The 51,499-nt window shown below is 51.3% G+C and overlaps 1 protein-coding gene across 1 annotated transcript; it reads right to left on the minus strand.

The window, feature by feature from the left end:
• Positions 1 to 8,831: 8,831 nt before the first annotated feature.
• Positions 8,832 to 43,552, minus strand: LOC119101686 (sodium- and chloride-dependent taurine transporter). The gene is made up of 13 exons (XM_037225137.1): positions 43,449 to 43,552; positions 40,553 to 40,788; positions 33,095 to 33,226; positions 32,519 to 32,750; positions 29,796 to 29,944; positions 29,245 to 29,363; positions 25,042 to 25,195; positions 24,374 to 24,448; positions 22,854 to 23,025; positions 20,668 to 20,746; positions 19,937 to 20,140; positions 11,469 to 11,636; positions 8,832 to 10,936 (listed from the first exon to the last, which is right to left on the minus strand). Exons 2-13 carry the CDS (start codon positions 40,764 to 40,766, stop codon positions 10,844 to 10,846), a joined length of 1,791 nt encoding a protein of 596 aa, XP_037081032.1. The 5' UTR covers positions 40,767 to 40,788; positions 43,449 to 43,552; the 3' UTR covers positions 8,832 to 10,843.
• Between the last annotated feature and the right edge of the window lie 7,947 nt (positions 43,553 to 51,499).

Below are 51,499 nucleotides of genomic sequence, written 5' to 3' on the forward strand. Positions count from 1 at the left end.
CAGCGCTTCAACCGCACTGGAAATACGGAGACCATGATTTGTACGTTCCTGGTAGTTGGCACATCTTCAACCGGTTGTCGTCAGGCATCCCGGCAGCCAGTGTTTTGGGTCAACAAGGGAATCCTATGCATGGTGTTGAATTCAACCCGGAATCATGCAAACACAACTCATCCATGCACGCTCCATCGCTAGAAAAGAAAGTCGTCAAGAGCTTGCATTTTCAATTTGTGTGTCTTGGGCACGCCAAATATTGTTTAGGACATCTACATCCGTGTTACACGTTGTACTTCATGATTCCAGCTAAATCATTCCAGGATTTCATTTGTCTGATTTACAGCGATTTGGTATTATTTCGGGAACAGCTTATTGATACAAATGACGCAAGCGTACAAAAGCATCACCTTGTTTTCTTTACTGAGTGGATACCATGAGTGGTTAATGTATTTATCAAATAATAACCTGTGATTATTGTTCGACCAGATGTCTCGACACAGAGTCAATAAGCTGTCCTGTGTTGAACATTAAAGAATATTTGGGAAAAATCAGCTATGGCATGTTAAGCAGCATCTTGTACCTACCTCGCTAACATTTATTCGCCATTCCCAGTCTGTACGCCCCTGGCTCAAGGACAGTGATAATAATCCAGGACAATTTGTAACAGCCAACAGTCAGAGCATTTACAGCAGGCGTTAACATCACGAAAGACATGATGCTACTAGTCGTGTTTTAACATTCCATGTACCCTGGAGAAAGGACCAGGTGTGAGCCATTGCAGAAGTGTTGCTTCATGTGAACTGGTGGTTGTGCGAGTTCGTTTCAACATGCCATGCTGGGGTTTTCAGCGCCACAACATACGAATGGGTGCACGCTCAACGACTCTAAGCACGATGCGGTGCACTTGGCACATGCTAAAGGTTGCGCCCATCATAGAGAGCGGCAACGATTGGCGGCGCGGTGCTCAGCTTAGAGAGCAGCAATACCTGATGTACTTACAGTGCAGGCAGCCCTGATGTACTTACAGTGAAGGCAGCCCTGATGTACTTACAGTGAAGGCAGCCCTGATGTACTTACAGTGCAGGTAGCCCTAATGCACTTACAGTGCAGGCAGCCCTGATGTACTTACAGTGAAGGCAGCCCTGATGTACTTACAGTGCAGGCAGCCCTGATGTACTTACAGTGCAGGTAGCCCTAATGCACTTACAGTGCAGGCAGCCCTGATGTACTTACAGTGCAGGCAGCCCTGATGTACTTACAGTGCAGGCAGCCCTGATGTACTTACAGAGCAGATAGTGCTGATGTACTTATCAAGCAAGCAGCCCTGATGTACTTACAGAACAGGCAGCTCTTAAGTACTTACAGAGCAGGCAGCCCTAATGTACTTACAAAGCAGGCAGTGCTGATGTACTTACAGAGCAGGAAGTCCTGATGTACTTACAGAGCAGGTAGCCCTGAACGAGCAGTAATAGCCGACGCTCTCAATGCGGTATCCAATATACTATATATAATTGAATAATACGATAACAATAATATATAACAATAATAAATATAATATATAAATAATACAGTATCAATACAGACGTCCGGATCAAGCGCACCAAGTACAATTTGGGGCCATTAAAACAGACCGCTTTCGTTTTCTCGATTGCTTTTTTAATCACGCGGTGGGTCGGATGGTGGGTTGCGTGGATGGCACATTGCATGCATGGCGGATTACATGGTGGATCGCGGTGCGGAACATCCACCCTGGCAATTGGCTTCAACACTGCACTGGTGCCGAACCCGAAAACACCTCTGCATAAGCCTCTGCAAAAACTACCCAAATACGTTGAGAATCGCTATGACCCGTGACCGCTGGTGCCCAAATGAGCAGTCCCACATCATGTTGTCAGTTGGCCCACTGCTGGAGCGCGCTCCTGCATAGGCTGTAGCCGTGTATCCGGTCGGCAAGCCCCGAGGCGGCACCACTTGCCTTTGTCGAGCAGGACGTCTGGGCAAACGCGTGCTCAGGGACTCCAGAAGGAAATATTGTAGTTCCCTCTCACGCTTGCCTTTCACACGGGGGAGGGGGAGGAGGCGTACTCTGCCACCCTCCTTTCAAGCCCGCCCGATATTCAGCAGCTCCGTTTAAGCTACGTGACGGACTGTTGGGCATGCTTAGCCTCTGACCGGGTGTTTTGCGGTGTACTAAACGGGCACCGCCTGCCGTTGCTCCGACGGCAGCGATGCCAGCCTAGCGGACGATGCCGATGCTCCGACGGCAGCGATGCCAGCCCAGCTGACGATGCCGTTGCTCCGAAGGCACCGATGACGGCAACGGTACCAGAGTCGCCGGCGCTCTCAGCGGGGGCAGCGCTGGCGTCGACAGATACAGACCGTCTATCGTTAACAGCTGCAGACTGGCGCAGACAGCTGCAGACTGTCTGGCGCCGACAGCTGCAGACTGTCTGGTGCCGACAGCTGCAGACTGTATGGCGCCGGCAGCTGCAGACTGTTTGGCGCCGACAGCTGCAGAATATGTGGCGCCGACAGCTGCAGACTGTCTGGCACCGACAGCTGCAGACTGTTTGGCGCCGGCAGCTGCTGACTGTCTGGGTTCGGCAGCTGCAGACTGTCTGGCGCCGGCAGCTGCAGACTGTCTGGCGCCGGCAGCTGCAGACTGTCTGGCGCCGGCAGCTGCAGACTGTTTGGCGCCGACAGCTGCTGACTGTTTGGCGCCGACAGCTGCTGACTGTCTGGCGCCGACAGTCGCCTCCGTCGAGCGATCATGACCACCGCCGCAGCCCCTGCGGCGCCGCCGGCGATCGCGCGCGTGTTTCCCGCGACGTCACCGGAGCTGTCGGCGTCATCCGTCGACATCAGCTGCGGCGGCCTGGTGCTGCGCCAGCCTGCACGGTCTGGTGGACAGCTAGGTGTGAAGCAACTCCATTGTCTTGGGAAGTGCCGTCATCTCCCACTGATCCTCGTTGCCAGCACAGATCCGAGGTGTGACGTCCAGTATCCGCCGCGACTGAACGACTTCGCACATACTTCATAACTGAGATGCTTCTCCTCGGCGCGCGTGCGAGCGTCGGAGAGCACGCTCCCATTCGCAGAAAATGATTCTCGCAAGAACCGCACCTGAAAGTTATGCAGCCAGTGTGGGCTGGAATGTGCGGATCCAAGGTGTCTTTTTGACGGTACCGCTGGCCACAGATTGCGCACCTGAATGGCCGTTTGTCAGTCCGGCCACGGGCGTGAGTGCTGAGCTGATCCTTCGTAGTGAAAGATTGCCCGCAGAATTCACACTACAACGGCTTCTCACCAATGTGTGTGCGAACATGCAGCACAAAGGCTCTCTTCAGACTGAAGGACTTGCCACAGACGTCGCACCTGAACGGCTTGCCTCCCGAGTAAATCGCAGCGTGGCGTTTGTAGTTCCCCTTTCAGTGATCAGAAGGCCGCAGGTCCCGGGTATCCATTCCCGCAACCCAGGCCGGCCCGGGTTTTGCACATGGCCGGTCTTGAGCAAGCCGAATGACTCATCTAGGTGCCGAACCACTCAGGAGCCTCCACAAAGCGTTATTGATCGGTACATCGGAAGCCGCAGGACCCACAGAAAACACAGGGGCACCTGGAAACACGCACCCCTGTTGGACCAGTCGCCACTTATGACGTCATCCCTCGGCAACACACTATGACGTCATCCTTTGGTGGAGGACTGTGGCGTCATCCCTAGGCGAAGGACTTTGTGAGCCCTATCAGGTTTTCCAGGAGCGGTCCGTGAACTCTTTTGTACGGTTATGGCACCTCATGACTCTTCCATGAGTCTTCTTTACAAACACCGTCAGAGCCTTCCGTTTCTGGTAGTCCAAGTCAACTGTTGCTGCCGGTGGTCGGCAGTCAGCAAGCCCTCTGTCGTTGCAGTCTCCTCCTGTCGCTGCAGGACGCATCTCTGTGATGCGACCCGCTGGTCGCTCGCGGGCCCTGCGACCGCACGATGCCACTGCGCACCCAGTCGACGATTTTCATGAAAACGATCGTCTCGACGCGTGAGACCCCTCACACAAGACCCACGACGCATGAGACCCCTCACACAAGACCCATGACGCGTGAGACCCCTCACACAAGACGTTCACATGTCGTTCACATGACGTTCACATGTCTTGCCAGATCACGGATTGTCAAACCATCGCCAGAGTTTGTCGCAGCAGGGCCGCTATGGCCGATGTTTTTACGGGCTACGGCCTGCAGACAGCCGGGTAAAACACCTGCTCTGGTAACTTCAGGACGGCTAGGTACCCTGGGATCCCGTGTCTATCGCCTTAAGGCTCCTGATCGGCCACACAAGGAGACCGTCACCAGCATGACATTCTTGTGAACCAATGGAAATCAAACTAAACGAGCCAACTTCTAGTGCAGGTTACCTGACCAAGCACGCGAAATAAAACATCACCACCATAGTCCCGGGTACTCAGCCCGGGTACTCAGCCCAGACTCTCAGCCGTTAGTCGAGCACCTATGCGGTGTGCCGCCAGGACCACAAAAAGATGCATACAAGCGTATGCACCCAGCATAGAGCATGTCGAGCAATTAGTGGTGTCCAGCAGCTTTCTAAGTGGGGCTGAGAACGCCAACGGACCTGGGATGCCGTCAGAAGCGGTGTCTGTGAATATCCGTAGCAGTGGCAACTGCTGGTCGCAAAGTTTAAATTACTAGATCTCCGTGTATCGGCACCCATACGGAACGGAGGCAGCGGGAAGAGCTTCCGCGGTCAGGAAGACAGCGTGGAGCGCTTCCGTGGTCGGGAAGACAGCGTGGAGCGCTTCCGTGGTTGGGAAGACAGCATGGAGCGCTTCCGCGGTCGGGAAGACAGCGTGGAGCGCTTCCGCGGTCGGGAAGACAGCGTGTAGCGCTTCCGCGGTCGAGAAGGCGGCTTGGAGTGCTTCCGCGGTCGAGAAGACGACCACCACACGGAGCCGTGCCTCAGCTGAGCTGTCAGCGACATCTGTTGAAGCCCCGCCCGACCACAAGGTGGCGGTGGCGTCTGGCTAGCACGTTGGGAGGAAAATAGCGCTGTCTTACGGCGATCAACACATTCTCAGATGAAGACACGTGATGCTATGGCGCGTGTAGCGCAGCCATCCGATAACACGCGTCTGTCATCTTCGCAGGCCTCCAGGGCACATGACGACGGCACGGCGCGCTCGTGGTCGGGACGGTTCGTGGTCGCGCTCATGTTAAATTACGCCGATGTTCTCCATTGGCAGCAGTGTAGTTGGTAGCGGTCGAGCAGGACGCCGAGCCACCGGTGGTGAGGGAGTCCTCAGGTGAAGGTGGCAACGTCAGCGGATCGGGTTCAGCGTCCGCAGCGGGGGCTGCCAAGCAGCCGCAGAGACGAGTGATTAGATATAAATCAAATTTAGTCGAATCGAATCATTAGCTATCGAATTAACGTGGATAAAGAATGAATCATTAACTTTCACACGTCGTTTTAGCCAGATTACCTAGCAGGGCAGGCCTCATGGGTATTACGAGTTTTTGGACAGAAGAAGCAGCGTGTCAAACGTACCAAGACATCCCCAAGGTGACAAGGTCAACAACCCCTGGCAATCTTTAAAAGACACTCACTCACAAGTGACAGGGCCAACAATGTCGGTCTTTAGGAGGTCCTCGCCTGCAGAGGACAGTGGGAACAGGCCACCGGGGTTCTTCGGGAGATCCTTACTTGCACGTGACAAGGGCATCAGGTCCGCCTTCATGTCCACATTACCACCTGGAGAGCACATACTGCGAATTGATATCACGTGCTCTCGGCATATAGTGGAGGTTTGTGTCTTTCCCGAGTGGCTTGCTCAGCGCGCACAGGCGACAAACTTCAAGTTCTCACGATTATCAACATTAGGTGGCAGGAAACAAGAGTAGGTCAGGCACGGCATAATGGGCTGAAAGACGTGGCGTTGAGTTGCTGCCAACGGAGAACCGAAAAAGACAGCGCACGGTAAGCAGCAGACCTACTTTGTGAACAGCAACAGCGAACATCCCCACGCAGTGAGGGATGCGAAAACTATATTGCATGCCATTCCTAAAAACACACATCCTTATCGGAGGGAATACAGATTGATTGGTTGGTGGGCCATATTTGTCTTGGAGTGGGCAAAGACACAAACATCTTTATCTTTAACCTCTGAATGCATGCTACAGTTATCCATAGCTGGTAAGTGGAAGTGGGAACAAATATGGAGACATCACCTCAAACTGGTATGCGTTTGAGCATGTCAAGCACAGTTGTTTCAGTTTTATTTCATCTCTAAATTAATTTTGTCTTCAAATAATTCATTTTAATCACACGTTGCAATGTAGCAATATTGTGTTCGGCATGATGCATGTTTTTTAGCCATGCTGGGTGTTTCCCATTTGGGAACCACCCTGGTCAGAGACAAAGCTGACTAGATGTGAGTGGTTTTGAAACATTGACAAACATCTAGTCAGTTTTGGCTCTGACCAAGCTGTTTTCTAAGCGCCCTGTACAGCCACAAAAACATGCTTCATATGGCAAAAAGGTATAATGATGCGCTCAAATCCCTGTAAGCACTGTATGTGGTGAGTGATTTCTATTTTAGCAGCCTCATCCCGCATCTGACAGAACGGAAATAAAACACCACATTAAAAGCAGCAACACTGCCATCACTAGGTTTTCACCTCCACACCTTAGATATATTGCATTTTACAAAATTTCGGCCTTGCAATTTCACACCGGACCAAACAAGACTAGATGAGTCCCAGACTACAGTTAATGTTGCACTGAACACGTTCCTCATGGGAATAGAATGCTTGTCATGATTTCAACATGTGCTATGTTATAGACCAGATAGCTCAGAATTTGGCACACAATTGGCACCAATTTCAGGGCGTAGAGAGACAGTGTTTCAAGCGAATGCGTTGATTAAAAGGCAATTTTAGGCAAAAATGGTCAGACATATGTTTTCAGACCTAAATGAGAACATTCAAAGCAGATCAGCACACTGATGATGGGAGAGCGTTCACCCCTACTGATGGGGTGAGAGCAGCCCGGTCCAGCCGAGGATATGTTGCTTCTGCAAAAATCTGTAGACATCTCTACCCAGGTAGTGCCAAAGAAATGCCAGCTTATATTTTATCATATTGTCCTGACCATCTGGACTTTCGCGGTTCCATTGGCTCCTTGCTTCCTAGGGTTTTCAACATTGCTGAGCTTCCACGGAGTTTTTAAGAAAAATACATCTGGAATGCTTAACCTGAATGGCTTCGTGTCTATCGTGCTTGGTTGGTGAACGCGATTCGTTGTACGTTAACTGAACCCACCACCCAAGTTTGGCCGGTCCAGTCCATTGATTACTTTTGTCTACCACCCCTCCGTTACAGGGGCCTGCAGCAGGCATTTTGGCCCCATGAAGTTCCCCACCACGACCACGCGGGCCACGCCGAAATCTTTTGGCCAGTTCCCAGCTGTCCTTTGGACGTCATCCGAGCGAACAGTGCACCCATTCCACCCACACTAAGCCCTCTGCGTAACAAGCCCTGCATCCTTCGCATTTCTCTTGCCTCAAAGAGAATGCGAAAGCCGTGTAAGCGAGATTTCTCACACCGTGCCACTTCCCACCCCAAAATTAGACTTGCATGCACAGACTTCAAATGTTGGGAGCTTTCACAGCCACGTTGTATCTCATCGCTCTAGTGCCCATACATGCACCGAAGGCTACTTGACCTGATTCCGGCGGGGCCTTGCCCACCACAAGCCTGCAGCAACGGTCCTTACCTTTCAGATGAGAATCTGCGGCTACTGTTACCGCAGCAAACAGCTCTCTCCTGGGCTGCGCTAGGTGTCTTTACTGGTATAGAGTATCTGTATATGGTATAGAGTATCTTTACTGGTATAGAGTATCTGTATATGGTATAGAGTATCTTTACTGGCATACAGTATCTGTATATGGTATAGAATATCTTTACTGGTATAGAGTATCTGTATATGGTATAGAGTATCTTTACTGGTATAGAGTATCTGTATATGGTATAGAGTATCTTTACTGGTATAGAGTATCTGTATATGGTATAGAGTATCTTTACTGGTATAGAGAATCTGTCGTCTGAGGCGCGGACAATGGTCGTGAAACTTACACCAACACACCGCTGTTAGCCCGGCGCAGCGAACGCCGCGACATCTGGCGTTTGATGGCGTCGAGCGTGGGCTGACCGCCCTTCGTTACACCCAGCGGTCGGATGGCTCGTGCATGTGACTCGATACACCCAGCGGTCGGATGAGTTGTGCATGTGACTCTATACCCCGGCTGTCGGATGACTTGTGCATGTGGCTCGATACACCCGGCGGTCGGATGACTTGTGCATGTGACTCGATACCCCGGCGGTCGGATGACTTGTGCATGTGGCTCGACACACCCAGCGGTCGGATGACTTGTGCATGCGACCCGATACACCCAGCGGTCGGATGGCTTGTGCATGTGACTCGATACACCCAGCGGTCAGATGAATCGTGCATGTGACTCGATACACCCAGCGATCGGATGACTTGTGCATGTGGCTCGACACACCCAGCGGTCGGATGACTTGTGCATGTGACTCGATACCCCGGCGGTCGGATGACTTGTGCATGTGACTCGATACACCCAGCGGTCGGATGACTTGTGCATGCGACTCGATACACCCAGCGGTCGGATGGCTTATGCATGTGACTCGATACACCCAGCGATCAGATGAATCGTGCATGTGACTCGATACACCCAGCGATCGGATGATTTGTGCATGTGGCTCGATACACCCAGCGGTCGCATGACTTGTGCATGTGACTCGATACACCCAGCGGTCGGATGGCTCGTGCATGTGACTCGATACACTGACGACAGCGATCTCTGCTGTTTCGCGTGACGTCACGAACTCTATGTCCTCCACGGCTGAACGCAATCGACTTGACCGTTTGGGTTGGTCGATTCACAATCGACTTGAGCGGCTGCTTTGGTCGATTCACAAGTTACATCGCCGTCTTCGAAGCACACCAGCAAATGCGACATGTCCATGTGAGAATTGGCACACGAAGAAAACACAAAATCGTGGGTGACAGCTGTTGTTTCTCCGTCACAAGCCGTTACAGAAAATCCGCTGTTGGCAGCGACGGCACGAGTTGACTGTGCGAGTATGCTGTTTCCGGCCGAGGTCTGCTTAAACTCCAGTCCCGATCCATCTAAACTCACATCCAGATACGTCTAAACGGGAATACGGACAAAAGTACCCATAGAAAAATGCGTATGACATTTGTTCATCGAATACAGTACGCGGCCTAAGGTTTGGCGGAAAAAAGCGTAGAACGCAAGGTTTTCACGTCAAAAGTTGGCGAGTGGAAAAATGCGCCTGGATAAATTTCGTAGCGGCAAAAGTTGGCGATGGGAACAGCGCATTTGGATGCAGATCGTATTGCATTATATTCGCCAAGAAAAGTTGATAACAAAACTGTTCGTGCGCGCAAAAGTTCACATGTCGAAAGGTCGTAAGCGATGGTTAGAACCAAATTTTTCGGACCAGAGTTCTATTCAAGGTCAACGTTCGTTTGGCGGAAGTACGTCAGCAAAGGTTCGTATTTAAACCACTGATGTCAAGACCCAAAGTTTATGCAAAATTTGTCATGGAAGAAGGCACGGGAACAAAACTTCGTGCGTTGATGTGCACTACTCGCTGGGATGTAGATATTCATTCTCCGGTTACCTTTACACCTTTATCCGTCACCCTGACGACACGATGGAGGGGCTAGACGTGTAGGAAAGTTTCACTGCAGATCACCAGTCGAGTTTGGTTTGCTCCCCCTTTATTCCTAACCCTGACGCCGCCTCTGCCGACGACTCGGCCTGACGCTCCCTGAGCGCGCCACTGACGTCAGCTGACGGACGCGGCGAGTCAGCTGGCGTCAATGACAGATAGTGGGCAGACGCGACAGTGGCACCCGGTACGCGATTGCTTATGTTCAGCAAATGCGTCCAGGGAGAATGGTCCACCAGCTGGACCCGCTTTGGTGCATCACCTTTGATTAGGCGCCCGTTTGCACCCAAACCAACATTACCCGGCAGCATCATCTTGAGACCAAGAGCCGGGCGAAGCTAGAAATCACTCACTCGAATTCCTACGTCGGATATCCCCCGAAACTAGATTTCAGCAATATTTAAGAGCTGGCCTCAGCAGTAAATCGCGTCTGATAACGTAACGGTCGACCGATCACGGGACATTCCCAATCGTCCTGGAACACTCCCCCTGATCCTGGAATACTCCCCACAGTCCTGGAACAATCCCCATAGCAGTATCATCCACCATGCCGCAGTCAGTTCTCTTCATGCATCGTCATAGGGTTGATTTTCAGCCTTCTCGGCGAGAGGAGCGCACCCACGGCTGTCCGCTTCTACCAACTCGGCTTCCGCTTCTTTCGCTACTCACGAACCTTCGCGTAGGCATTTCTGCAAACCCAACTTTATCGGCTTTCAACATTTGCGTAGTTTGGTTTCTTGCAAGCAGTTGTGTACGCACTTCGTGTATGCGAATATCTTGGACATGAACTTTATATAATTCAAATCTGCGCTTACAAACCTTTGCGTACGTATTTCCGCCATAGGAACTCTACACTTTAGTTCATATGTTTACGAACAATTGCGTCGTGAATTCCTGCACTTTTGTTTCAAAACAGTCCAAACTTATTGCGCTTTCATTAATTACGCGGCGCAGTTACACCACGGCTGCCAGACCCACAGTCCAGAGAAGACGGAATGCAATCCGATCTCCCCTGTCGTCTTCCTGTCTTCCTGCCTCTCCTCCGCCGCCGATGGGCGGCGGGCTAGACGCCGAGCTGGTGCAGCACCACGTCCGGTTTATCTTGTGGTCGGCGCTGGTGCGGCTCCAGGAGTGGTGTCGTCACCAGCTGCCACCGCTGATGGTACGGCCAAGGTTGGGGTCAAGGCTACGGCGGGGCTTACGCAATAGCCAGGCTCAGCAAGCGCGTAGAGGTCTGCGTTAGAGATCACTCTCCTGCTTGTCTGAAATCTTCTATCACACTACCCGCGCCGGGACACCTCCCATCCTATTACCGTTCCCTCCACACTCCGTTCCCTCCACACTCCCCTCGCCTTCCGACCGCTCCTGCTCCCCTCACATCCCGTACCTCCATCCACACAGCGGCACTGCACACCCCTTCCCTTTCATCCACACTCGACGTCCTCCCCACTTCGCCTCCCTCCACACTCGACGTCCTCCCCACTTCGCCTCCCTCCACACTCGACGTCCTCCCCACTTTGCCTCCCTCCACACTCGACGTCCTCCCCACTTCGCCTCCCTCCACGCTCGACGTCCTCCCCACTTCGCCTCCCTCCACACTCGACGTCCTCCCCACTTCGCCTCCCTCCACACCCTGTGCGGTAACGTGTTGTCCACACCCGTGCGCCTCCTCCACTCGCCAGTCCCACCTGTCGCAGGGAGCCGGGGGCAGCCAGCAGGCGGGCGCAGAAGTACAGCGGTATGATGACGATGGACACCAGCGCCAGCAGCCAGCCCAGGCCGTCGGCCCAGACCGGATACACGTAACTGTTGTACCGCAGCGGCGAGTGCGTCGCCAGCGAGAACAGGAAGATGGCCTGGGGCAGAGAGTGCGTCACCAGCGTGAACAAGAAGATGCCCTGGGGCAGAGGGTGCGTCACCAGCGAGAACAAGAAGATGCCCTGGGGCAGGGAGTGCGTCACCAGCGAGAACAAGAAGATGCCCTGGGTCAGAGAGTGCGTCACCAGCGTGAACAGGAAGGTGCCCTGGGGCAGAGAGTGCGTCAGCAGCGAGAACAGGAAGGTACCCTGGGGCAGAGAGTGCTTTACCAGCGAGAACAGGAAGATGCCCTGGGGCAGAGAGTGCGTCACCAGCGAGAACAGGAAGATAGCCTGGGATAGGGAGTGCGTCACCAGCGAGAACAAGAAGATGCCCTGGGGCAGAGAGCGGAACCAGTGGGGACCTGGTGCCCGGAGACGGCGCGAAACTGGCACCAGCGAGAACAGGAGAACGCCCTGAAGGAAACATTTTTTACAAATGAGCTTCCCTTTAGAGGAGTCTTTGACGCCAATGTATATTTTTTTGGTTTACAGGGAAGTCAACAGACTCCTTTTTGACTTTATTAATGTCAAGAGAAGCCACTAACCCAAAATCACCGCAGTCGAACTTTTATGTTGAGAAACATGCTATCTGGCGTAGACCTTGAAGCTCATTGAAATTCAAATATGAAGATACCTTCAAAGCGTTTTGGTCATTTTGACCCTGTAAAGGTCAAATAAGGCCACTGACCAGCTTAGCACAACAGTAACATTTGTTTTGAAAGAAGCATCTAGGTTAAAGTGGACTCCGCTCGTCCTAGACCAGCTATCCGTTTTGAAATCCCACAGGAGGAACCATTTAAGTGATTTTATCTTATTTCACAGTCAACTCTTCAAATGAACCCCACCAAAACAAGGAGTCTTCCTGGTACTCCACACTTTCTGACGAAAATCCGTTATCTTCACCTTGACGGCGCGGGACATAAGTTAGACACTTTACCGTCCGTGAAGATGCGGGGTTTACCATTAAAAGTACCGTGTTCTGGAAGATGCACATATCCCATGTTTTTTGTCTATGCCGTTACCCAAGAATAGGCAACCAGGAGCACCCCTCCCTTCCAGCGACGAAATAAACCGTACATTAAGACCATAAAACATTACATCAAGTCGCAGCACACCAGGGTAGGAAAAAGGAACAAACAAAGCAACAGGCGAAGGGGTGGTGCGGACCCAGCAGGCATCGTGTTATGTAATTGGCAAGGACAAACCATGCATGAAAAGACTTAAAGAAGTTAGCCAAAGTCAGCTAGTGACAGCCCTCTATAACCACCGAATAAGCTACAACCACTCATTTACAGTGTTGGTACGGACTGTCATTCACACATGTCAGAGACCACCAAATAAGCTACTACCACTGATTTACAGTGTTCATACGGGTTGTCAGTCACACAGGTCAGAGACCACCGAATAAGCTACTGCCACTCATTTACAATGTCCATACGGGTTGTCAGGCACACAGGTCAGAGGGGCAATCATCTGGTCATTTTTGGGCAGGGTTTTGAGCTGGAACTCAAGGGAGCCCATCCAAGCGGAGCTGGTTGCTGGGGGAATACCCAGAGCCAGCGCCATGCATTTGGGTACAAGTGTATGGACATGGCTGAATCAAAACGTGATTATGGAGGATAAAGGAGGTTAAGTATGGAGGGAGTTACTTACCTACATGAAACAAATTTGCAATCTCTTCAACCATCTTAGTTACGTTAATATGTGTTCACGAAATCCTTGCGGATGATGTCCTTGACGATGGTTTTTGATCCAGAGATATCAGTTATTCTTGGGAAATACGAAATCATGACATCGCTCCACATCTTAGAGCCAAGGCAACATGTAGTAAGTAGCCTAGAATTACGAGTACATAATGGGTGATCTAAGTGTTTTACTCGCCTCATATGCATTTCCTTTGAATCGTAGACTTTGCATAGCGAATCGCATGATGCAGAAAGCTGTGAACTTCGAGATTTGTGCAATGACAAGTACCATTCGGGATTTAGCGATATCCGATAATTTGAAAATTTTGTACAGTTTAAAGATTTGCTCTGAGCTTTGTGGAGGATGCACATTTCCTTTCAAATGTTCAGACCTTTTGTTGCAAAACTACAAACCTGACTGGTTGAAAAGCATAATGAAAACCCAAAGTAGGCAGCAATTTTTCATAAAAGGAAGAGTTAAAGTGTTATATGGCTAAATATTGGAATTGAAGTGTTATATAGTGTTATATAGTTCTATACCTGACGTTCTTTTATCAGCAAGATGCCGAATCTTCCTAATTATTCCAATATTTCTACTTAGTATGCTTTAAACGAAATAAAAGTGAGGCGTAAATTTAAAAAAAATTGTCAATGAGCATACCGAGGTAATTGCTTTTTTTGCTGTTCAATAGGTGAGTTGCTAATGTGAATATTGAGTTGGAAATGCGAAGAAAGGGTAGTATAATGCCGTGCAAATGTTTTTGATACCTTAAGTGAAAGACAATTGACACTAAACCAGGAACCCAATGCAAGCAAAAATACATTGGCATTGTTTCGAAGTTCCGCAATACTTTCACGTTTGAAAGAAATCGCAGTGTCATCAGCGAAAGAGGTCAATCAAAATGTGCAATTGCAATTGTGCAATTGTGTGCAAAAAAATTGTGCAAAAAAAAGTGCAATTGCATCCTCTTCTGCTAGCATGAAAGTAATCACCACCTTCCGCTTAAAGTGAGTAAACCTCTCACCCAGTTCCATACTTTCCCCATCTCCTATACTGCCTCTTAGTCTGGGGTGGGGCTGCAGCGTGTTACCTAAACAAATTGCAACGAAACGAGAGCATCGCAACGAAAACATTTAAGACAGCGCTCCACTTTTATATAGGGTTTTGAACTGAGCGAGCCATCTTGTACATCATTCGGTGCATTGCAAAAGCTCTGTCATTCTTAAGACCCAAAACTATCCAGCTTTTAAGCTACACATCTGAGAAGCTGTGCAGACTAATTCGTGCAGACTATTTCAAGGTTATTCAAACATGCGTAACGCCATAGAAATGCCATTCAAATTCTGCCACCCCATCGGCAATGCGGCATTCTAAGCCCAGAAGTATGAAGTCGTCAAGTCGTTCATAAGTGGCATTTGGGCGCACGATTTAAAAACAAAAACAAAAACGGACGTCTATTGGCTCTCAAGCACTATTGCACAAACCGTGCAAGTTGCAATCCCGAATCGCGTTTTGCGCTACACAATACAAAAAATTGAAAATGGGTCCTAGCTATCACGAAAATAAGACACGTAACCGAATAACTTAAGAACAGCGCAATAGCCGAGCATGCAAAAACAAGTAAGACTCTTGAACTCACGGACAAACATGCAAGAACATCACAAGAAACAGCCAAAACACGAGCAGATAACGATATTTGGTTTGGTCTCAGCAAACAGCTCGAGCATTGCCACCGCCGCTTCTCGGGAGATTACAACCTGCAAGTGAGTGTTGGGGAGGCTATTTCGCACGGCCAAATTGGCAGCACCTCAACGACACATAAGTGCTCCATCAAACAATGACACCATGAGGGGCGCATTCACTAAATAGAAATATTGTGTTGGCTAAAGCAATATTTGTTCTCAAAAGTATACCAATAGTAAGTAAGCCTTATTACTATTATAAGCATTACATTATATTATAAGTACGCCTGTTTTACCATACTTGACGTCTGCATCATATCTTCAAACGTGGAGTATTATCTTTAAGTTTGTGACCATGTCATGCTGGTTATAACGTGTCAAAGTATTTTAAGCTCATCAAATGTAGTCATGTCGCATGTTAAACAACGCGTAACAGCGACCTTGGCTAGAATCTCTCCTGGGTTGTCCTGTGTCTCTACCACTGTTCACATCATGCACTAGCCAGATCACGTCCCTAGCCCATCCATAAACTGGCATTGGTTTTTTTTTGCGCGGCAGTATCTGCTGATTCGGTCAGCCGCCATCATTCTCCTTGTTTTTTGTGTATAAAAGCGTATAGTGAAGATACGCTTCCTTAAAAATATTATCCTTTAAGTTATGTTTCTCATCCAGTCATTCAGGTCAGCTCACCGACAAGATATTTGGTATATGAACACATACTCGTGCACTGAATTTACCTTTCTTTAAAACGGCCAGCTCGGATCAGCAACTTTTCGAGCAGGCCAGCCGTGCGAAAAAAACGGTTTTTGTTTAAACTCGCGAAATTTGGTTGCATCACTTTCCAGACATTTGGCAGCGCGAAGCCAACTCCCGCACTTCTCTCAGCGAGTGATAGTGCTGCTGAAAAGTGAACTGCACCGTTGTTTCTGCATGTTCCTTAATTATTTCCCAGTATGGGCAAACTGTCGCAAACTACATAAACCGTGGGCGACTGGTATCCTTGAGACGTCGGACTCTAAAAACGCGTCGGCATGCCTGTCTCAGCCTCATTGCCCTCAACATAAAGGGAGTGTTCCACATTTATATGGAGCTCTGAACTGTTGAAATACTACAAGGGGGTCAGCCTTTCCGCTACGGTAGCAAATTCGCACGATCCGTCGGGCAGCCCCTCTGGCGTCATACAAACGCTCCCCGAGGCAATCTGACGATGACGCATTGCGGAGCATATGTACTACAAAGGACAATTTTGCAGTCTAGAACAGCCCTTTGTACCTGAAAACATGACAATAGCTGCAAGTGTACTGGTTTCGCCAAACCTGATGCCGAGCTCAATATTGCTCAATGTGGAACTTTGCCTATAGCCCGCGCCCTGGCAACCGGTTTGATACGACACCGCACGGGTGGGATAGGGCTATTCCCCTCCCATATATATATATATATATATATATATATATATATATATATATATATATATCTCTCTCTCTCTCTCTCTCCCTCTCTCTCTCCCTCTCTCTCTCTCTCTCTCTATCCCACCCCTGATATCTCAGTAACTAGGAAATGTAGAAGTTCCAAATTGACAGGATAAACAGGATTGTATTTGAGGCCATCTTTGTAAGACCTTGAGATCCATAACTCATGACCTTGGGGCAAATAACGTCTCCGGGTCAAACTCCAGATCGTTGTTGGAAGTTTTCTCATTCCTCCTTATGCAATCACTTTTAACCTCCACGTCCTTACTAAGCCAAATGCCAAGGAGGCTCATTTTAGGTCAATGACCGTTTTTGACTCTCACAAGCTCACGTCAACATAAACCTAGGGGTTTGAATTTCAATGAGCTTCAAGGGATTATGCTAGGCGGCTCGCTCCTAAAAAAAGGTTTGATCGGGTGATTCTAGGTGGGTTACCCTTTTTGACCCTTGTGAAGTTGAAATAACACATTGGTCGACCCCACTGTGGTCAAGAAATTCCAAGTGAGCGTCAGAGACCACCCCACAAAGCAAGGTCCTTGGTCAAAAGCAAGTTGGATTTGACATCAACTTAGCCTTTATACCTGGCCCAAGGTGAGTGGAATTAGCAGCAATCCAAAATTAAACCCTTAAATTGTAAACGATACCGCCACAAGAACGCATGGCCTACTTCAACACTCCGTCGTCGCGTAAGATTGAACGTAAAATAAGATAAGAATACGATTGAACGATTCCCTATGAACTGTCTTCGCGACAGCCATGGTCTATCTTTGATCTGTCATAGGCCAGCGACCCAAGAACGTTTTTCTACCTTTTTAACGCCAAACGATCGGCTATTTAATTGGCTATAGCTGGTCGAAGTAACGCGTGGCTACGCCGCACCGTGCGGAAGCTTTTGTGGAAAAACGTTCGGAGATCATCTTCTTCGCAAGATGAGCGCGTGTTAAACAACGTCGCTTGCAAACGTCTTTTCCGGGCCCGAGCAGCATTCCCAGCCTTCATGCGGCGCCAGATACCGGGCTTATCGTGCAGAGCAAACATTTATACTGGGTGGCTCCACCAAACAGCGGCCTGGTGATTCGGTACGTGCAATGGTGCTCACTCTGTGGGGAAATCGACGCTCGTGCAGGCGAGACCGTGTGCGATGGTTCCACGGCCTGTGAAGTGCTACAGCAAAAGCTTCCGATAAGACTGTCACGATAGTGCTTCCGCTACCAATGCTCATACACAACATTTGTGTTGCATGACAGAGCGTATGCTCCACAAACTTGTACCCGTCGTTACTTCTAACGTAGAACTTACGCAGTTGTTACTTATGCATGATACTGATCCTTCTACAACGACGTACACGCGACGTAAGTGCTGTAGATGAATAACACACTAAAAGCCTACATCCAGAATTAGTTATGCAGCAAAAACTATTACAGTCATTACTGACACACAACATGTCCTACTGCAATGACCACTGCAGTCCTACCTAGTCCTGCTCCAATGACTTCCATGCAACGTCAGTGCCACACGATAAAATTCCTGCTTAAAAAACTGACGGCCGTCATTACTTATGCTGCAAAACCCTACGCAGTCTGTACGTATACGGAATATTGCTTCTACTTCCATAACCACATTTGGAGTCCGAAATGCGTGGACATCTAGCAGAAATATAGGAGTAATTTGCAGGTTTCAAGTGAACCTCCACTGAGCAACGCTGCTAGTAAAAGCTCGTGGTGTCCATTAAAAATTACTAATTGAATACGTTGCCTTTTTTGCGGATTTGTCGTGCATGGCGCATGAGTAAAGGTTGTCGTTTTAGTGGCAGAATCCCAATGTCAGGTATAAGCGTTTGGACATTAGTTTTCCAGTGTAGCACTTAAGCCTGAAATAAGTCACTGCAGAAGAAATATTGCTGCGCTTTTGTGAGCATCAAAGGGCGTGTGTTTAATGTCAAGTCGTGGAGGTGGAGCTTAACATTCAGTAATATACCATATCTTCCCTTCATCTGCGATTGTAAGCTGCCACGTTTGGGCAAGCCACACGCTCTATGTATGTTGAGGCGGGTTAGCTACTTTTCCCTGCCTGTTCCTCAAGCGTGTTTTACCACATTACGACGCAGAACTCCTGCCACCATGAATCAGTTGACTGCAACATTTGCAGCAGCGCTAATATACCAACAGCGTTAGGCTGATTTCACCTGTCCACGTGCTCCCATATGTTCACTCCTTCCATATTTTCGTTTCTTTGGCGAGGCTTGGTTTATGTGCACACGCCCTGACGGGCATATTTTGTGAAGCATGCCTGTGTCGTACAGTGCAAATGTTGTGCATAAGTAATGACACTATAAGTAATATCTTTTATAAGAATACACAAGAAGGGTTTTTGCAGTGGACATAAAGAGGGTATAGGATTTTTAAGTGAGAAGTTTTCTCGTGAAACACTTACGTCACGCGCAACTCCTAGCAATAGAAGCAGCGCGATGATGATGATGATGATGATGATATGGGCTTTAGGGCGCGCCGACTGGGTAGGTCACATGACACCCATTTTAGGTAATGCCACGTACATGTAAGTACTGTATAGGCTTTTACTGCAGAAGTAGTGACGGGCATAACCCTTTACAGTTAAAGTTTGGTCGTGAAGCAATCGTGCTGTGTCTGAGCTATTGCAGTGCAGGCAAGGTCGCGAAAAGTTGAGACTGTAGAAGTCTTCGCTACATAAGTAATGCCAGGTATATGTTTTCTACGGGATAAGTTTTGCCGTATAGTACTCGTGTTGTGTATGAGTTTTTGCAGCACATGTAATGTCACGTATAAGTAAAAACTGTATTAGTGTTGCTGTGGAAGCAATAACAGGTATACGTTTTTGTAGAGTAAATTTTAGCATGTAGCATTCACATCGTGAATTATTTTTTTGCGGTAGAAGCAAGGCTGCTGTCAGTGGAGACTGTGCTGATATTATCTGTGCAGAAACTTGGGATGGCTCGCTTAGCGTGGTATCGGACTGTAGCGCCCTCGACAGAACTCGCCGTGACTTGGCTGAGGGCGGTGGGTGGTTTACCTTCGCTCGGGCCACGGTCGTTTGCGCCTGACTCGCGCGTTAAGACCCGCTAGGGCTCACCGCTGAGAACGTCAGAAGTCACCGCTGAGGACACCAGGACTCACCGCTGGGGACACCAGGACTCACCGCTGAGGATGCAAGGACTCAACGCTGAGGACACTAGGACTCGCTGCTGAAGACAATAGGACTCATCGCTGAGGACAATAGGACTCATCGCTGAGGACACCATGACTCACCGCTGAGAACACAATGACTCACCGCTGGGGACACTAAGACTCATCGCTGAAGACACCAGGAATCGCCGCTGAGGACACCAGGACTCACCGCTGAGGGCATTGGGACTCGCCGCTGAGGACACCAGGACTCACCGCTGAGGACACCAGGACTCGCCGCTGAGGACACCAGGACTCACCGCTGTCAGCGCCGGCGTCAGGAAGGTCCAGCAGATGCGCAGCCAGGGCCCCAGTCGGGAGCCCGTCATCATCTGTATGTTGTCGTAGAACCGGCCGCAGCCGTACACCCAAGCGACGGCGACGCACTCGAAGAAGCAGAACCACAGCAGCACCATGCCCGAGGCGGAGTAGTAGTCGAACAGGGTGAAGACGTAGACGCCGCCCTGTGACGCAGCGGGTCAGCGCCATGCGGCTCAGACGACAGCCTTGGTTAGAGGCACGTTCGGACGCTGCAGCCCGTGACGCTAAAGCATCCGCGCTGGCGGCGACCCCCTGATGTTAGTCACTACGATATGTCTGAGTCACCATCACGGAACATCGCCGCACGCAACAGCAGCCACACAGCAGCGTTCTCATTTATGTCGGGATTTGCTTAGGGGAGGGAGCAATGATGTCCTCAACGAGCTCGCACAGTCGCCAGATTTAGTTACGGCAGCTTTGTCAGAGAGTGGTTTTGCTCGTTCTCAGCCCGATGCACAATGTCTGCGCGTCCTGCAAGAAGCCAACAACTTCGAAACCCGTACAGGGTGGTAATATTCTTCACTACATTGCAGGTAGTGTTCTTCACAATATATCAGGTAGTGTTCTTTACCACATATCAGATAGTGCCTTTGACGATAGTCACGTATGGCTGCGGCGAGAGAAGCGATGTGTCCTCAGTGCGAGCGGCACAGACAGCTGGTCAGCTTACATTGGTAACCAGGAACAGGCCAATAAGGAAGCTGACTGCTGACGTCGCCAGTATAAACAGCTCCCGGCGCCTGCCGACCCTGAAGCGGAGCGTGGAGAGGTGTTGCAGATAGATGAAATGGGAGGCGCCGTGGCGACCTCGACATGCAGCATGCTCGCTTGGTGAAATGAAGTGGGAATGAATGCAAAAACTCCATCGAACGCAAAGCTACGACTCGAGTTCAATATGACGAAAAGGACAATAGCCAAAAGTCCCACGACATATGAAAATAGGGCCAAAACAAGTGTTTGGCAGAAGGCGCTAGGGTTACCAGACGACAAGGTGGCAACTGAATTTGACGCTGATTTCCCGGTTTTGTTTGCATTTGTAGTTAAAACACTTTTGGTTGCTGGTGTTTTATAATCAGCAATGAACAAAGCGCAATAAATTACGCAATTTGTTCGGTGCATTAGCGAGGAACATCAGTCACATAGATAACACAGTAGTATCATCCTTATTCCTCGGAAAAACCAGGAGAATAGAGATATGGTTGGGTTGATATTTCAGCAACGTGCCTTTCTTGAAACAATGACAGAATACCTAACTAAATCTCTATTCTCCTGGTTTTTCCAAGACACAAGTCTGATAAAACGCAATAAAGTCAATAACAGCGTCATAGGTGATTACTAAGCTAGACCAAATATTGTAACCAAATGCCGCCAAAGCCTCAACCCGTGTAGTCTCTGGCAGCTGTTTTAATTATAACATTCTTTTCATTTCAATTTAGCAGTCCTCGGATAGCAAGCGTAAATCGACTTGTAGATCAGCATTCATGGCAAAAGTCAGGGAGGTCATACCCATCTGCCAGAGAGACAGATCTGGGGTCAGATATGTACACACATATCTGACGCAGATATACACACATATGCGGCGTCAGATTCGCCCATCATCAACGTCCGCTATCACCAAATAGGCGTTCACTTGGGTGAGCAGACTTCCATCGCGGAGGCAAACGAGCTCAGCGCACGCTGTAGTCGGCATCTGAGACGGACCCAGATCCACTGACGGCGCTCAGGTCTACCGGCTACTGGCTGACGTGGAACACACACCAGCACGCTCAGGTCTGCCAGCTACTGGCTGACGTGGAACGCACACCAGCACGCTCAGGTCTACCGGCTACTGGCTGACGTGGAACACACACCAGCACGCTCAGGTCTGCCGGCTACTGGCTGACGTGGAACACACACCAGCACGCTCAGGCCTGCCGGTTTCTGGCTGACGTGGAACACACACCAGCACGCTCAGGTCTGCCGGCTACTGGATGACGTGGAACACACACCAGCACGCTCAGGTCTGCTGGCTACTGGCTGACGTGGAACACACACACCAGCACAGTCGACATTGGCCTGCTCTGTCCAGCGCCGGCTCTGGCTTCGCATGGCCGTAATTACGCCATGAGCGCATGCTTCGATTCACAATCACGGCTGCATGGCATGTGATAGAAGCCATGTGGCAAATACGTATACCACGCTGACGAGCGTTTCCCAGACCGTCCGGGAGATCTTGCCAGATCACAGCACGCCTCCCAGGCAGCCCAGGAGACCTCGCCAGATCACAACACGCCTCCCAGGCAGTCCGGGAGACCCCGCCGGAGCACAACACGCCTCCCAGGCAGCTTGGGAGACCTCACCAGAGCACGGCACGCCTCCCAGACCGCCCGGGAGATCTCGCCCGAGCACAACACGCCTTTCAGGCCGCCCGGAAGACCTCGTCAGGGCACGGCACGCCTCCCAGGCAGCCCGGGAGACCCCGCCAGGGCACAACACGCCTCCCAGGCAGCCCGGGAGACCCCGCCAGGGCACAACACGCCTCCCAGGCAGCCCGGGAGTTCTTGCCAGAGCACAACACGCCTCCCAGGCAGCCCGGGAGTTCTCGCCAGATCACAACACGCCTCCCAGGCAGCCCAGGAGACCTCGCCAGATCACAACACGCCTTTCAGGCCGCCCGGAAGACCTCGTCAGAGCACGGCACGCCTCCCAGACCGCTCGGGAGATCCCGCCAGAGCACATCACGCCTCCCAGGCAGTCCGGGAGACCTCGTCAGATCACAACACGCCTCCCAGGCAGCCCGGGAGACCTCGTCAGATCGCGACAGTGTCGCCCGATGACCGGTGGTGCGCCGGGAACACGCCAGCCCGGCGCGCCTACCTCAGGTATTGTGGAAACACGTCGACAATTGCGGTGACGAAGCCCTCGACGGCCACGAACTGCGAGTCCAGTCCCAGCGTGAGCAGCATGAAGAAGAACAGCACGGCCCAGAGCGGCGCCAGCGGCATCATTGATACGGCCTTGGGGTACGCGATGAAGGCCAGCCCGGGTCCTGCAGCAGCAGAGAAGGGGGCTTCAGGGGCTACAGAGGAGAAGAGGGGACGTCAGGAGCTGCAGCAGCAGATAAGGGGCGTCAGGAGCTGCAGCGACAGAAAATGGGGCATCAGGAGCCGCAGCAGCAGAGAAGGGGGCGTCAGCAGCTGCAGCGGCAGAGAAAGGGGGCGTCAGGGGCTGCAGCGACAGAAAATGGGGCATCAGGAGCTGCAGCGGCAGAAAAGAGAGTGCCAGGAGCTGCAGCGGTAAAGAAAGGGGCAACGGGAGGCGAGCAATGGGTTTCAGTTACGAAGATGAAAGTCAGGGACCACGTAAGGGACTTCTGGAGCAGAGAAGGGGCATCAGAGGCGGAGGTGGACGTCATGGGACATGTCAGGGACGTCGGTGGCAGAGTGATTAACATCAGGGGCAGAGGCGACGAGACCGTGCAAGGGATGTCAGGGCAGCGTAATGGGCATCGGGGACGGAAGTGGACCTTAAGGGGCGAGTAATGGGCCTCGGAGGCAGAAAAGGGACAAATCATAGATGTCACAGATGTCACAGGCAGGACGCCGGGGGCAGATCAAGGGGCGTCAGGGACAGAATACGGATTGTCAGGGACGGAGTTATGCATGTCGCGACTAGACTAAGTGAGATCAGGTACACCACACGTGGTGCTTGGGCAGGTTAAAGGACAACAGAAAACAAGAAAATGACGTCAGGGAAGTGTATTCGGACTTTCCGGGCACGTGGAGCATCACCATCATCAAAAGGAAGAGGACATCGGCGTACCAGGGCTGGATAAGGTTGCTGAAGAACACAGGCAGTGCTTGCCGTGGCAGAGCAATGCTGAGTGCTCGCCGGGAACAGAGCAAGAGGACATCAGATATGAGGCAATGAGACGTCAGTGGTCTACGCGCTCCTGGCAGACTTAACACGTGTCCCTGCCAGCGCCCGGAGCTGCTCAGAAATCTGATACATGTCCCTTCCAGGACCCAGAGTTGCTCGGAAATCTGATACATGTCCCTGTCAGCGCCCGGAGCTGCTCGGAAATCTATAACGTCCCTGCCAGCGCCCGGAACTGCTCAGAGATCTGACACATGTTTCTGCCAGTGCCCAGAGCTGCTCGGTGATCTGATGCATGTCCCTGCCAGCGCCCGGAGCTGCTCGGAGATCTGATACATATCCCTGCCAGCGCCCAGAGCTGCTCGGCGCTCCGGCTGGCGCATGGTGCCGGAGCGCCGAAATGAGCATGGCTTGTGCTCGGACTGGCGGCGGCCACATCTCAGGGACCTGTGTGCTCGGTGGCGTGTCGGGAGGACACGGATCGAGCACGGCCCGGACGCGTCCGCGTGCGGTGAACCTACCGGACTTGGCCACGGCGGCCACCGGCACTCCCTGCTCCTGGGCCATGAAGCCGAGCACACTGAAGACGACGAAACCTGCAACACGACCCCGGCTGACGTGACACGCAGGACGCGCCGCAGTCACAACGGAGGACACGGCGCCACCGTGACGTGCGTTCGAACAATGCTGAGGCGGGAGGTGACGCACAAAGATATAATGAGAACTGAAACACTCTCTTTTAAGTCTGCCAAAAATTACAACACAGCACAGGCATTTCGACATTTTGTTGCGGTAGATATTAATGATCGTTGAATGAACTTTTCAGCTGTTTTTTTTGGCGATTGACCCATAATTGTAGTTTTTGCGCGGTGACATTGACATTGACCTGTGTACAATGCACTCTGACTGCAATCAAGAACCAAGCCGTGTGCTAAAATGATTCCTTAATAAATGTAATTGACTTGACAAACGTGTGCAAGTATGGCGAAAGCATTCAATACATTTTTATCAACATCGTCCAATGAGGGCGTTGAAGCTATCAGAATTGTTTGTTGCGGTGAAAACTACGCCAAAAAACACACCTCTTTTCAATGGGATCCTTTGCCGTCGAAGAGCACATAAATGTACACTGTGGAGCGCATGTGCAGAGTGCTACATATAACACGTAGGACGGCACAGAACCACAAACCGGAAAACAAGCTGGTGAGGCTATTGACAACGGCCAGCAGCGTGCAGTCCTTGACGAAGTTGTTGTTGAACTTGTTGTAGGAACCAAGCGCAGTCATGGAGCCCAACGCTATGGCGTAGCTGAAGAATATCTGCGTCCCGGCGTCGATCCAGACCTGATGGCAGCATCCGCCATTTTCACTGCCGGTCACTGCTTGCATCCGTCCCTGATCATCGGCGGCCAGTGATCAATGTCGGTCTCGTGTTATGTTCTGATCGTTTCCCGTCACTAGTCGGTACCAACAACCGAATATGTCCGTCATTAATCACTAGCAGCCTATGATCGTCGTCTGCATATGATCATTGCCGATCACGAATTATTGCCGGTCTTGAATAATTGGCGGATGAAGGTAACAGCGTTCGTAATTGATCATCGGCCATAAGTCATCAGTGATCGTTGCCTCTCGCCGTCAATGATCGCTGACCGTTGTCGATTGGGCAATGATCGACAACCGGAGGTCTTCCAGTTCCATTAGAGAGCGTTACATAAAGCTCACGGCGTGGAAGAGCAGCAGTGAATGTGACGTCATCGACCCGCCTTTGAGCTCACCCGTGTGGTCACCGCCTACTTCAGTCGCCGAGTGAATTAAACGTATTGAGGCTTGCAACACAAGTCACATCAATATAAGATCGGGCGAAGGAGCGCATGCCACGTGCGCGCTGGTCAGTCCTATACATCGCCTTCCAATTCCCCTAGAGAGCATTCTATAAGCCCACGACGCGGAGGAGCAGCAGTAAATGGTCATCAATTGCGAGCTGGACTGACACTTCAAATGGAGTGATAGGTCACGAATGGTGTCTTTTTTAAGGACACGGCTGCCGTTTGCGCCGCTCGTTCCGCCTTTCCTGTCAAGCTGACTTATGACGAGCTATGGCCGCCGAGCGTCGAACGTGACTTTCTGAACGGACGCACTCACGCAGCACGAACTCTTAGCAATTTTGAATGGAAAACGTGTATGCCGAAGCTCCTCATAAGCGGGGAATGACCATGCCTCCAGCTTTGTATTGTCAAGCAGCAGGGGCTGGTTGCAAAGCCCTGCCTGTGTAGTGCTTTATGATGGTCTTGTTTCAATGAGCACCTGCGTTCGGGAGAGACAAACGAGTGAGAACTCTGATGGTTCAGCGCTTGCCTAACATCTTTTTGTTGTGGCATGTCTCCACCAAGTCATTTAGACAAGTTAAGAATCCACAGGTGCTACCCTCATCTGTGTTTACATTCATTTTGGATCTGTGTTTATATCTGTGATCCTCAGTTGATCCTCATCTGTGTTTATATGTATTTTGGATCTGTGTTTATATCTGTGATCCTCAGTTGATCCTCATCTGTTTATGTTTAAGTTTATATTAAGATAGAACGTGGTTTGATTCCTCAGGTTTAACCCGTCAGAGGGGACCAAGCGGTGTCAATCCGATCCTACGTCGTGTCACTGCCAACTGTCCCATGACCCGTCCCGGGACCAAATAGGGTTAATCCGATCCTGTGTCATGTCACTGCCAACTGTCCCATGACCCGTCAGGAGACCAAGCGGTGTCAATCCGATCCCGTGTCGTGTCACTGCCAACTGTCTTATGACCCGTCAGGGGACCAAGCGGTGTCAATCCGATCCTGTGTCATGTCACTGCCAACTGTCTTATGACCCGTCAGGGGACCAAGCGGTGTCAATCCGATCCTGTTGGCGCCGACGCCGACGCCTGCAACTCTGACAGCTACCTCGTTTTGCCGCCACTGTTTTGTCCTGCACACAGCAAGCAGGGCTCAGTGTCCTTGATTAGGGAAGACGTGCAGCTGCCATGTGACCAAGCATCGGAAGCACCTGTGACCCCACATCTTCGAACTTTTGGCCACGGCGCACATTGCATGCGGTCACTGCGTATTCGCCTTACTTGCGCACAACTTTAAAAACAGACGGCTGGATACGGGCGGATGGTTTAAAGCTGTTTCCAGCCTTACATCGAGCGGGAGACAAACGCGCGCCGCAGTCTGTGGATGAGACGGGAGCAGGCCGACGGAGACGGCGAAAACCGAGACGGTTTTCCACTTTGGAGTTTGAGCTTCGTTGTGTATTCTTTCATGTGGATGCGGTCATAAAGATCAGCCGTTTTAAGCTTGCCGTGATCACATCCTCCGGGGATACGATCACTGCTGGTGAGTACCCTGTTAATGGTATATAAGCTTGATCTGATATAACTTTTTTGTGTTCATGGGGTAAGTGTAAGTGCTAAAGAAGTAGAACAGCATCACGCCACATAATCGCTAACGGGTCACGTTCGCCTCCCTCGACTAGGCAGCCGGCCCTTGACTTTACTATGACGTGCCTAATCCCAGTCAGTAGCCGTTTTTCAATAGCCCTTTTCGGCACCCTACCTTTTCTCATTTCCACTACCTTTCATAACCTGGCAATATGTTGGCTCTGGCGGGGCCGCGGAACACAGACGCTGTCATCTCATCTCTTTAGCTGTGTAGTACCCTATATGTACCACACCTCCTATGAGGCAGTTTAGCAGCATTTGGATCAGGCGATAGCCTTTCACCAATTCATTGTGGTTTTCTGACCTTGTTAATAGAGAGTGGGCGCTTATGTTTAATTTTCAAACGATAACTTCACAGACCGTGTGTGGAGAGCACGGAGCTTTTACCGCCCGGCTGGACAGCACGTGTGCTCTTACCGCCCGGCTAAAGAGCACGGACGCTCTTACCTCCCGGCTGGAGAGCACGTGGACACTTATCGCCCGGCTGGAGTGCACGGGGCTCTTACCACCCGGCTGGAGAGCACAGGTGCTGTCACCGCCCGGCTGGAGAGCACGGGGCTCTTACCACCCGGCTGGAGAGCACACGTACTGTCACCGCCCGGCTGGAGAGCATGGGGCTTTTACCGCTCGGCTGGAGAGCACGAGTGCTCTTATTGCCCGGCTGGAGAGCACGGATGCTCTCACCGCCCGGCTGTAGAATACGGGGCCTTAACCGCCCGGATTGAGAGCACGGATGCCCTTACCGCCCGACTGCAGAGCACGGGTGCACTTTCCGCCCGGCTGGAGAGCACAGATGCCCTCACCGCTCGGTAGAAAACAAACGTCAGACACCCATCACACCGTTTAGGCACGCTGGTATGCTATTCGGATGTCATATAAGTCTCGTAATCCGCCTAGTTTTAGCCTGAGCCTGCCTCACGAGCTGAGAGGTGTGAAAGAGGTATTAACTAACTACTAACCACCTAACCACGAGATAGCTATCTTCTAACTGATGACTACGGCCAAAGAGATGACCCTGTCTTTACATACATGTCCGTTTTTGAACAGTTTGCTCAGCTCTGTGGGCTTGTTTGCTCAGCTATGTGGGTGGACGTTATTGGTAGTTGATTAGACGGATCAGTTCGGGACCAGTTGACCAGGAATGAAGTTCGTGAGTATTTCTCCCAGCATATTGGCCAGTATCGAACAATGGTCATGGCTTAAAAAATACGCAATAAGGCGTGTGAGTTAAAATCGTGAAAAGCGCTCCATTTAGCGCATTCGAAATAATGTTTGACCCGGTATGACCTAACCTACCTACATTCACTGGAATGCGTTGGCATTTAACGCAGCTTAACGCTTAACGCTTATCTTCTACAAACAAACACCAGCAGACGTCAGCACGTGAAAAGCGGCTGCTGACCTCAGCAGAGGTCATAACTCGCGACGTGCGAAAACGTTTGTTTCATAGAGCACATGAAATGCTGTAAATTTGTCACTGTAAACGTCATCATCGTGTGTTCACTGCTTCAAAACTTATTCCAAAGAGCAGTTGGAATAACTTTTCCTGGCGAGTCTCCAGCACAGAGGATTGACCCCCCCCCCCCTTTCTACCTCCCCCCCCCCTACGGACGAATGAGTATGTAAGCATGACACGAGTACGTGATAGCAATGAAGTAATCTGACGCAAACCACTCCTGTCACCTGAAAATGTGTGCAAAAATGTAGCATCACGTTTTTCGAGTTCACAACACATTTTTCAAGGAAAAAATTACAAAACATCACATTTTTAAAACGATTAGAAGGGTTCAACCTAAAATTGATCCCGAAAAAACATAACAGAGTTTTAGAACTCCTAGAAAAAACACGAATCTACGCTTTTGATCGACTTCAGAAGATCCTTGGGCGCAGCATGATGCCGCTGCTGCTGCCAAACCTGTGCCTCGACTAGCTTGCTGAAGTCGGGGGTGAGGTAGTAGATGATGCCAAGTCCTGCGCCAGGCAACGTCGCTCCGCGAACCAGCAACACGGCCAGCATGATGTACGGAAAGGTAGCTGGAGGAAGAGCGGGTGAGAGCTGAGCTGGCGTCTCATGCACAGGGTGTACTGTTGCGCTGGTGTGACGCCAGACCAAGTACGGTGGAGGACGGTGCAAAAATCGTGGTGCTGAGCAAAAAAGGACAGCGCCCAATGGCGCACTGAGTTGTGCACAAGATCACGATTGCAGCAGCGTTAAATTCACACACGTTCCCGTGTTTTACATACAATTCAAACGGATGTCTCTGAGCGTGCCGGCGGCTGCCATCCATGAGTGCGAGCACTGTCCGCGAAACACCACACTGCCTCTCGGGCGCCCGCGCGGGAGCGGTGCGGCAAGCAGCCTGGACATCACGCGTTACCCGACTACGATGGAAAGCTTTTCGTTGTACAACGGTCGCCGTTGTCTACAGGCCGCTCAACCCAAGTAACAGATCGCTAGCAGCTCACCAGTGAAGTAGACCACCTTGCCGGAAGATTTGATACCCTTCCAGACGATGAAGTAGATCATGATCCAGGCGAGGAGCAGGGTCAGCACCAGCCTCCACTGTGGCACACCCACCTCATCGATTCCAGAGCTGACGCCAAGAATGTTGTTCCTGGGGGGGGGGGGGGGGGGGAAGGGGGTCAACTTTCACATGCAGGTCGGGAGCACGGCCGAGAGGATAAGTCCTTATGCGATAATAGCCAGGGGTCCAGGCAAACACTATATGACAACGAGTTCATCCATTCACCGACGTCCATTCCCATCAGGTCACGAGCCATCCCCCAGGTTACGAGACTAAGGCCATCCTCCTCAGGTTACGAAAAAGTCACGACTCACTCCTTGGGCCCAAAGAAACCCATAGGCTTTGACTGGGCCCATAACTGGCCGAATCGACACACAGAAAACGTAACAAAAGTGGACGTCTTTGGGCCTACAAGCGACCAGAAACAGCTAAAAGCAACAGTGAACGACCAATGAATATACGTTGCTATACGCTGAGTGAGAGGGTGGTATTGGGGATGTTTTAAGTCTCATCGCGTTGCTCATAGACCTTATACTGTTGCCGATGACACTACATGGCCACTTGCCAGGTCAGTCCGATCGCCAAGGGGCCTTCTACATCACCCCTGTTGGCACCTCAGCGGAAGGCCGTATGCTGTTGTTGGAGTCCCATGTGCTAGTATGCCGGGGTACTCTGAATCGATCAGGGGCCCTCCACGAATTCTAATCCTTTACATGAAAGGCTTTATAAGTTATTGCCGGGAGGTCATATGCTGACCTGCCGGGGTGCTCCCGATTGCTTGAAGTGCGTTAACATTCGTCTCCGGTTCTTTCCACTTGCCCGGTGTGCCCGTGCTCTCGCTGGGGGCATCTAAGTTAACGTACCGAAGCACTTGATGCCCAAGGGCCCTGGACATTGTTCTAGAGCACTTTTCAGTTGACCTCACCCGCGGAGGACCATAAACTCTTGTCTGGGTCCTTTATGTTAAACTGCCCGGGCACTCTTTATCGCGCAGGGGCCAGCTACCATGGTTTAAGTCATTTCATATTTGCTCGGAAGACCCTGTGCTGTTGTCGGAGGCCCTAACATCCATCTACCAATGAACTCTCAACTGATCAGAGGCATTCATCCATGTACATTGGTTTTGGGTTCTTTCCGTTTGCTCCGAGGGCCCTGCGCTCTGGTCGGGAGCCTCATATGTTAACCTACCGTTGCACTCCTATCGTTCAGAGGCCAACAAATTGGTCGTGGGTTCTTCTTGTTTGTTCGGAGGGCCCTACACTGTTGGCTGAAGCTTCTCGGTTGACCTGTGGTGGTAGCCTCGACCGCTCAGCTGGCGTCCGCACTGCTCTTCATTGATTGATCATTGATCTTTGGTTCTCCCATTTTATTCGAGCGGTTCCGCTATCGATGAGGATCTAAATATTCATCAGCTTGGGCCTCTTGATCGCTACGGGCTCTCCACATTGGTCTTGGGCTGCTTTCATAAAGTCAGAAGTACCTTTCTCTGTTGCCAAAAGCCTCACCAATGCCTGGGGCGTTAGCACTTCTGTTCTGCATGGTGTTTCGCATACTCGTGTATGCGGTCCTGGCTAAATTTATTCATTTACACAGATTGGAGATCTACACGATGACCACTTTCCTTGTCGCCATTTCAGTGGTAGCATATTCTATCCTCCTTCATTATAGCCAAAACAAAAACTGTGCATTAGACATAAGCCACCAGCTGACCACACCGACTAGCCGACCAGTCACCGCAAACCGGCTGTCTGTAACTAACCTTGAAGTAAAGTGCTTCAGTTAGATAGTATTTGGCATCCAACATCATCTCACTCGGCCACATTCTCCGAAATATCTTATTTCAAAACAGCAGAACCCACCATGATCTGGAGCAGCTGAATGCACTTGATACACGTACACGCATGGGATGCCTTGTTTTCTTTGGCTGCGCAAGTGAAGATGGTTTTCTATACAAATAAAAGCATTATAAGAATCTTAAAACTTCATGGTCAGAAGCCGAGGATTTTTGGGGGAGAGTGGGCCCCAAACCCCACATGGGCTACAATGCTGCGTGCCTCGTCCCCTCTCCGTTCGTGAAATTCTGGATCCGCCACTGCTGTTTGCGCACTTCACCGTAGAAGCGTAGACATCGCAGTGCGGTTAGGCACATATAGACCGTGCCGCGGTCGTGCCGAGCCATGGTCTAAACGCTGAAGTCGACACAGGCTCAGACGGGCCGCATTTGTTCAAAGTCGACGGAACTCACCGGCAGACTTACAAACTCGATGGTGCTCACCGGCAGACTTACTCCGTGATTTACTTACTTACAGACTTTCTTACCCAGTCGATTGCTTCCTTTCAAATAGTCGGCAACCCCCTTGCAAACACCCTGCCGGAGCTGTCCACCCAAGATATCCAGAGACAGATATCCCTCAGACTCCAGACAGACTTCAGACTGCCGGAGCTATCCGTCCAAGATATCCAGAGGCAGATATCCTCAGACTCCAGACAGACACCAGGCTGCTGGAGCTATCCGTCCAAGACATCCAGGGACAGATGTCCTCAGACTCCAGGCAGACATTCGGCATCCAGAAAACGCATCTACAGGTCATTTGCGGAGCACTCACTCCAGAAACTAGTGGCATCCAGCCTGCAACACTCTCACCCGACACTCGTGATACTCACTCCCAGAACTCCACCACGGGATCTGTGGCGCCTTCGGCCACGTCGGTGGCGTTGGTGCCGTTGACGCCCCTGCTGAAGGTGGAGCAGAGCGGCGTGTTCCACGCGTTGTGGCACGTCGCCCAGGGCAGAGGCGACTGGAACGAGTAGAACATGTAGAGCAGGCCCCAGGCCAGGATCACGATGTAGTAGATGTTGAGGAGGAACGAGATGACCGTCGTGCCGTAGCCGATACCTGCCGGAACGGCTCAGGACCTCAGAGGGAGTGGGACACAGGTGACGTGGGCGGCCCTCAGAGACAGCGGGACACAGGTGACGTGGGCGAGCCCTCAGAGGGAGGGGGACACAAGTAGCTTGCGTGGGCCACCAGAGAGACCGGAGAGCTAAATGACTTTTCTGCTGCATGGCTTATGTCGTCGCGGAGCAATTGTAAAAAAATGCATAAGTTTGTGAAGGTGTTTTCGTGGAATTGCGGTTTTCACACTTAAGCATGCCGAGGCTTGAAACGCTCCGCAAAAAAGGCAGTGTAAAGTGGGCTACACATTTCCAGCGCACGAGGCGTGTGGCGGCTCCACTCACCTGTGAACACTGGGCAGAGCTTCCAGACCGAGATACCGCCCTCGCCCATGAACTGGCCGATGCCCACCTCCAGGAAGAACATGGGCACGCCGCCAGTTACCAGGCAGGTCAGGTAGGGAATGAGGAAGGCACCTGCAACAGGGAGCCAGCCGGTCAACAGCAGGTAGCCTGAGGTCAGCTGAGGTCAGCCTGAGGTCAGCCTGAGGTCAGCCTGAAGGTCAGCCTGAGGTCAGCCTGAAGTCAGCCTGAGGTCAACCGCCGGTCAGCCGCCGGTCAGCCTGAGGTCAGCCTGAGGTCAGCCGCAGGTCAGCCACTGGCGGGAACACGCGGACGCAGAGCGGGACAGGCAGATGCGTGAGGGACCGTGGGAGCCGGCTGAAAATGGCCGGTGGACGGCATCGTTTGCGCTGCTCCGAAACCAAACCGACTATTCCGGATACATGGAGACAATCGTTCTACGGCAAAGGAGGCGGTTGCCGCGTACCAGTATCAGTTACCTCGCATAGAGAAGTTGACGTGAAAGATGTTGCAGGCCATAATCTCAAATACACTGACTTGAAATATGCTAGATCCCGCTAGATCCCGTTAGATGAAACGCCCAGACAGTACCTCACTGCGACCACCTACCGGGCTTCTGAGCCAACCAGTCTAATTTTGGGAACTCTTGGGCCGTGAGATCAATTTTCGCTAAATCTTCAGACGGTTCTGGCCGGCGTACTCGGCGTCGGTGGTTTCCTAGACGACTTGGCGTGTCGGGGGTAGACGTTGACTCACAACACAGCGCTGAGGACCGTCCCAAGCCCACAACACATTGCTGAGGGCTGTCCCAAGCCCACAACACAACGCTGAAGCCCACAACACAGCGCCGAGGGCTGTCCCAAGCCGCCCGCAAGCTCCTGGCCTTCGCATTAATCTGGATAAATGCTAGTGTGATTTGAATGAAGTGACTTATATGGATTACAAGGTCAGCTCCAGGGGAGCGAAGACCACGAAGGACAACGCGCCGGCCATTCTGAGGCCTTCTGAGCCAAACGTGAGTAAGCTCCGGTCTTAGCTGGGCTTGATAATTACTATGGGTTTCTCAAGCACCTGTCATCGATCCTGGCGTCGCTGTGTGTGCCGTTGTGCCGGAATGAGCACTGGCCTAACCGTGGTGCTGAGCGATCCGCGCTCGAGAGAGGCAGCGCTCGCTGTTAAATCCTCTGATTTGGCACACCGTGACCATGACTTTAGGGTGTGGTTGTCAGCGGCTGTCCATTGCCGAGAGGTGCGACATCAGTCAAATAACGTCAGACGGTGAGATGCCGGTGGCTTTCTTTACTCGCACACTTGACGACACAGAACGACGTTACTCACAAACAGGCCGAGAGGTGTTGGCAGTGGGATCCGATGTAAAAATGTGCCTCTACTTGGCTGGTAGGCCATTTCGGGTGCAGACCGGTCATAAGCCTATACTGGGGTTGATTGGTGAGCAACAGCCGCTTCCGCTGAGGGGGTCGCTGAGAGCGGTGCGCTGGGCCATGCTGCGTCGCTGAGAACGGTACACTGGGGCCTGCTGAGTCGCTGGGAGCGGTGTGCTGGGCCCTGCTGCGTCGCTGAGAGCGGTGCGCTACTCCCCATCCCCGCCGGACCCTGCTGCTTTTCGCCCACGACTGCCACCTTGAATACCATGTCGGGAAACTACAAGGCCATTGCGACACGTTGAGCTGACTGCCGCCAGCTGAGGGATCTGCTGACGTCAGCAGTCCTGTCCCACTTGAGGGGCCTGCTGACGTCAGCAGTCCTGTCCCTGCTGAGGAACCTGCTGAGAGGCCTGCTGACGTCAGCGGTTCTGTCCCACCTGAGGGGCCTGCTGACGTCAGCAGTCCTGTCCCGCCTTAGGGCCTGCTGAAAGGCCTTCTGACGTCAGCGATCCTGTCCCACCTGAGGGGTCTGCTGACGTCAGCAGTCCTGTCCCACCTTAGGGACCTGCTGAGAGGCTTGCTGATGTCAGCGGTCCTGTGCCGCCTGAGGGACTATGACTTAAACCGGAATCGAAAATTGCGGTGCTCGTTCGCATACTGGGGAATCCCGAAGATACGGACAATGTATAACGCTCAGTGATTTGTCTCTCCGGACCTTGAAATGTTTTGTTGGGTGAACGGCATTTGTCATCTTACCTCTCCCCCAGTTGCTCCCAATGCAAGCGGTTTGGTAGAGAGGTGCGTGCAGGCATTCAGACAAAGTTTCAGTAAGCGGGAAAGGGGGCCATTGATGCCCCAAGTCTCTCGCGTGTTATTCCATCATGGTACCGCCGTGGCCAGCACCAGGCACGCACTGCCAGCGGAGCCGATGCTCGGACGCCAGTTATGGACTCAGCTCGATGTCCTGCGGCCAGACCTGCGGGAGGCTGTCCGCACTGAGCAGGGCAAACAGAAACGGCACAGGGACCGCGTCTGTCGGTGCAGAGGATATGGCACTCTGCGTATAGATGACCCAGTTTACGTTTCTGCTGTCGGCCAGGTGCAGAGATCGAGCGGTAGAAAGTGACCCAAAGGCGAGCCTCTTGGTGAACACGATGCTAAGCTTGCTGTGCGTTTGGGTGATGCTCGGGTGTTGGTGTGACATTTCGATCGGGTACGCCCGCGTGTCAGTCCCGAGGACATAAGGCGGGTTATGTGACCCGATGCTATTCCCTACCTGCGCCCATGGCGGCGGCACCATGGAGACTAGGTACCTCGCGAAAAACAAACATTTTTTCGTTTTTTTTAGGTACCCCTGAAACTGGGAATTCGTCCATTGCAGAGACGTAGGTACCTAGGGGAGGCCATGGGGTCCATGGCCCCGACCCTGGGCCAAGAGGCTTACACAGAGTGCTGTTGGCGATTTCGGAACAAATTAGCACGTGGTCAGAGGAAATTTGGCACCCCTCCCTCCTGCGAACAAAAATATTCGCCGCGTATCTACGCTTGAAAATTTACATTAGCTTCGTCAGGAATGCGCCAGAATGCAGCAGACCATTGCCGGCCTCTCAGTGTCCACGGAATCCTCTCGGCACCACAGCCGCAGGCCGCATCCCAGGCCTGCATCCGCTTTGAGATGGCCAGCTGGCCGCTGCAATGGCGACGTCAGGAGCGTCCCGACACCGCTCGAAGCTGATGAGTCTCATCAGCAATATCCGCCCCATTTCCGGGGGAGGGAGGGAGGGGGGGAGTAGGCGGCGGGGAGTGACACCAGGGCACGAGCGCCGGGACTGGGGAACGTAAAGTGCGGAGTGCCTCCCTTCCAGCCTTCCAAAAATCTAACAATCGACCTGCAATCACGAACTATAAATCTAGCAATCGACCTGCAATCACGAAGTTTAAAAAAAACGATAGCCAGTGGCTATCGCACTGCCTTCGCCTTCTTCCCCCTCCGTCCAAGTCCGGCGAACGTACATCGGTTCTGCACCAGGCTGCGTACCAGAGTACGGTGAAACAAGACCCGCGGCGTCCGTGGGTCTTGTCCCCTGGTGATGCGTCTGTGGCCGTTTCCCTTCGTGCGCGGCTGTGATGCATCGTTCTAAGCGGCGGCGATGAGGCGGAGAACGCGTGGCGACACTGAGGGTCGCGGCGGCCTCGGCACCAGCTCGACCCGCCATTTGTGGCACCAGCTCGGCCCGCCATTTGTGGCACCAGCTCGGCCCGCCATTTGTGACACCAGCTCGGCCCGCCAATTGTGGCACCAGCTCGGCCCGCCATTTGTGGCACCAGCTCGGCCCGCCATTTGTAGCACCAGCTCGGCCCGCCAATTGTGGCACCAGCTCGGCCCGCCACCTGTGGCACCAGCTCGGCCCGCCATTTGTGGCACCAGCTCGGCCCGCCACCTGTGGCACCAGCTCAGCCCGCCACCTGTGGCACCAGCTCGGCTCGCCACCTGTGGCACCAGCTCGGCCCGCCACCTGTGGCACCAGCTCGGCCCGCCACCTGTGGCACCAGCTCGGCCCGCCACCTGTGGCACCAGCTCGGCTCGCCAACGCCACGCGAGAGCACGTCTCTTCAAACCGCATCTCTTGTCCTGAACTGCGCGCTACGCGGGTGCAGTGCTTCCCGGCCAGTCAAAGTGAGCTCGCCCACCCTCGACTGCACTTCTACCATGTGTAAACAAACAATACAGCCAATCCAAGGAAGCTCCCCACCCTCGACTGCACTCCTACCATATGTAAACAAGCAGTACAGCCAGTCCAAAGGAGCTCCCCCACCCTCGACTGCACTCCTACCATATGTAAACAAGCAGTAGAGCCAGTCCAAAGGAGCTCCCCAACCCTCTACTGCACTCCTACCATGTGTAAACAAGAAATACAGCCAGTCCAAAGGAGCTCCCCAACCCTCTACTGCACTCCTACCATGTGTAAACAAACAATACAGCCATCCAAGGAAGCTCCCCAACTTCGACAGCGCTCCTACTACGTTTAAGCAAGCAAGACAGCCAACCCAAGCAAGATATCTCACCCTCGACTACACAACTGCCACATTTAAACGGAGTGTTCCACATTTGCATGGGGTTTTATGGGGTTTTGACCTGATATAGCCATCTTGAACATCATTCGGTTCAGTTCGCAGTCCTGGCCTTCTTAAAACCAAAACCCCTCTAGTTTCTGAGCTACACGCCGGTAAATGTATGTAGCTTATTTAGGGGGGACTATTTATTGGTTACTCAGGCATCCATGACGCCATAGTGCCATTCAAATCCTGCCATTTCATAAGCCATACGGCGAGCAAGACCAATAAAAAATGTATATCAAAGCGTTCATATCTGACGTTCGTGAGCACGATTTCTATATCTATCTATCTATATATATATATATATATATATATATATATATATTTCTAGTGTATCTATGTATTATATCTATATATTATTTCTAGATATCACGGCTGCCAATCGGCTCTCAATCAATGTTGAGCAAGGTGTGATGACGTAATTAAACAACTACTTAATTGGAAACATATTTACTAAACAGAGAAGTGCCGTTGTCTAGAGCAGTCGTTTCCACTTAAATGTATACCAGTGTTTATAAGTGATTTATTTCATAATATTTGATGCTTGCTGCAATATCTTCAAATGTGGAACATTCTCTAAACAAACAGTGTAGCTAATCCAAGGAAGGGCATCCCGCCTGCGACTACACCCATACCATAGTAAGACAAAGCATGCTTGCCTCGAATGTGCGACATAAATGGCGTAGGGGGTCGGAACACTTTGTAAGCAAAAGCTGTTGTTTGTCCTTTGCACCCACCAACCAAATGGGCTTTCCTGTTCAGTCGCTGCCGTGAGCCCGGCCGTACGCCAGACAGGCTGCGGGGGGGGGGGGGGGAAGCAGTGTGCCCAACACGGCCGCTCCGGGCCAGGTGGGTCATCGCTGTTGTGGTGCCTCATCTGGCTTTTCCACGCCAGCCGGAGAAACTACTGCGCATGCGCCAGAACTCTGACCCGGCACCGCCACAGCGCGAGCCTAGCGTTGTCTCCAGACTATGAGAACCGCAGGCGATGGCAGGTACATACGTGTCAGTGCGCACACCGCCACAGGGGCGTGTACACATTACACCTCCGGGTCGACATCCCCCCCCCCCCTCCTTACCAAAACCGCCCCAGGGGCGAACACACATGGTACCTTCGGGAGGACGTCCCCCCTTCCCCCCCCCCCCCTCCAACCTGCTTACCAAAATGATGGCCCGTGTTGAACACGCGTTCGGGAGAGGGCCAATTTGTCCGCCCTCTAAACACTTTTTCAAAACGACTTCTTAACCACGCTGTGCAGCCACGCTAAAGCTGCCAAATGTGTAGGCAATTAAATGATCGATCTTTTGGTAAACAAAATTAGATCTACCTGCATGGCCGCTGACCTACGGCAGGTCAAAGTCAGGCCATGTCTATGCCAGGCGGAGAAGGTAATTCCCAGGGAATCCTTCCATGTGATACAACGGAGTGTTACATGAAGTCATGCAACTTTGACATGACCTGATATGAACACAAGCAGCAGTTCACTTAGCAGAGGTAACTAGGCTAAGGCTGAGGGCGTAGAGACATCTGATCACACTTCAGATACCCATCTGAAGTTTGGACATGTCTGACCTTATGTGGCTCGAGGGTTGCGACATAATGGCCCCCTAATTTAAGACAAGTGAATTTACATAAAGCCCGATCTTCCCTGTGAATCTATTGCCTATAGTTTTCTGTTTGTTTTGTTATCTTAGATAGGTCAAACTAACGCACCCAACCGAGCTTGTCGCATTTAATCGGCCACCTAGGCACGTGTCCATGCGTGCAAACGTGAATAAATGTTGACACGGGGAAGTTCCAGGTAGACTCGTAAAATAAGACGATTAAGATCATGCCATGCTGTTTCATGACACGCCACAAATATTGCAACCACCGCCGCCCCGAGGTAATACGTGCCAGCAGAGATTGCAAAGGCTGCGGTGGTCTACAGCTAGTTGTGGATGCTAACAATTCAGCGTGCATACGCCAAACTTCCACTCGTCGTCGCCATTGAGGCCTTATGGCGCACCAAGCCCCGGCGCTGGAGGGCGTTGCCCGCCGCCGATGTCAGGAAGGGAGCACACCGCGAGGCATCGGTGCCCATGCTCATGCTTCCCCGGACGCGCCGCTTAACCGCTACACCGGCCGCACCCGTCTAAAAATCTTCATTAATGTATACCATGCAGGACACCCCCCCCCCCCCCCCCCCCCCCCCTGGCCAGCCGCGGATCTCCAGCGCCGTTCCTCGCCATTCAGCTGGGTATCTGCCGCCGCTGACGTCCACAGCAAACGAGCCTTTCTTGAGCCGCGCTGGGTGCTGGTGTTAGTAGCGTTGGTGCTTATCATGCTGCTGAGATTACCCTTGTATGAGACACAAACTGGAACCGAATGCCGAGCAATATCAAAAGCCGCGATCCACTCATCCTTGGTTTGCTTGAAGTTGGTGCAAAAAAGCGGCATAGTACAAAAAAGAAGAAGAGATGCCCAAATCAGCGCACAAAAACTGTTCTTGTGTCTTTCATTTTATCATGTGATGCAGAACAAATCTAGGTTATCTAGTCAATACCGTAGTGCGCGAAATCTAGTAGCAGTAGTGTCTAGTCAATAACGTAGTGTACGAAATCGCATGCAGGCTTTGAGAAACAAAAGGCTTAGTCGAGTTTTTAAGCAGGTGTCAGCGAGATGGTGAGGAGAGTGTGAGCTTACACGCGTTTGGAGATGTGTTTGGATGAAAGAGGAAAAGCTTGCGATGCGTGGCTGGCTTGAGGATGAAAGCTCGTTGTTAATTTTGGATTGTATAATATTCTAAAGGCTCATTGGCACGCAGTTCATCACGTTTGTTCTTACTACCATGTTTACAACCATTCCAAACAACTTCCGCGTCCTGAAAAGTAAGACAAAGCTGAAAATCTTACCGCGATCGTTCTTGCAGCAGAGCTAGGAAAACAGCCGTCTTACCTCCGCCGTTCTTGTAGCAGAGGTAGGGGAAGCGCCAAACGTTGCCCAGGCCGACGCAGAAGCCCATCACAGAGAGCACGAACTCGGCGTTGTTCGCCCACGTCTCGCGCTGCCGGTATTCAGGTCCGCCAGCCTCTTCTTGCGGTGCGGATTTTTGGGGCGATGCCTGAGTCCCCCAGAAGGGCGGTGACGTCACTGGATCACGGTCCAGCATGGCGGCGGCTCTGTTCCCAGCTCTGGGGAAGGGGCGAGGGGTCACGCGGTAGCCGGACAGCGACTCAGAAGGGCTGCGCCGAAGGCCATGGTGGTGCTGGTGGTGGTGTTAGTGGTGGTGCTGGTGGTGGTGTTAGTGGTGGTGCTGGTGGGGTTCTGGTCAGCTCCTGTTCGGCGTGTGACTCCAGACCATGCAGTTCCTCCACACGGCCGTGGAAGGTGCATTTGTAAACGTCTGTAAGCAAATCGTACGCTGGCAGCTCTACTCGTAACACATGCCTGCGGACGATATCACGTCACTGGTGCGCGCGGCGAGTGACGCAACAGGAGCATTACCTCATCACATGGAAATAGAGTGATATGATTTGATAGGCAAATGTTTGCTCTGCGCTTTTAAGCGAATTCCATAACATCCCACTCAGCATTATCCTGATGGCCTCGAGTGCCTGTGATATGCGACAAAACACATGTGCGACAAGAAATGATTCCGGAGATGGAACTATTGGTCGGCTTTTGAGCCACGCTTTAGCTAAGCCCAAACGCTTCATAATCGCATCGCAAACGAAATGCGAAACCGACCGTGGCGATCACTTTAATGCTGGGCTACCAGGTGACGTAGCCAAGGTCTCGCACAGGATGGGGCCATATCGGGCAATATGGACCCTTTGCAGCAAATGAGGCCCTCTTTGCCGGTATGGCTGGCCTTTAGTGGGATCTGGAGCACATCACTAGGTACAAGCCTCGATAGCTGAGCTGGTCAGAGGGCCTGCCTTCCGATCCACCCACTCGTGGCGGGGTGGGTCCGAGTCATTTATGTTACAGATATAGTTTGTGGCCGGTGGCAGCAGCCGCACTTAAGGTCATGTGACGTCAGAGAGCAGGGCGAGCCATGCCAAGCATTACGGCAAGATAGACCTTCGCCATCAAATTCTGCCGTTGACCTGAGCTTGCACGATCGGACTGCAGGGGTCAGGGGTCAGGGCTCGGTCGGAGTCAGGGTTACTCCGGATAAAGTCTCAAAAACAAGAGCCCATTGTTGTAGTTTTACAAAGGGATTGCCATTGGTCAATCCTTTAGATTTCAGGTAAGATTTGGTTTTGCTGCCTCTGGGACCATTTGTATTTTTTACGGGGCTACGGACATCTGAAACATACAAAAATAACGAACAATGCATTTACGGAAATCCTCGGTCTTAGTCAGTCCGCCCGCATTCCAGGGGGCATGTTACCAAAAACTCCTACTTGTTTGTTGTTTTTGTTGTTATTTTCGCTTTCGGTAGAAAGTCAGTCAGCGATACGAATGCAATGAATAATTGACACCAACCAACCATACTTAGAAGAGCCGTCGCAAAATGACAAGACCAACTGAAACTGTACCTGCGGGCAACCTGTAGCTTGCTTCAGCGCAGTCTCAATTTGTGAGGCACTTCCAGAAGTGCTAAGGACGTTTTAAGCTATCAAAGAGCACTAACACTACACACTAGAACACTAGAACCTTCGGTCCCAGAGGTTCCACCATCACCAGGGAACGTGGTGGCTCCACAACCTCCCTGTTGGCTACGTTAGTGGGATTGTGTTAAAGATGTACTCCCGTCATTTTCGTTTCAGTACAAAAGTGACACGGCAGCAGTTGCACATAACCCCAACAGTCCCGCATATCCCCAGCAGTCGCACATAACAAGATGTTCTTTGCAGGCACGTGACGCTGTGGCTTAACGCCGTCCGATATCCACCATACCGCAGCGCCCACCTGAGTGTAATGACAGCGCTCTTCCAGCGCGTGCTACGAAGTGGGGCCAAAAACCGGCCCCGCACTGTATCAGTCATCAAACCACACGGAATAATACAACTTAGACAAAAAAAGCGTGGAACAAGTCACCAATAGCACCTCGAGACGAAAAGTGCCGAATGGATTTAACGCTTTTGGAATAACAAACATTTGGAAGGTGTAATTTGCAAATTGGGCAAACGGGAGCAAAAATATATGAAATGTTATGGGCAGCCAATATCACTCTGCCGTTTCGCAAATTGGTATGAACCGCATTTTGTTGAACGCTGTTTCTTTTCAAAACAACTTGATTCTGGAACATAAAATGTCGTTGGTAGAGCACGCTAGAAAATACTTATTTTCCAAACATGAGATGAAACCCTCATCGTATACACCGCCGCTCATTAACCGATGAGATTCGGTTGCTGTCCACTCACGATTTAGACGAGATGGACGATCCGTTGCCATTCATCCTCCGACTAAGCTACTGTCGTCGAGCTTAGTGATCATCAAGCTTACCTGACAGCAATGCATATTGTGGAAATTGGGGATTTCATGAAAGTCTGCGATATACATTGTTTATCCATGGTCATTTGTTTCTGTTCCTTCGATTTGAATGAGGGAATGCAGCGACGTGATCAGCGACTGGATTTCTTGGTTGTAGGTCGAAGTTAATTGATATTTCAAAGGTTAAAAAAAGAATCCACGTCTTCATTTTTTTGGTAATTTTAGACGGGCAGCTGGCTCATTCTTGGACTTTGGATTGTACTGTGGACACGAACGTCCAGAAAACAGCACCTCTGGTCGGGACACATGGTTGTAAAATATAGCGGAGACCTTAACTACATCCCGGAAGCCAAGCCGGGGCGCCGCTCCTGGGCCGCCACTGCCGTGTCGAACACGCCCTGCGTCCCACCTGTGACGATCGGCCGAGAGGGCGCGGTCGGCGACGGGCGGGTGCTGCCGCGCCTCGGCTGCCGCACGTGTCACGGACGGGCGCCTGGCCTGGCCTGGTGAGGGCTGTCTCCGCTGACCGGGCCGCTCCGGCGCCTCGCTCACCGCCACGTCACGCGGGATCGTCACCAGCGGGAAGCGGCCGCTGGGTGCGCCGGCTTCCCATTGGACCGGCCCTCCCAGCCCTCTCATTGCCCGGAGTGGTGAGGGGGGGGGGGGGGGCAGGAAGAGGCTGATGATGGAACCCAGAGCCCTGTCATAAGCAGCGGGGAGCGCCATGCCAGGGCCGGAAACAAGAGGCGTTTTTTGGGGTAGCGAGGGAGGGAGGCGTGGGTGGCTTGTAACCCGCCTTCTCTCGAGCTGTCCGCCTAATGAGGCGGCGGCAACCAGTCGGCCCGAGGGACCACTTCTGAGAGAGCTCCGGCACTCTGAGAAGTCCCAGAGCGCGAGGGCTCGCGCGGGGTGCACTGTTTCAGCCGTAGCTAAAGCTAAAGCGTGTGTCATCGTGACATCGCTGGCAGTTTCAGACCTACGTCAGTCTTGCCTATACCGTCCAGAATGCGTAAAAAGGTCGGGTACATGCAGCTTTTGTCCCACCTCGCTGCCCATGATCTTTGAGTTCGATGGCAGTACGCTCACAGACCTTACCACTCAACACAGGTCGCCCTAATGGATTCCGTTGGGTCAGCGGTATGTCGCATCGGCGTTTGGTGCGCTGTCGCCACCACCTCCATTGATCTAAGCCATGCATTTGGTAGGGTCGACCATGGCGCCCTTCTGACAAGGCTGCAGTGGTGCAGCATCGATCCGAAGTGCCTTGAGAGCTACCTCGCTGGTCGGCGGCAGGTGTTCAGAGGCGGCTCCTCGGTCGGCCCTATCCTCTTCAGCATCTTCACGAACGACCTAACGTCTTACCTCCCTCAAGGACGTCTAGAGTCCTATGCCGACAATACCCGACTGTTAGGCTCCGCTCACCCATGCTAACTATCCGTTTTGAAATCCCGACAGTGACATCGCGGGACACAAATTAAGACCTTTGCCGCTGGTGAAGATGCTGGGGGTTACTGCTGAAAGCACCCTTTCCTGGGAGATGCACATATTCCATGTCGTCAAAAGTGCAACGCCATCCTTCTCTGTTTGCCTAAAATTCGTCACCACCTTACGCCCGAAGTTCACAAACTTCTCATCCAGTCTCACATTTTCCTTCATCTGTACTGCCTCTCGATCTAGGGTGGGGCTGTTGCGTGTCACGTTGCAGCGCAAGGGGTGATAAACTTCAGGGTCAGGATCGTCACCGATGCTCGTCGGCGAAGTACAATGGCGGTGGCTGTTCAAGCGCTGGGCTGGTGCGGTGTTAATGACCTTGTCACCCACCGTAGCAGCCTGGCCGCATTCATGGTCTTCCATAAGGTGGCGATCTGGTCCCCTGTTGACCCTGCGTACCGCTGTATGCCAGCGTGCCACCCGAGCGGTGGCAGCGAACGCCCTTGATCTGCCAGCTCCTCGCCTGTCGGTGGCACGGAGGGCTTTTTTGTATTGTTCGGTCTCATGCTGAAGCCGCCTGCCGCCGAGCATCACCGCCTCTCGCATCGGCAGTGACCGAGCAGTGACCGATTATCACCGCATCTCGCATCGGCAGTGACCGAGCAGTGACCGAGCACCACCGCATCTCGCATTGGCAGTGACCGAGCAGTGACCGAGCATGACGCAGTGACCGAGCATCACCGCTCCCGCATCGACAGTGACCGAACAGTGACCGAGCATGACCCAGTGACCAAGCATCACCGCCTCCCGCATCGACAGTGACTGAGCAGTGACCGAACATGACGCAGTGACCGAGCATCACCGCCTCCCGCATCGACAGTGACCGAACAGTGACCGAGCATGACACAGTGACCGAGCATGACCCAGTGACCGAGCATCACCGCCTCCCGCATCGGAAGTGAGTTTCTCACCAGGCCAGAGGACTTAGACGGCTCCGATACGCCTTCACTGCTTTCTCGCCGTTGTGTAACATGTGTTGACGATTTAAAATTTCATAACTGGTTTTGTTTCTAGGACAGTAGCAGCAGCCTTCTTCCTCGGAGAAAAACCAGGCGAGTGGAGAAATAGATGGGTTTATATTTCGGCAGCATGCCTTCATCGAAACAATAGCAGAAGTGTCATTCTCCTGCTTTGTTTAGATAAAGGCATGTTGCCGAAATATGAAACCAGTTATGTCTCCACTCGCCTGGTTTTTCTCCGGGGAATATGGCTATTACTACTGTCTTATCTATGTGAATAATGTTCCTCGCTAATGCACTGGACAACTTACGTGATTTTATTTCTGAGTAAGTTGCGGGACGACCCGTTGGTGATAACGTGCGACTGTAGTTGCCTTATAATGTTTTAATATGGCACTCATACTGCAATTACACTCGCACCGAATCAAACAATACGACAATTGTTTGAATTGTTCGTGGATACACTAAACTAAATTGCACTGACCTGTCGTCAACGATATTACGCGCTGGAAGGGGCATGCTCACAAACACATCTAGACGTGTGCTCCGCAGACTTGTAACACGGCGCTGGGATGCAAGCGGTGTTTTAAAACAAACATCGATCATGTAAGTATTAGCTACCGGATATATACAATGCTTTGTAGAGCTTGAAATTTTTTATGTTTCTAGAAAATGGCACTTTGTCGCAGGCATTGCAACAATATGACCTGCCCTGGCATTGCTGTGAATATTTTTTAAAATTTGTTTTATAAATTTGGTCCCAATCCTTTGAATGAATGGATTTCTGGGATCAGTGCTCACGCTAAGCAGTGCTTGTTGTGTGAGCCCTGACCCCCACCATCTGATCGCGCAATTCCAGGCAACGGCAGAATTTAGTGGCGAAAGCTTTACGTGCCGCAATGCTCGGCACGGCCCGTCCTGCCCTCTGACGTGAACTGACCTTAAGCGCGACCGCTGCCACCGGCCGCAGGCCATACATGCCAGGGGGCAAATAGCGAGCGCCCTAAAGCGACTCGAACCCATCCCGCCACGGGTGGGTGGGTCGGAGTGCAGGCGCCCGAACCAACTGAGCCACCGGGACGGACGAACAAACTTTGCGAAAAATGTCTGCTTTGCCCGAGTCACTTGGCCAGCATCTTTCGGTCGATTTTGAAACATTATGAAATGCTTTAAATCATATCAAACGACTGATATTTATTAAAAAAGAAGCAGTATACTAAAGAATGTGACAACTGACTGGCCTTAACGGGCTGTACATGCCCATGGCGTTCTAATCAAATGAGTTATGCTGTTGTTAAGCTGTTAAGATGTTAAGTTGTTAAGTCATTAAGCGCATTTACCAGAGACATACAGATAAGACAGTAGTATTGGCCTTTTCCTCGTAGAACAGCCAAAAGTCTAGAAAGATAGGCACGTTGCGGGTCACTTAGCGAATATGAACAACCCTTGCATCGGTCAAACGCATCTATCTCCCTATTATCTTGTCTTTCTACGAGGGAATAAGGCTATTACTGCCTTCTTATCTGTATGTTCCGGAATCTCTCTCCCCCCTCTCTTCTCTCTCTCTCTCCTCTCTCTCTCTCCCTCCCTCTCTCTCTCTCCTCTCTCTCTCTCTCTCTCTCTCTCTCTCTCTCCCGGTGACACGTGCCCCCACACTTGATCTATCGCACCCCAGGATCCTCAATTCTCCAATCCGTCCTCAGACAGTCACGTTACATAACTGTCTATTCCAAAACGAGCCCGGGGCGTAAGCCATCCACGCCTTATTGGTTCGTGCGGCGCCTGCGAGATTTTCACACATGGGCCTCACGGCTTCCGACTGAGTTTGATCCTTACATTTCGGCCTACAGAGGCTCAGGGTCCACCTCACTGAATCAGACCCACCGACAATGTCGACCATTACAGGCCTGTATGAACGACATCTCGACATTGACCCGTTGGCGGGCGCGGTCACGGTCCTTACTTGGCGCAGCAGCAACAGGGCGCACTCTGGAGCGTAGAACGCCGCCGGTTGTGAGTGGGTAGAATACCGCCGGTTTATGAATGGCGGTAGAACGCCGCCGGTTTATGAATGAGTAAAATACCGCCGGTTTATGAATGGCGGTAGAATGCCGCCGTATAGCGTCATCTTTACCAGTGGGGCCATTTTGACCATGGTCGCCCTGGCACTGCAGTCATCCCGCAGCAGCTCAGGAGAATCCCAGAATATCCCAAGGGCGGATTTCAAAATGGGAAAAATCCAATGCGCTAGCATTTTGTATCCCTATATCAACGCCAACGAATGTATAGTCACCCTCTTCGCGCGAGATGATAGGAATTGTTTCAGGTCAGCCGTATTTAGGCCAACTCGCTACAGGTGGGCCTTACGCAGTCAGCAATCACGGGTGTCAATTTGCTTTTTTGGGTAAGCCACTGTCTGTTTACCAATATCCGATATATCCCACCATGACGGCAGGTTTAGCTCGTCGAACCTTCTGGAGCCCGAGCACATGGAAGCATTAAACATGTGAGCTTGAAATTATATAAATATTAAAGAAGGTTTTAACCAATCGGGTTTCGTTTAAAAGAAATAAAAAAGAGACATGCAGCGTCATATCCATTTGAGTGCAACTGACCAAGCTATCGGTATAAATTACCGTGTTTATTTGAGCATTTTCTGTGTTTCCTTCTCAGTTTAAGACCTCACACAAAGGTGGAGCGCTGCTTTAACAGGCAGTGTTCCATATTTGCATGGAGTTTTGAACACAGATAACCATTTTGAAAATCATTCGGTGGAGTTAACAGCGCTGCCCTTCTTAAGCCCTACAAAGTCTAGTTTATGAGTTGAACGCCCGCAAATATGTGCAGACTATCTCATGCAGACTATTTCAAGGTCATTCAGGCATCCATCTTTAAGGTCAGAATAGGCCACTGACCTGAAATGACCAAGGTCAACATTTTGCTTTTAGGAATATACTGCCTAGCGTAACACTTGTCGCTTTTTCAAATTTAAGACACAAAGCAGTCTTGAATGATTCTGATCGCCACAATCTTTGAAATGTCAAACAAGGTCACTGACCTAAGATGAAATGTGACCTTTGCTTAGAAGAGGCATTTAGGTTCTGGGGACACTTTGGAGACCGGCCTGGAGTCTGATCTTGTTTGACCCTCTTTGATGCGAAGGTCATGACTTGGGAACCTCAGACTTCGACCAAAGTGACCTCACGTATAGGCCAATACACCCTGTGGATTTGGTGCCTCTAGCTCTCTTAGTTCTTCAGATTTCAGGGAGAGGGTTCAAATTCACCCCTCCACCAGAGCGAAGGGCATCCAACCGGCCACCCGAGCGCGTGTTAAAGGTATGCCAATAGTTCTTACTGACCTTACTGCATCATATATGGTGTTTGGTTCAATATGATCAGATGTGGAATATATTCATATCATATCAGATGTGGAATTCCCTTTAAATATCGTCAGGCTGATTCTCGACTACTAACATGTACCGACCGTGTTCTCATCTTTGACATTGAGCTCCCGATAAACATAATTGCATTCCACGCGGAGCAACATGGAGGGCACGGCCACGGCGCAGGGACATGACCCGACTTTTATCGCCTGGCACCGAGGTGAAGTTCTCGCACCACGTGCGGCTCTAGCGGTCACCACGTGCGGCTCTAGCGGTCACCACGTGCGGCTCTGGCGGTCACGTTCCTGAAAGTGGGGCAGGGCTCCCGCTGTTGGCATTTCACGTGATGTGAGCGGGCGGAATACATTGTCGGATGGCGGCTAGGCTACAATATACGGCGGCCATTACCGCCGACGCGCGATTCCCCCCGAGGCTGTTCCCCATGACTCCAGCCGGTGTTGAATAGCAGGCTGTTTACTTCACGTCGAGTGCCACCACATGCCGTTGACGCGTGCTCTCGGCAGGGCGAGCGAGCTGAGCGGCCCCGTCATGAGGTCACGGCGCATTCCTTGCTAATGGCATGTCAAGAGCAGCTTCGACTGGTTAGCTCTACTTTGCATCTTATCTTCGCTCGAGGTGTGGTCCACATGCTGTGTCTATACGTTGCGATGGAGCTCAACCTTTTTTTGTTTATAATGAGACGGCTTTGAAAAAATACATTTTATGTTTGGTTTGCATGCAAGGCGTGCCTCCGTTGAATTTTGAACACCACACGAGCTAGCAAATCGAAGGTAAGAAATGTTTCGCCATGTTTGAAATTATCTTGACGGTGAGAACAGAAAAGGGCCGGAACTTTAAACGCAAAAAATAATTAATATTCTAGGAGGCCGCTTTTAATATCTAATTCAGTATAAAGCTGCGTCAGATTACACCCAAATTTATTCCCGGCTGCCTGCTTACACATCTGATGGAGCCAATCACCAAACCAACTAGCCTTTTTATGATTAGGTAGCATGCAACATACACGTGCCGGATAACAGCCAAACACGCGTATGTCCGCCTGTACCAAAATGTGTTCACGTGATGTTTTGTGCGTCTCAGGTCTCCCATACCAGCCATGAAAACTCAATGATTTCCGTCATGTAAGCGCAACCACTTTTGTACATGTAACAGTGTCTTAACCGTTAATTATATGCCCCGGAATTAATGTTTCACTGCACTAACTTTAGTGATACGAGGTCAGGGTGCGAGGTAATCACAACAGCGCCTGGTTGTTTGTATCCATAGTCACTAGCAGTCACACAAAATTCACAAGTGCCGTTAGAGATGGGTTATGATGGTACACTGGTTGCTTTGGTGCAAACCTCAATTGCGTTCTTAATTAGCAAAGTACGTTTGAAGTGCACGGCTTGTTGAAAACCATTGCCGCTTATGTATCGTGGATAATGCACTCCAACGAGGTTTTCTAGAATCTCCTTCTGATCTGTGATTCAGAACCAAGTATCTGAGACGACCCTCCGAAGTCTCCCGTTGGGTCAAGGAAAGGTTCATCCGCGGATAATCCGCAAAATTCTCCAAACTATCCCAGGCTATCCTGAATCTGAACACCAGCTGGCTTTGGCTTTGCTGACTTTTTCCATCAGCCTATGTCTCAATCATTAGCCCATGTCTGACTGAAAGGTTGTTAAGATCCCCTGAAGGTGGAAGTCAAACAAAAGCAAGTGCGATCAAATTTTTGGTACGCGTTCCTTAAACACCATCACATGTTTTCTGAGATAAGATTAACTAAGTGGATGTCAGATGAATTCAGAATTGAGTTATTGGTATAACTTGTGTAAGAATTATAAATAAATATGAAGCTTTCAGGGGTAAATATCATGCCTTCCTGAGCCAAGTACCCAGGTAGAAATCTGTTATGCTAAGGTTGATGCAAATTGCCCTATTGCTCAGCTGTAGTGCGTTTTCGTAATTTCGGGTATTTTTGACGGGCGATAACGGACTTTGCAGACGTTTTCATGGTTTTAAGAAGTGCAGGTATTTCCAAGGAGGGTGAAGTTTGCCGTCATGGTATTGACACAATATGCAACAATTGAGCCATGCAAAAGGTTGGTTTTGATTGCCGCTAATCGGTTAGGCAAAGGGTGAAGAGCAGAGAGGGGACAAATTGCAAAAGTCATGATAGAGATAGCATGACACAAGCCACGACCCCCACCAAATTAAAAAAACCGTCACCATTGTGGCCACATGGCGTGAATGTTAACCTTTCTAGATTTGCCTCTAGACCAGCGGTGCCACTTTTTATATTAACGGGGTGGTCTCCCCCCCCCCCCCCCCCCCCGACGATCCTGACTTCAGCCGACGTGACTTGCTGGCTTGACCCATGCTGACTTGAGTCCCCAGTGCTGGCATGCGGAAGAATTATCCTAACTATTGGTACACTAGGCATATTAATATATCCCCTTTTAATGTCATGTTCCTCTTGTACACAATGCTATCTTGTAGACACCCTATGCTTTTCATGCCAGTTCCTCCATATGAGGCCTGTCTGCACGTGTTTAAAAAGCATGACACGTTCTGTACATGATAACATCTGTATTGGGACAGACACCAATCGACCGCAATACG

This window comes from Pollicipes pollicipes, unplaced genomic scaffold, assembly GCF_011947565.3.
Source record: "Pollicipes pollicipes isolate AB1234 unplaced genomic scaffold, Ppol_2.1 Scaffold_1600;HRSCAF=1878_pilon_pilon_pilon, whole genome shotgun sequence".
Classification (NCBI taxonomy): Eukaryota; Metazoa; Arthropoda; class Thecostraca; order Pollicipedomorpha; family Pollicipedidae; genus Pollicipes; species Pollicipes pollicipes.

Bases quoted from the DNA above. Each gene is read 5' to 3' on its own strand.
- LOC119101686 (XM_037225137.1), bottom strand. From the start codon at position 40,766: ATGCTGGACCGTGATCCAGTGACGTCACCGCCCTTCTGGGGGACTCAG. The intron at 33,227-40,552 runs GTAAGACGGCTG...TCCCTGTTGCAG, and splicing joins CTGCTACAAGAACGGCGGAG to GTGCCTTCCTCATTCCCTAC. The intron at 24,449-25,041 runs GTTTGTGGTTCT...GTCGTGTTGCAG, and splicing joins CCTCACCAGCTTGTTTTCCG to GTTTCGTCGTCTTCAGTGTG.